Source organism: Scyliorhinus torazame, chromosome 19 (assembly GCF_047496885.1).
Source record: "Scyliorhinus torazame isolate Kashiwa2021f chromosome 19, sScyTor2.1, whole genome shotgun sequence".
Taxonomy (NCBI): domain Eukaryota; kingdom Metazoa; phylum Chordata; class Chondrichthyes; order Carcharhiniformes; family Scyliorhinidae; genus Scyliorhinus; species Scyliorhinus torazame.
The window spans coordinates 114,616,262-114,688,201 of NC_092725.1; the positions used below are offsets into that span (position 1 = coordinate 114,616,262).

A 71,940-nucleotide genomic window follows, 5' to 3' on the forward strand; every position below is an offset into this window, starting at 1 on the left:
GCACAACCTGCTCAGGGCGGCCAGGGTGTGTAGGCAGCACTGTGCCCCTGGCAAAATCCCCAATCCAACACACCCGTCCCCCCCCCCCAACCAGGAGGGCAGCCGAACTCCCACCCTGCACCATGTGCCAGCACCCATATCAGCTGCCATGGCCGGGTGCCCTGGCCACTGAGGCCGCCAGCTAACCACCCCCTGGGCACGTCACCCCTCAGCTGCGTGATGTTATGGAGGGCGCAGCTGGCCTCTAGGATCCGTGCAACCCTCTCGGTGCCATGCTGGAGGGCTCCTCCAGAGCAGCCCAGTCACCTGAACCGCATCTTCAGGAGGCCGAAGCACCGCTCGATCATGCCCCTAGTCATTGCATAGGCATCATTGTAGCTGGACTCCATGTCGGTTTGTGTCCTTCAGATAGGCGTCATCAGCCATGACCGGAGTGGATAACCCCTATTACCCAGGAGCCAACAGCCCAGCCAGGAGAGCACCTTGAAGAGGCCGGGAATTGTCGAGTGTGCCAGGATGAAGGTGTAGTCGACACTTCCCGGGTATCAGGCACAGACGCGCATTATGCGCAGCTGATGGCCACATATCACATATCGGGTGGCAGAGTAGCACAGTGGTTATCACTGCTGCTTCACAGAGCCAGGGACCCGGGTTCGATTCCTGGCTTGGGTCACTGTCTGTGTGGAATCTGCACATTCTCCCCATATATGCGTGGGTTTCCTCCGGGTGCTCTGGTTTCCTCTCACAGACCCAAGGTGTGCGGGTTAGGTGGATTGGCCATGCTAAATTACGCCTTCGTCTCCAAAAAGGTTAGGTGGGGTTAATGGGTTACAGGGATAGGGTGGAGGTGTGGGTTTAAAGTAGGGTGCTCTTTCAAGGGCCGGTGTAGACTCGGTGGACAGAATGGCCTCCTTCTGCACTGTAAATTTTATGATTCTATGGTTCTATAATCAGCTGCATGTTCATCAAGTGGAACCCCTTTCGGTTAGTGAAGACCAGCCTATAGGGCGACATGCATCCTGTCGATCACCCCCTGGACCCGGGGCATCTTGGCAATGGCGGCGAACCCCACAGCCCAGCCACCCTGGTGGGCTCGGTCCGCATTGCAATGGATGTATTGTGTAAACCGGGCATACAGGGCCTCCGTGACGATGCAGATGCACTGTTCACTGATGTCTGTGAGGTCCCGGACAGGTCCCCACTCAGCACCTGGAAGGAGTGCATGGCATAAACGTTCAGGGCGACCGTCATCTTGACGGCCACCGGAGCGGGTGTTCTCCCCCATTCCCCCATGGTGCCAGGTGCGCCATCATCTGGCAGATATGTGGCATTGTCCCGATGCTCAGCTGGAGTCTTTGATGGCATGCCCCATCTGGCCGGTCCTCGAATGACAGGTGCTGCCGGTATACACGAGGCCTTCTGCAGCACTTCCTTTGCACCTCCTCCTCCTGGGGCCTTTGGTGGCTGGCTCTGAATCCTCAGCAGTTACCTCCTGTGCCGCTGCTGCAGGCTGCGCTGCTGCAGCTTCCACCTGCTTGAGCAGTTCCACTTCGTACAGCTGCAGGGCACCCCTCACAGTGCCGTGGTGACTAGGAGGAAGGCCTCCATTGCTGGTTGAATCCCAATATCCATTGCTGCAGGAGGTGAATGGCTGACAGATAGCATGGTGCGTACCCCGTGCCCAACCAGGTCCAAAGGGCTACATGGTGGCCCCGGCTGGCACTGCAGACTCTGTCCCCACATGCCCCCTCCCTCGTGAGGGCCTCCGGCCCTGGTTCCCATCCCTGCTGCCAGGGGTTGCGTCGACTGGTGCTGACCTTGCCAGCAGCATGCTCCGCGGCCCCCGCCCGGCACCACAGTAAGGGCGACAGTGGGCATTGTCCTTGGGTGGGCTGCCTGATGCCCTGCCAGCAGGTGCCAACTGGGGGGGTGGTATGGCGGAGGGTGGGGTGCGGGGGCACCCATATGGCTGGTGTCACTCTGCAGAACCAAGGCCAAGGTGGGTGGTCAGTGGGGTGTGTAGCAAGACGGCTGCGTTGCAGGACGTGGCAATGGTGGGCCGTGCCTGGACACCGCCCCAGTCCCATGGGGTAGTCACCCTGGCCACAAGGCCCATTCCCCCTTCACTCCCCTTCCCCGGCCCTGGCAGGGCCCTCCTTCACCCCAGCCAACCTGGCCAGTGTCCAGCCCAGCAGCCCAAGGTCTCGCCTCTCCAAGACCTACCTCCTCTCTTTCCGTCATCAGCCACGACGCGGTTTCACAATTTTTAAAAGCACAAGTGAACCTCGCTGTTGGGAATTCAGCCCGTTGGAGGTGGAGAACCGTGGAGGCCCCGGAGAATACCAGGTCGGGCCTGCTAATGATATGCCAATGATGTTTACTGCACATGCATTCTGGAATGCATTGATGCCGCTGTCAAAGTGACAGAGAATTGCGATTTGGTGTGAAATCGGCGCCTGCTATGCTTTCAGCATCAGAACCAATTCTCCGTCTAATCGCAATTCCCGATTTCGTGTCAGCCGACAGAGAATCCGCCATGTATGTTTTCAAGAATGGGTTAGACATAGCTACTGGGGCTAAAGGGCTCCAAGGATATGTGGGGCTGGGGGATGAAATCCAGAATGCGGAGGAGGCTCAAAGGGCCGAATGGCCTACTCTTGTTCCTATTTATTATGTTTCTTTATAGCTGTTCAAGTGATTAGAAGTCTGGTTAAGGAAACCTCTTTTTATTTGAATGTTCTGCTTTTCTCTCTCAGATAGCTACCTCCACAATGGAACATGGAGACACACTGAGACACCTCCTGGTGGTCAGTTGCAGAAGGTTGGGGGGAGGGTTGGCAGGGACACAAATAACATGGTGAAAATGGTAGAAAAAAGATCTGAAAATAGCAACATAATAAATATAAGATAAGAAATGTATAGTTTAAAAAAACTGATCAATCTATTTAAAGAGCTAAAACTTAAATAATATATATTTATACAGCAACTTTAACATAGTAAAATATCCCAAGAGGCTTCACAGAAGCATTATCAAACAAAACATGATACCGGCCACACGAGGAGATATTAGGTCGAGTGACCAAAATCTCAGTCAAAGGGATCGGTTTTAACATGGTCTTAAAGGAGTAAATTATATAGAGAGGCGAGAGAGTGAAGGGAGGGTATTCCAGAGCTTCAGGCCTGGGGAGCAGACGTCAATGGTGGAGTGCCAAAAAGTGGGGATACTCAAGAAACCAGAATTTGAGAGGTGCAGATTTGAGGGTTGTGGGGGCTGGAGAAGGTTACGGAATTAGGGAGGTATTTGAAAACAATGATGAGAATTTTAAAATCACTGCTTGACTGGGAGCCTGTGGAGATCAGCGAGCACGGGAGTGATAGGGACTTGGTGAGAGTTGAGTCATGGGAAGTGGAGGTGGATATGACCTCAAGTGTGCAAATGGTACAATGTGGGAGACCAGGCAGGAATGTATTGGAACAGTCAGATCTAGAGGTAATGAAAGCATGAATGAGAAAACTATTTGATTTATTAGGAGGACAAAGGGGGAAAGGCAGCCTTCGAAATACTAGGCTACAGCAAGAAAAGCGGGGGGGAATAAAAAAAGAGGGTGGCACGGTGGCACTGTGGTTGGCACTGCTATGTCACAGCTCCAGGGACCCAGGTTTAATTCCGGCCTCCGGTGACTGTGTGGAGTTTGCGCTTTCTCCCCATGTCTGCGTGGTATTCCTCCGAGTGCTCTGGTTTCCTCCTACAGTCCATCTTTGTGCGGGTTATGTGGTTTGGCCATGATCAATTGCCCCTTAGTGTCCAAAAGGTTAGATGGGGTTACTGGGTGGCATGGGCTTAAGTAGGGTGTGCTTTCAAGGGCCGGTACAGGCTCAGTGGGCTAAATAGCCTCCTTCTGCACTGTAGATTCTATGATTCTAGGAGCATGATGTGAGTTACAAAGCTAAGAAAATAAAAAAAATTATGTTGGTGTGTCTGTTGTAATTATGTTGTATTTGCTCATTTTTACCTGTATACATTTTATTGCAGTGAAATTTTGCAGTTATTTGCATAACCCTCTTTGGCGTTTAGTATTCAAAAGAACAAGCAGGCATTCTGCACTAAACAATCATTCCCAGCATAATTTAGACGGTGGTGCCATTTACAAGTATCCTCACAGCTGCCTTTCACAACTTTAGAAAAACATTTTGGTTTTGCTTCTCTGATAATTATTTCATTAGCACTTCATTCATGTGATAAGTACACGTTTCACAAACTACACTAAGAAATGCATTCCGGGGTTCTTGTCATAAGAACAAACAAAAAGTTAACTGCCAGAAGTTAGCACTCTGCAATAATGAGTCAAATAAATCCCCATTATGTATCTAAAAGCATCAAACAGTTGTAACCGGGTCAAAACCTGATCAAGTTGCACCAAACAAGAGGTGAAAAACTGATTGAACTCTGCTTTTCTCCAACAAGCTGGACTCGGTTTGCCCATTGCTATTTTGTTTGTTTTCCTGTTTAAGTTCTCTTCAAGACAGCGTTTGCTCATTAGTAGGTGAAGTGGACAATGAAGGGTAGACAACACTGTATATGTTTTGTGGACTGATGGATTACTTTTGTGGCCCGCACATATCTTTTACAAATCCTAAGCAATGTAATGGCCTAACTGCTCTAACTGGTGCTACCGTGGGGATATATTAAAATATTTAATCACCTCCAGGAATCTTCATCGATCTACAATAGTAATGGTAAACTGGAGGTGCTGCAAATTGGAAACAAGGCAGTTTATTTTCAGTTCAATGTAGAAAGAATACCAATTACAAAATTCCTAAGAAAGATTGCTTGGAGTGTGAAACTAAAGCTATTTGAAGCAGATGCAAAAATATTTGACAAATTAATTTCCACATTTACTTTATATCTGGGCTCAGAGTTTCCGTCAGAGTGCTTGCTGCACCGTCTGACTGAAATCAGCTCACAAGAGGATACCATTTTAATCACAAGCTAAATCAATTTTCCGCAATCTTTAACACAGGTTTAAAAACTGTTGTACCTAAAGCTGGCTCTTCCTTCAAACCTGCCAACACCTTCACATTGAAATATGAAACCTGCTGAGGTTTGCTGATTGTGGCTGTTTGAGGCGATGTTTCAGATTGAACTCCTTTTATGGGCCTACAGAAGGCACACCAAAGAAACTATGTGATTTTAAAGTCATTTTTCAGTGTCTTAAAAAGCAGTATGTTACTTACATGGAGAGAGATTACAGAACTCAGAGGGACCTGGGTGTTCTGATACAACAGTCACCAAAGGTTAGAATGCAGGTACAGCAAGTATTAAGAAGGTAAATGGAATCCCTTTCCCTATTGCAAGGGGAAGCGACTATAAAAGTCTGGATGCTTTACTGCAGTTGTACAGGGCCTTGGTGAGACCACATCTGGTATACTGTGCACGTTTCTGTTCTCTTTAGACAGTCCAAAGACGTGCAGGTTAGGTGGATTGGCCATGCTAAATTGCCCTTAGTGACCAAAAAGGTTAGGAGGGGTTATTGGGTTACGGGGATATGGTGGAAGTGGGTCCACTTAAGTGGGCTGGTGCAGACTCGATGGGCCGAATGACCTCCTTCTGCACTGTAAGTTTTATGTTCTATGTTCTTGATTTGAAAAATAATATAATTGCATTAGGAGCCGTTCAGAGAATGTTCACTCAACTCATTCCCGGGATGGAAGGCGGATTTTATGAAGAAAGGTTGTACAGGTTGGGGATTTACCCATTAGAGTTTAGAAGAATGAGAGGTGACATTATTGAAACATAGAAGATTCTGAGGGCATTGGATAGAGTGGATACTGGAAAGACGTTTCCTCTTGTGGGGGAGACTAGAACTAAGAGCAATAGTTTAACAACAAGATAAGAATAGGAATAATTCTGTCTTTTAAGACAGAGATGAGGCAAATATTTTTCTCTCAGCGGGCCTTTAGTATATTAAATTCTCTTTCCAGAAAGCAATAGAAGCTGGGTAATTCAATTTATTCAAGGCTGAGATAGATAAATATTTGATAGACAAGGGAGTCAAAGGTTATGTGGAGGAGGGGGCATGGGCGGGGTGGGAGAGCAGAGAGGAAAGTGGAGTTGAGACACAGCCAGATTAGCCATGATTTTTTTGAATGGCAGAGCAGACTAGAAGGGCCAAATGGCATACTCCTACTTCCTGGGCTGTGTTCTCCGCTGTCAGGATGCTCCGTTTTGTCGGCAGCCTGTGTGTGGGGCTGCCACACAATGGGAAAACCCATTGACCATCCGGCGAAACGGAGCATCCTGCCGGCGTGCTGAACCAGAGATCTGGTGCGGGTGGACGGAGAATACAGCCCTCTATGTTCCAAATTCAGATCACCCATATACCGGAGCCTCAAACCGTTCTATTTATCCCTCTCTCCAGTTGCTCCGCCTGGACATGTAGACTTAATTACCTGCAAAGACTCACATTCAAAGTATCGTATTGCATCTTTGACCTTGTCTATATATATGTTTCTGGAACCCACTTCTTCATTCACCTGAGGAAGGTAAGTTTCAAATCACTAGCTTTAGGAGCACTGCTCCAAAAGCTAGTGATTTGGAACAAACCTGTTGGACTTTAACTGGTGTTGTAAGACTTCTTACTGTGCTCACTCCAGTCCAACGCCGGCATCTCCACACCTGAGGAAGGAACAGTGCTCTGAAAGCTAGTGATTCGAAACAAACCTGTTGGACTTTAACCTGGTGTTGTACGACTTCTTACTGTGCTCACCCCAGTCCAACGCCGGCATCTCCACATGACCTTCTATTTAAAACACTTACTTCCTGTGATCCCCCACTTTCAGCTGCATTAGTAAAACAGCCAACCAGTCTTAATTACATCAAGGGGTATTTTTATTGCAGGGAAAATAACAAACAATTACTACTGATTGCACAACTCAATTGATTTGGTTAATGCAAGATTTTTCATTTGTGATGATGGAAACTTGAACCTTAATTCCCCTTCAGAAAACAATTTTCAAGTGTAATTTGGGTTTAACTTGCTGATTGCACCCAAAGCAGAAATTGTAGTTCATTATGTCTAATCTGTAAAGTACTCAGAGGATTAGGAGATAGTGATTATTAATAGAATTCATTGCTAAATCTTCTCTCAGAAATAATGTACTCAGAATATAGATTAATGTTCCACTACATTGTCAACAGTGATATTTTAGTGATGAATTGATAAACCATTTGAAACTGTATTAATATTTATAAAGTAGGGTCTTTCCAACATGTCCTGCCAAAATTTACAGCAAAATATTGGCCAACAGGTCATTCACGTCATTGCATTTTGTGGAATCCCTTGATTCAAAAGACCAATGAGTTCAGGCACATTCCTCAATTTGAGATCTTAAATCTAGGCTGTCAGAGCACTGACAGTGGGCTGCATTGTCAGAGGTGCCAACTTTCAGATGAAATGCCAAACTGAAGTTTTGAGTATCTGTTCAAATGGACATAAAATATCCAATGGAATGGTTGAATTATCCAATGAAAACAAGTGAGCCCTGACTAAAATTTATCCCACAACAATACCAAATAAAACAAATGACATGGTTACTCACGACTTCACTCTTCGCAAGACCTTGCTTTACATAAACTAGCTGCTAGGTTTGTCGGCACAGTGGTCACTACTATTATTCATGTAACAGCCACTGTTAATGATAATTCATTCTAATGATCACTTTAAGATGTTTTGAAAATCGTTGGTGACTTGTATACATAAGAACTAGGAGCAGGAGTAGGCCATCTGGCCCCTCGAGCCTGCTCCACCATTCAATGAGATCATGGCTGATCTTTTGTGGACTCAGCTCCACTTTACGCCCGAACACCATAACCCTTAATCCCTTTATTCTTCAAAAAACTATCTATCTTTATCTTAAAAACATTTAATGAAGGAGCCTCTACTGCTTCACTGGGCAAGGAATTCCATAGATTCACAACGCTTTGGGTGAACAAGTTTCTCCTAAACTCAGTCCTAAATCTACTTCCCCTTATTTTGAGGCTATGCCCCCTAGTTCTGCTTTCACCCGCCAGTGGAAACAACCTGCCCGCATCTATCCTGTCTATTCCCTTCATAATCTTATATGTTTCTATAAGATCCCCCCTCGTCCTTCTAAATTCCAACGAGTACAGTCCCAGTCTACTCAACCTCTCCTCGTAATCCAACCCCTTCAGCTCTGGGATTAACCTAGTGAATCTCCTCTGCACACCCTCCAGTGCCAGTACGTCCTTTCTCAAGTAAGGAGACCAAAACTGAACACAATACTCCAGGTGTGGCCTCACTAACACCTTATACAATTGCAGCAGAACCTACCTAGTCTTAAACTCCATCCCTCTAGCAATGAAGGACAAAATTCCATTTGCCTTCTTAATCACCTGTTGCACCTGTAAACCAACTTTTTGCGACTCATGCACTAGCATACCCAGGTCTCTCTGCACAGCAGCATGTTTTAATATTTTATCATTTAAATAATAATCCCTTTTACTGTTATTCCTACCAAAATGGATAACCTCACATTTGTCAACATTGTATTCCATCTGCCAGACCCTAGCCCATTCACCTAGCCTATCCAAATCCCTCTGCAGACTTCCAGTATCCTCTGCACTTTTTGCTTTACCACTTATCTTAGTGTCGTCTGCAAAGTTGGACACATTGCCCTTGGTCCCCAACTCCAAATCATCTACGTAAATTGTGAAGAATTGTGGGCCCAACACTGATCCCTGAGGGAGACCACTAGCTACTGATTGCCAACCAGAGAAACACCCATTAATCCCCACTCTTTGCTTTCTATTAATTAACTAATCCTCTATTCATGCTACTACTTTCCCCTTAATGCCATGCATCTCTATCTTATGCAGCAACCTTTTGTGTGGCACCTTGTCAAAGGCTTTCTGGAAATCCAGATATACCACATCCATTGGCTTCCCGTTATCTATCGCACTGTTAATGTCCTCAAAAAATTCCACTAAATTAGTTAGGCATGACCTGCCCTTTATGAACCCATGCTGCGTCTGCCGAATGGGACAATTTCCATCCAGATGCCTCGCTATTTCTTCCTTGATGATAGATTCCAGCATATTCCCTACTACCGAAGTTAAGCTCACTGGCCTATAATTACCCGCTTTCTGCCTACCTCCTTTTTTAAACAGTGGTGTCACGTTTGCTAATTTCCAATCCGCCAACACCACCCCAGAGTCTAGTGATATTTTGGTAAATTATCACCAGTGCATTTGCAATTTCCCTAGCCATCTCTTTTAGCACTCTGGGATGCATTCCATCAGGTCCAGGAGACTTGTCTACCTTTAGCCCCATTAGCTTGCCCATCACTACTTCCTTGGTGATAACAATCCTCTCAAGGTCCTCACCTGTCATAGCCTCATTTCTATCAGTCACTGGCATGTTATTTGTGTCTTCCACTGTGAAGACCGACCCAAAAAACCTGTTCAGTTCCTCAGGCATTTCCTCATCTCCCATTATTAAATCTCCCCTCTCATCCTCTAAAGGACCAATATTTACCTTAGCCACTCTTTTTTGTTTTATGTATTTGTAGAAACTTTTACTATTTGTTTTTATATTCTGAGCAAGTTTACTCTCATAATCTATCTTACTCTTCTTTATAGCTTTTTTAGTAGCTTTCTGTTGCCCCCTAAAGATTTCCCAGTCTCCCACTGATCTACTTTGTATGTTTTTTCCTTCAATTTGATACTCTCCCTTATTTCCTTAGATATCCACGGTCGATTTTCCCTCTTTTTACCGTCCTTCTTTTTTGTTGGTATAAACCTTTGCTGAGCACTGTGAAAAATCACTTGGAAGGTTCTCCACTGTTCCTCAACTGTTTCACCATAAAGTCTTTGCTCCCAGTCTACCTTAGCTAGTTCTTCTCTCATCCCATTGTAATCTCCTTTGTTTAAGCACAAAACACTAGTGCTTGATTTTACCTTCTCACCCTCCATCTGTATTTTAAATTCCACCATATTGTGATCGCTCCTTCCGAGAGGATACCTAACTATGAGATCTTGAATCAATTCTGTCTCATTACACAGGACCAGATCTAGGACTGCTTGTTCCCTTGTAGGTTCCAGTACATACTGTTCTAGGAAACTATCGCGGATACATTCTATAAACTCCTCCTCAAGGCTGCCTTGACCGACCTGGTTAAACCAATCGACATGTAGATTAAAATCCCCCATGATAACTGCTGTACCATTTCTACATGCATCAGTTATTTCTTTGTTTATTGCCTGCCCCACCATAATGTTACTATTTGGTGGCCTATAGATTACTCCTATCAGTGACTTTTTCACCTTACTATTCCTGATTTCCACCCAAATGGATTCAACCTTATCCTCCATAGCACCGATGTCATCCCTTACTGTTGCCCGGATGTCATCCTTAAATAACAGAGCTACACCACCTCCCTTACCATCCACTCTGTCCTTCCGAAAAGTTTGATACCCTCGGACATTTAACTCCCAGTCGTGACCATCCTTTAACCATGTTTCAGTAATGGCCACTAAATCATAGTCATTCACGATGATTTGCGCCATCAGCTCATTTACCTTATTCCGAATACTACGAGCATTCAGGTAAAGTACATTTATGTTGGCTTTTTTACCTCTGTTCTGAATCTTAACACCTCGATCAGTAACCTCTCCTAAGTTATATTTCCTCTTAACCATTCTCCTAATTTTCCTTGTCGTTGAACCCATATCTTCATGTAACAACCTGCCGCGTTGCTTACCATTAATGTTTTCACTTCCCATTTTATTTCTTTTAGCATTCCTGGTCTATTCACTGAGCTCCCCTCAGTCACTGTACCTTGTACTGTCACCCTTTTTGATTTTTGACTATGGCTTCTCTGCCTTACACTTTCCCCCTTACTGCTTTTTATTTCTGTCCCTGTTTTACTACCTTCCAACTTCCTGCATCGGTTCCCATCCCCCTGCCACATTAGTTTAAACTATCCCCAATAACTCTCGCAAACACCACCCCAGGACATCGGTTCCAGTCCTGCCCAGGTGCAGACCGTCCGGTTTGTACTGGTCCCACCTCCCCCAGAACCGGTTCCAATGTCCCAGAATCCCTGCCTCTTGCACCATCTCTCGAGCCACGCATTCAACCTCTCTATCCTGACATTCCTACTCTGACTAGCTCGTGGCACTGGTAGCAATCCTGAGATTACTACCTTTGAGGTCCTACTTTTTAGTTTAACTCCTAGCTCCCTATATTCAGCTTGTAGGACCTCGTCCCGTTTTTTACCTATATCGTTGGTGCCTATGTGCACCACGACAGCTGGCTGTTCACCCTCTCCCCCCAGAATGTCCTGCAGCCGCTCCGAGACATCGTTGACCCTTGCACCAGGGAGGCAACATACCATCCTGGAGTCTCGATTGCGTCCGCAGAACTGCCTGTCTATTCCCCATACAATTGAATCCCCTATCACTGTAGCCCTGCCATTCTTCTTCCTGCCCAGCTGCGCAGCAGAGCCAGCCACGGTGCCATGAACCTGGCTGCTGCTGGCCTTCCCCTGGTGAGCCAGGGAAAAGCCATGCAAATATTAATTTTACAGTATACATGCAAATATTAATTTTATGGACTGAATTTATGACAAATCAGTAACTTGAACAGTGATCAATGACCAGATATATTATAATAGAAAAATAGGGGAATTGACAAGGTTTAGAAATTAGAAATGGAAGCATAATTGTAAATAGAAAATGTAGATTAGTCCAATGATAAAATCTCTGGCCACAATTCCTCACGTGAACAACTCATTAGTCCTTGGCGGACCGTAGACTTCTATCTTGGTTAGAGAGGCAGGGAGACAGCTGGTTATATAACTTAAGGCCCCCCACTCTACATCAAGCATGGGGCAAAGTAAATAGGCAGGCCTCCATGAACTACTACATCCCATGCAGGAATTGAACCTATGCTGATTAACATTAGTCTACTCCATCTAGCCAACTGGGCTAACCAACCCTTGTTCAAATGCCTTTCAATAGTTTATCATTGGACGAAAACTTATTTCTCATGATAATTTCTCAATTCAAAAAAATTATTTCATGGAATGTGGGCATGCTGACTGGGCCAGCATTTATTGCCCATCCGTAATTGCCCTTGAGAAAGTAATGGTGAGCTGCCTTCTTGAATTGCTGAAATTGCATTTAGTGATTGTGCTGACTTAATTTTGACTCAATGCCTAGTGGCAGTGATCCCAGGTGAACATCAGATCAAGTTGTTTTTTTGCAATTAAAGGTTTTGTAAATTATGCCTCACCACATTAAGAACAAAAACATGTACTTTTATAAATAAATATGATTCAGATGTTGCATTGTCGGTAGACATTTTACAATCAACTGTTTTGAATTGCTCATGTGGCTAATATTAATAGTGTCATTTCAAAAGATTCTCTGCACATTAATCCAGTCAGTGGAATGTAGACTTTTGTGGGTTTGACATGCTGATCCACCAGGTCACTTGAACTGAAATTGAATAGACATGGGGAATATCTTTTATTTTTTGATTTCCAATAATTGTTCTTTAATGAGCTGGGGGAAAACAAAAGACATTCTATCCAAAGTCTGTGTTTGGGTTGCTACTCTTGGTTTTTGTTCACATAGCTCATATATAAGATACATAGTTAGTTTGTTCTGATCTATTTGCAGTAAGATGTGCAGGGTAGGGCGGGTTCCAAAAACCAAAAGCTCTTAGTGCCACAACCACTACAAAATGAAAACTGGTGCTGGAGTGAAATAAGATATTCAGCTTAAAAGATTAGTGTAGTCGCAGAATTCATGTCCTTGTATCCACACACACACAGAGTCTCACCTGGGCAAGTGTAAGGACATGGTTAAGTTTTGTTGTTTAATATTTCTAACATAAAAAAAAAACATTTTGCTCTGATACTTGAATGGAATTAACACAAATAATGTATAATCCGAAATTTAACTGTGGACTTTCTATTTATTTTAATTCATTCATTGAATTTGGGTGTCGCTGGCTGGTCCAGCATTTATTGCCCATCCCTAATTGCCCCTGAACTGAGTGGCTTGCTCAGCTATTTCAGAGGGCATTTAAGAGTCAACCACATTGCTGTGGATCTGGAGTCACATGTAGGCCAGACAGGGTAAGGACGGCAGATTTCCTTCCCTAAACGACATGAATGAACCAGATGGGGTTCCCCCGACAATCAATTCTGGTCATCGTTAGTCTTTTACTTCCAGATTTTTATTGAATTCAAATTTCACCATCTGCCATTGTCATATTCAGATTGCCCAGAGTAGCCATCTGGGATGGCCACTTCCAGAATACAAAATGGATGCCTGCAATGAATGTAGGGAACTATGGACAATGTTAGGAAAGCAAGCAGACACAGAGCCTGTATGCATATTGGGATGGCAGCTCGCAGACGAGACTGAAACTGTTGGTTAATTAACATATTGATGGCCCATCTCCGGGAACAAAGGAAAGACACTCAAGCAACTGATACTGCTCCAGACATCCTGGCGCCAATTCCCCAAACCGAAAGCGCAAACAAAGCAAGGCCAACGGCCACCTAAGACAAGCCCAGCCATCAGGGCACCCACCCCTTTATTGGTCAAGATCAATACCAGTGATCAAGATTAATTGGGGCCAAGTTTAAGGCCCGCCCAAAAGGGCGCGAAGCACCTCCGGGTATAAGAAGAAACCCCGAGAGAGAATCGCTCTCTTGGATTTGGCTCTCAAAGCGGAGAGACCCATCCACCAGCTACACCAGAAGCAAGTAAGTCCAAGGTCAACGCTCGCTACCAGACAGATGACTTTTGCTGTTCTCCTGTACCACTTCAAACCCAACAACCTCAGATCCGAACAACAGCCATTGTTCCTCTGACTGAGTGGGCTAAGTATAGGCATTAGTGTTAGAGATAGTTTAGTTTGTAGTACTTTGTGCATGAGTAGATATTACTGTGTGTGTAAATAAATAGCATTGACTTTGAACTAACTAACTGGTGTACTGGCTCTTTGATCAGTATTCGGGTTTGAACCTTGTGGCCGTATCGAAAGATACCTGGCGACTCTAAAGTAAACATAATTAGGATTAAGGAAGGCGGCCATATTCATAACCAGAGAAACAGAGCAATACCAGAAAACCTCTGGATTACTAGTCCGGCGACACCACCATTTAGCCTGCTTCTGATTCCCAAATCCAGCTGCATAACAAAACACAATCACATGTACAATAATAATTACAACCTGCGGCTGGTACCGTGTACCAGAGAGAATTATAGCAGCATAATACAATAAATAATGTCGATCCTTGTAGCAAAATGTTGATTGCTACCCAAAAGTGTGCCTTCCCCATCCTAAACATTAAGCGATATTCCCTTTCCCAGATTATAGTTCCGTATACTTTTTTGTATCTTCATGGTACTCTTGTCTACAACTGCACATTTCTAAAATCGGAATGTTTTATTGTCAGTTGACCCAGTAAAGGGGTTTTTATTTTCATGTTGCGTTTGATACCCGGAACTGCATTCTGCTCCTTATATTAGTTACAATCACGAGTTCATCCTTTGTTGCTACCTTTAGTTTAACTAACAGCCTGCATATTAATTAAGGCAAAGCAAAATAATTAGGCAAGCAAATATAATTAACCACAAAAAATTAATTGTTTTAATTAACATTTACATTGCTAATTCATTCGAAATACTCAAAGGAGAAGCGCGATTCTCCAGTCGCCTTGCCTATCTTTCCTGAACACCACCAGGAGATTCACGGCTCATTTCTACAGATCTTTAAGACGGCACTTCAAGAATAGCCTCAACTATTTTTCTAAAGGTGTGCCTTTGCGCAGCAAACATCTTCCCAAATTTGGATGGCGTGTCTGTGAAAATTGCCGATGCAAAAAGGGGGGGGGGGGGGGGGGAGGGATTGGAAAAGCAGAAATGAGTCAAAGATTTCAGCTCGCCTAAGGGAGGAAACCGTTCAGTCAAATGTGTCTAAATATAACCAGAAACCTGAACGCGAGTAATTGCCACGTTGCTTTACTCTCATTAAGCACCGTGTGAGCACAACGGTAGCTTTGCCCGAGAATCAGATCCATCAGATACAGACTGCCGACCCTTCATAACAACCCGCTTCCCCCATGAGAAACTGGAGCAGATTTCTCTCTGAACATCAGTTGGAATGTCCCCATTGACACGAAGCATTTTAAAACCACGCAGGCTGTATAATAATATATATATTTAAAATGCTGTTTTTATTATTATGAAGATCATAACAATAATAACAGCATTTTAAAAATACGAAACATACAGTAGCTGGACGATTGTACAGCAACCCTGGTCAAACTTCAGTTTCTGGGGGGGCCATTCATTATGTGTCTCTCAATAGTCCCCGCCCTTTCTCAGAGAATTATCTATCCCAGGATGCTGCCCCAGATATTTCCCCTCAAATCTAGTACAACATTCCCACCCCCCACCCACATCCACTCGGGTTCGTTTAGAATGAATGAATTGTCCTTCTATTGCAGTACAAGCGTTTGTCCAGAATCATCATTCGCTTCTGTGTCAAACTGGATGAAGTACAGAATTTAGCTAATCATTTGCCAACAGATAACGGGCTGCAGAATTCGTTTCCATTTCGTGTCTAACGTGAAGGTTTGGTGGGTTGAAGTCAGACAAACAGCTGCCAAACTCCCGGACATAGTCTATTAGTATCCACTAACACTGGCATATCCGATGATCAGATTGTTGTAATATTCTGCAGTGTTTTTTTTTTCGTCCTATTGGTTTTCATCCTGTTATTTATCAGGATCATCGCTTTTGATTCGTTGCTTATTAAAAAAAACAGCGATTCCCACTAAAATCCGCACAAGAACCAACGCAGATGTAATATTTCGTTTTTTCTGTTAGCTGAATTCATGAACGTTATTCGTGGGCAAAGATTATGCGAAGGAAAAGAGGCGAAAGTTTGTACAAGTGCCCTCAAAATATGGTTATGCCACGGTGAAGAATTATCCGAGTGTATAAAATCCAACACCGCAGTTCTTCACTAAGGGATTGCGTTTCAATGTTTTAAACTCATCTGCAGGATGGAGTGTTTCCAAATGTGCTATTTCTCTACCTTCACCTGAAGAATGGGCCATGGAATTGTGTTCCATCTCTAGAATCTTTTAACATCCAGTATACTGGATTTAAAAAAAAATTTATTAACAAGAGGGAAAATGTTGAGATCGGCCCAGCAGTTAAAACATCTGCAGATTGAAATCCAACAGCGGGGGTTTGACAATTAATGTTCAGGTTTGAAATGAATCCAAAAGAATGATACAATTGCTTTGCGTACAGGACCAAGGTTAAACATGATAACGCGGTCGATGATATCACTCCTGGAGAATTCAAATAGATATATGATTGCAGCTGATTTTGTACTTCGGGGATGACATACGATTCAGAGAAAACAGAATGTCCTAAACAAGATCAGGAAATGCTGGAATAGAGGGGTTTATGTAAAAGGGGGGCCATTGGAAACGATTATGCTGACAACCAAACTCAGAATTGTTGCTGGTCAGCAAGGCACCGCCTGGCTATCGACAGCACTTTCACCAGAGCCAAGCTGGGGAAATGGTGAATACAGCTGACCCTTCAATTCTGCTGCAGTTTGAAATGTTACTTTCTTTTGATTTGGATCGCTGTAAATCAGATTGACAAAATGGATACAATAAGAAACGAGATAGCCAAGGTTAGTAGGGTAGGAGGCTGCTAGGATTCCAGCCACATTCAATTTGTTCCATTAATATGGGGTGAAAGCTGTAAAGCGTTGTAGTTCATTAACGAGGGGGAAGGGGGGGGGGGGTGGGGGGGGGGGGGGGGGGGGGGGGGGGGGGGGGGGGGGAGGGGGGGGTCGCACTCGGGTCTTTGGCTCCATCATAGAATTTGGGGCAGTTTTACAGCTGAAAGTTTTGCAGAGTGACATGTCCTGGACAACACCTTCCGCACGGTCATTATTCAGCTCACTACACAATCACATGTAAAGCTTCGGGCCAATCGCATCGCATTCCTGCTTCACCCGAGGCGCACTCCACACTTTGCCAAAAGTTACAACATTTGGAAGAGTCACTTATCACCTTGGGGTGGCGGTTTGTGTTTCTGACTTGCTTGGCAGTGAGGGAGACAGAGACAAAGTGTTGGTCACCACATTTGTTGTTCCCTCCCCCCCATCTCTTTCCTCCTCCCCCCACCTCCCAAATCCCCACCCCCACCTCTCTCATTCCCATCATGTTCCCCAGACCGATCCGGGCCCCGGCGGCGTCCTGGCAAGTGCTGGCCCCAGCATCTCCTGCCCTCCACTCACCTCAACCCCCCGCATTCCACAACTCGGGCAAAAGTTTCCTCATTGATAATTTGCTTCGGGTAAACGCGCCCCTCAGCCGACCGATCCCTGCAAACCCAACTCCAGCGAAAGTGCCCCAGACTGCGGAACAAATCGAGCCAGCGGGAGGTCCACATCCGACAAGACCCCAGTCACCTCCACCAGCCTCACAGTATCCTACCCTGAAATAGGTAAGATTTCACACCATTTCTCTTTATTCAGCAGGCCACACCAATATTACTCGGAAGAACTAAATACTTTCCACTCACCTGGGCAGCGCCAGAACATTTTTAACCTGTAAAAGTTTCATGCAGAAACCTTCCCCCAAATATTGTCGCTACCGTCTAAATTGCACTAAACTCGTTGGACGATTTAACTATTTATTCAAAAAAACGTCCATACGGAATTCTGCATGGTAAAGGGTACAAAGTTAGGAGGATAAAATAATTATGCAATTTTATCTATAATCTAAATTTGTTTTAAACCATTGTATAATTTTATTGCAAATGGTCTGTGTAGATTTCTGCTGTGCAGATGGCCTCCTGTAGATTTCAACTCAAAACAAAGCGATACAAAATTCCCAAGGCTTTGTGGACCTTGAACTTCCGTGGCTGCAATTTATATTATTACTTTGGCACTGAAAGCAAAACAGATTCAGATAAACATTTAACACAAAGTAGCGCTCCAAACCATGATTGGACGATACTAACTCCAAGTGGTGACAACCTCACTGAAGGAGGCTGAATCTCACCGCTGTGTTTCAGACCGGATACAATATAACTTCAGCGCAAAAGCAAAGTCAGATTTGACGAATTTGACTGGGATCTCCTTGGGCCTGTTCGTTTAATGTTCAGAAAAAGCAAACGTTACTACAGCTAAAAAGCCAAAGGACTGCGAGATATGGACATGGACATTTTGTGGCGAGCATAGTGTTTCTGTCCTAGCCTAAAACATGAACTTGTCAGTTCTATCCACAGGTGGTGTGTGTTTCTGCATTTTTGTAAAAAATACATGAGTTTCCTGGCGCTGAGCTCTGCGCTTACAGTCACAGGATAGGGCGAGGGAGTGGACCGAGGTAGGGTTCTCTTTCAGATGGTCGGTGCAGACTCGATGGGCCGAATGGTCTCCTTCTGCACTGTAGGAATTCTGTGCAGAGATTCAATGATGCAGAAATGTACAGTGGGCAGTATAAGGTAAGCTTGGTGGTTGCACATTTCACACGTGGCACACATACCAAACTCAAACTGGTGGCCAGAGGTATTTTGCATCCACCACACAAAGATACAAAAAAAGGAACAAAAAAATAATCACCATTGTATGATTTCTGACAGACATAATAGGATTGAACTATTACACACAACGCCTTGTGACCAGTGAGTTTCGCTAACAGCGACAGGACAACCTGCCCCACAATTTGTATGAATGAGAAATGGGTTCAGGTTCACATCAATGCAAACTGTGAAGCTGGTCAGAACCGAGTTTACCAAGAGACCTCACGACATAAACATTGTTGTTTCCCGGCTTTCCCAGTGATTACTGCAACGTTTAAAATGATTCTTAGATGGAGCCCAGGCAATTTACTCAAATTTCTGTCATTAAATCAGCTTTTAGGTGGAGAGTGACTGTTACACACTGGAACATTCGATGCTCCAAGGCTAGTTGCTGAGGGACAGTAGCTGACTGCCAAAATTACAGTACACCCAGCAGCTCAGACCTTTTGGTCACAGTGCACCCAGCAGCTCAGGCCTTTTGGTCACAGTGCACCCAGCAGCTCAGGCCTTTTGGTCACAGTGCACCCAGCAGCTCAGGTCTTTTGGTTACAGTACACCCAGCAGCTCAGACCTTTTGGTTACAGTACACCCAGCAGCTCAGGTCTTTTGGTCACAGGAGACCCAGCAGCGCAGGTCTTTTGGTCACAGGAGACCCATCAGCTCAGGCCTTTTGGTTACAGTACACCCAGCAGCTCAGGCCTTTTGGTTACTGTACACCCAGCAGCGCAGGTCTTTTGGTCACAGTGCACCCAGCAGCGCAGGTCTTTTGGTTACTGTACACCCAGCAGCTCAGACCTTTTGGTTACAGTACACCCAGTAGCGCAAGTCTTTTGGTCACAGGAGACCCATCAGCTCAGGTCTTTTGGTCACAGTGCACCCAGCAGCTCAGGCCTTTTGGTTACAGTACACCCAGCAGCGCAGGTCTTTTGGTTACTGTACACCCAGCAGCTCAGACCTTTTGGTTACAGTACACCCAGCAGCTCAGGCCTTTTGGTTACAGTACACCCAGCAGCGCAGGTCTTTTGGTTACAGTACACCCGGCAGCTCAGGCCTTTTGGTTACAGTACACCCAGCAGCGCAGGTCTTTTGGTTACTGTACACCCAGCAGCTCAGGCCTTTTGGTTACAGTACACCCAGCAGCTCAGACCTTTTGGTTACAGTACACCCGGCAGCTCAGACCTTTTGGTTACAGTACACCCAGCAGCTCAGGCCTTTTGGTTACAGTACACCCGGCAGCTCAGGCCTTTTGGTTACAGTACACCCAGCAGCGCAGGTCTTTTGGTTACTGTACACCCAGCAGCTCAGACCTTTTGGTTACAGTACACCCAGCAGCTCAGGCCTTTTGGTTACAGTACACCCAGCAGCTCAGGCCTTTTGGTTACAGTACACCCAGCAGCTCAGGCCTTTTGGTTACAGTACACCCAGCAGCTCAGACCTTTTGGTTACAGTACACCCAGCAGCTCAGACCTTTTGGTTACAGTACACCCAGCAGCGCAGGTCTTTTGGTCACAGGAGACCCATCAGCTCAGGTCTTTTGGTCACAGTACACCCAGCAGCTCAGGCCTTTTGGTTACTGTACACCAGTAGCTCAGACCTTTTGGTCACAGTTCACCCAGCAGCTCAGGCCTTTTAGTTACTGTACACCCAGTAGCTCAGACCTTATGGTCACAGTACACCCAGCAGCTCAGAACGTTTGGTCACAGGAGACCCATCAGCTCAGACCTTTTGGTCCCATTGCACCCAGCAGCTCAGACCATTTGGTCACATTGCACCCAGCAGCTCAGACCTTTTGGTCACAGTACAAAGAGGGACTGGATTCCGAGTAAAACTTCTCAGGCTGTATGTTTGACATGTGATGAATGATGTAAATATTAACTTTATTTATAAATGCACAGAGTAGCAACAATATTGGGAGAAACTGATTTAGTTTACACGTAAAATTTGAACTGTCATGGTTAGCACTGTTGCTTCACAACATCAGGGACCCAGGTTCGATTCCCGTCTTAGGTCACTGTTAGTGTGGCGTCTGCATGTTCTCCCCGTGTCTGTGTGGGTTTCCTCCGGGTGCTCTGGTTTCCTCCTACAAGTCATGAAAAATGTGCTTGTTAGATGAATTGGACATTCTGAATTCTCCCTCTGGTGTACCCAAACAGGCGCCGGAATGTGGCGACAAGAGGCTTTTCACAGTAGCGTCATTGCAATGTTAATGTAAGCCTACTTGTGACACTAATAAAGACTAGATTAGAATTTTATTAATACCGTATAATTTTTAGGAAATTAATTAGATGGAGGAGAGACTCCACACATGTGCATGCCCTTGCACAGAACTCCAATTTCCCTAACTGGCAGTATAACCTGGATCAATTGACACCATGACCTTGTAAACACCTATCAATCACAAAGTAGTTTTTAAAGACACAGAAATATCCAGTGACACAGTTAAATCCTTTCAGAAAGAGGGAGGTAGTGAAGGAACGGTGATATATTTCCAAGTCAAGGTGGTGAGTAACTTGGAGGGGAACATCCAGGTGGTAGTGTTCCAGATATATGCTGCTTTGACAAAGGATCACCAAGACTCGAAATGTTAGCTGTTTTCTCTCCCTACAGATGCTGCCAGACCTGCTGAGATTTTCCTGCATTTTCTCTTTGGTATATGCTGCTCTTGTCCTTCTAGATGGTAGTGGTCATGAGTTATAAAGGTGCTGCCTAAGGAGCCTTTGGGAGCTCCTGCAGTACATCTTGTAGATGGTCTACATGGCTGCTACTGTGCGTTGGTGGTGAAAGGATTGAATGTTTATGGAAGGGGTACCAATCATGGGCTAATTTGTCCTACATGGTATCAAGTTTCTTCAAGTTGTTTGAGCTACACTCATCCAGGAAAATCAAAAGTGTTCCATCACACTCCTGACTTGTGTCTTTAGATGGTGGACAGGCTTTGGGGTTACTCGCCACAGGAGTCCCGGCCTCTGACCTGCTCTTGTAGCCACAGTATTTATATGGCTTGTCCAATTCAGTTTCTGGGCGGTGGTAACACCCAGGATGATGATGGTGGGGGATTAAGCGATGGAAATGCCGTTTAATGTCAAGTGGCGATGGTTCGTTCTCTCTTGTTGGAGATGGTCATTGCATGGCAGTTGTGTGGCATGAATGTAACTTGCCACTTGTCAGCCCATGCCCGGCTACTGTGCATGGTCTTGCTGCATTTGGACATGTACTGCTTCAGTACCTGAGGAGTCGCGAATGGTGCTGAACATTGTGCAGGCATGAGCAAACATGCTCATTTCTGACCTTATGATGGAAGGAAGGTCGTTGATGAAGCAACTGAAGATGATCGGGCCTGGGACACTATCCTGAGGAATTCCTGCAGTGATGTCCTGGAACTGAGATGATTGACCTCCAACAATTACAATCATCTTCCTTTGTGCCAGGTATGACTCAAACCAGTGGTGGGGTTTCCCTCTGATTCCCATTAACTCCAGTTTAGCTAAGTCTCCTTGATGCCATACCCGGTCAAATGCTGCCTTGATGTCAAGGGCAGTCACTCTCGTCTCACCTCTGGAGTTCAGATCTTTTGTCCATGTTTAAACCAAGAATGTAATGAGGTTGAGCTGAGTGTCCCTGGTGGAATCCAAACTGAGCATCCGTGAGCAGGTCATTACTGAGTAAATGCCGCTTGATCGCGCTGTTGATGACCCCTTCCATCGTTTTAATGACGATCGAGAGAAGACTGATGGGATGTTAATTGGCCGGGTTGTAAGCAACATACCTGGGCAATTTTCCATACTGATGAGTAGATGTCACTGTTGCAGCTGTACTGGAACTGCTTGGCTCGGGGTGCAGCAAGTTCTGGAACACAAGTCTTCAGTACTATTGCCGGATTATTGTTGGGGTCCATAGACTTTTCACTGTCCAGTGCCTTCAGCCATTTCTTGATGTGAGATTTTGAGCAAATCAAATTGGATGAAGACTGGCATCTGTGATGCTGGGAACCTCCAGATGTGGGCCTAGGTCACTAGGACCAGATGAGATGCACCCACAGATACTGAGGGAAGTAAAGATGAAAATTGTGGAGGCACTGGCCGTAATTTTCCAATCTTCCTCAGAGACAAATATATACAAATGTCACACCCTTGTTCAATAAAGGGTTTAAGGATATTCCCAGAAGCTACTAATCACTCAGTTTAACCTTGGTGGGAAACATTTTGAAACAATGATTCAGGACAAAATTAACAGTTACTTGGGCAAGCATAGGTTAATTAAGGAAAATCAGCATGGATTTGTTATGGGAAACTATGTTCACGTAACTTGCTTGAGTTTTTTGATGAAGTAACTTAAGCTGTTGATGTGCTACAAAAGGACTTCCGAAAAGCGTTTGATAAAGACAAAGTCAGACCTCATAGAATAAAAGAGATGGTAGGTGTCGTGTTATGTACTCTGGAATAACACAGGCTGCAACTGGATGCAGCTTTAACCAAAAGATACTCCAGACCTTGAAGTTAGTTCAATCTGATTTATTGAACCAGTAGCACAGTTAGCACAGTTCTCTATGAGTTTGACTCTCTGCTAACCTATGTGTGGTTACTCTGTCCGACTGAACCAGACTAGCTCTTAGCCACATGCTGGAGGTGTGATACTGTAAGTACACCCTGACTCACTCTGTAGATCATCAGTGGAAAGAGGCGGAGTGTGAGTGCCTCGTGCCTTTTATAGTGAGCAACCACCCCTGAGTATCCTGCCTGCTCATTGATCATGTCCTCTTCTCTACGTTCATTAGCTGCATGTCTGTGTCTGTCTGTATATCATTATCTGCATATCTGCATATCATGACATCTCCCTTTTAAAAAATGTTTTGTTGGCATATGGGAACGTACTTACATGTGGTGGCATATATTAACATATTTACAAGCGGTGGCATATGTGAACATGTTTACATGTGAAGACAGCTGTCTAATGTGAGAAAACAGAACATAGCAAACAAAACAAATGTTCATAAGTCCAGTCTCTGGGGCTTGCGTCTGATCCTTGTCGACCGCCGGAGAGGTGGTGGTGGGGCCGACCGCGCCTTGACAGGCGGGATGGAAGCCTGACTGGTGACCTCGTAGTTCGAGGTATAAGGAGGTGGCAAAACAACGGACGGAAACGGAGAAGAAAGCGGTTGCGGGCAGGCAACTTTGCGCAGTGCCCGTCTGTTTCGTCACACAACAGAACCATACGTACAACATACGAGCGGGGCACAGCCTGTCGAACAATGGCAGCTGGAGCAGACCAGCCACCATCCGGTATCTTGATCCTGACAGTGTCTGCCAAGGCCCTGCTTTTGCTGGTTTCGGAGCTGCTGCACCTTCTGCAGCACCGGGAGGTGATCCAGGTTGGGCAAGTGAATGGCTGGAAGCGTCGTCCGCAGGTCCCTGTTCATCAGGGGTTGAGCCGGCGACATGCCAGTGGACTGTGGGGTCACCCTGTACACGAGGTAGATGTCAGAAGCAGAATCCGCGGCCTTGCAGATGAGCTGTTTCACAATGTGCACCCCTTTCCCATTGGACTGCGGATAGTGTGGGCTGGAAGTGACATGTTTGAAATGGTATGACTTGGCAAACATAGACCACTCTTGGCTGTTGAAACACGGGCCATTGTCACTCATGACAGTGAGTGGGATACCATGCCTGGAGAACGTCTCCTTACAGGCCTTGATGACGGTCCGAGATGTGAGGTCTGAGAGCTTCACGACTTCAGGGTAATTGGAGAAATAGTCAATAATCAACACGTAGTCACGACCATTCGCACGAAAGAGGTCGATACCAACCTTGGACCACGGGGAGGTCTCGATTTCATGCCGCTGGAGCGTCTCCTTGCTCTGTGCTGGCTGGAAGCGTTGACAGGTCGCTCAGTCGAGGACCATGTTCGAGATGTCCTGGCTAATACCGGGCCAGTAGACAGCCTGCCTGGCTCTGCGCTGGACTTCTCGACGCCCAGGTGTCCCTCATCGATTTGGCGGAGCACCAAGCTCTGGAGACTGAGTGGAATGACAATCCGGTCCAGCTTGAGGAGGCTACCATCAATCACTGTCAGGTCGTCCTTTACATTGTAAAATTGAGGCACTCCCCTTTCTGCCAGCCATTGGCGAGGTGGTGCATGACACGCTGCAAGAGGGGGTCTTTGGCTGTCTCCTCGCGGATACGAACCAACTTCTCATCAGACGCCTAGAGGGTGCGAGCACGCAGCTGTGATTCAATCTGCCAGATGATTTTCAGCGGTTCACTAGGCAATGTGATGGAGCGGGACAATGCATCAGCGATGATGAGCTCCTTGCCAAGCGTGTACACAAAGTCAAAGTCGTTACTTCTGAGTTTGAGGAGGATGCGCTGTAACTGAGGCGTTGTGTCGTTCAGGTCCTTGTGGATAATGTGGACCAGAGGCCGATGATCCGTCGCGACTGTGAATGTCGGCAGGCCGTAGACATAGTCGTGAAACTTGAGAATGCCAGTGAGAAGACCCAGGCATTCCTTCTCTTTTTGCGCATACCTTGTTTCGGTGAGCGTCATGGCCCTCGATGCGTAGGCTACCGGTGCCCAGGATGAAGTGTCATCGCGTTGAAGCAGCACCACACCAATGCCATTCTGGCTCGCATCTGTCGAGATCCTCGTCTCCCTGTCTGGGTCAAAAAATGCCAAGACGGGTGCAATGGGGAGCTTGGCTTTCAGCTCCAACCACTCTGCCTGATGTGCTGCCATCCACTCAAAGGCGGTGGACCTTTTCATCAGGTTTCGTAGGGCCGTGGTGTACGAGGCCAGGTTTGGGATGAACTTGCCCAGAAAATTGACCATGCCCAGGAAGCGCAACACCGCCTTCTTGTCTTCAGGGACCTTCATGGCTTCGATGGCCTTGATCTTGTCTGTGTCCGGCGCACGCCCTGCTGAGAGATCTAGTCACCTAGGAACCTGCGTGTCGACATGCCAAAGCAACATTTGGATCTGTTCAGCTTCAGGCCATTGGCATGGACATGGCGGAGTACCTGCTGGAGACGTGAAATATGCTCTTCAGGGGTTGTGGACCATATGATGATGTCGTCCACGTACACACAAACCCTTTCAATGACCTCCATCATCTGCTCCATGATACGATGGAAGATCTCCGATGCCGAGACAATGCCAAACGGCATGCAATTATAGCAGTATCTGCCAAACGGTGTGTTGAAGGTGCAGAGCCTTCTGCTGGACTCATCCAGCTGGATTTGCCAAAATCCATGGGACGCATCTAACTTGGTGAAAAAAAGGTGTGTGTGCCATCTCACTGGTGAGTTCATCCCGCTTCGGGACGCGGTAGTGTTCACGCATTATATTCCTATTGAGATCCTTGGGATCAATGCAGATGCGCAGGTCTCCCGAAGGCTTTCTGACACATACCATCGAGCTGACCCAGTCAGTCGGTTCAGTTACCTTGGAAATGATGCCCTGTTGCTGAAGATCCTTGAGCTGTGCATTCAGGCGCTCCCTCAGCGGAGCCGGGACCCGGTGTGGTGTGTGGACCACTGGCTTGGCATCAGGTCGTAGCAGAATCTTGTATCGATATGGCAGCGTGCCCATCCCATCGAACACATCCGGATACTGAGTGAGGATGTCGCCAATGCCAGCCTGAAGATCCTCATTGGAGGATGTCGTTGTGTAAACCCACTGCACAAGATTCAGCTGCTTGGAGGCATGCGCGCCAAGTAGGGATGCCCTGTCTGGCTTGACAATTTCAAAATGTAACCGTGCTTGGGTGCTCCGGTTGGAGACGAGTAGATGGCAGGATCCCAGTGCCGTGATGGCATTTCAGGAGCCTGCAGGCTGCTGGAAGGACCTTGGAGGGCTTCTTGATGCATTTGAAATCTGCCTGTGAGAGGAGGTTGGCAGAAGTACCTGTGTCCAGCTTAAACTGGATGGAGCAGTGGTTACCTGCATCACCGCACGCCATTCGTCCGCAGAATCCACAGCGAGGATGGATTGAATTTGTGATGAGTTGGATGTGGCATATTCACATTTGGTAATGATGCCCACACAGTAGGCGGAGTCCAGGCATTCTTCCTCTGGATCCATTGTGCTGCCAGGATCAGAATCCTGTAATCGTTCTTGCACACTCTGAATGCGCCATCGTCGGAATTGGGAGCGCTGGCCCCTGACTGGTGGTGTAGACCTGCACAAGGCTGCATAGTGTCCAGGCTTCCCGCAGTTTAAACATCGCCTGCCTCTTGCAGGGCAGTGTTTCTTTCAGTGGGTTTTGCCGCAGTTAGAGCACGTCATGATGTCGGTGTCCTGACGCTCCGCGCGTCATCGCACATGCGCAGTGCGGGTGTTGGCCGCTTCGTTATCCCGTTCACATCGCGCATGCGTGGGGCCCCGGGAAAAGCGCGCAAAATGGCCGCTTTCATCAATGCTGAGGCGCTGCATCCGGGAGATGGCCTGCACGCTCTGCCTCGTGGGAGCAAGTTTCTCATTTTCAGCCGCTTTGTACTGGGCATAGCGATTTTTGGCGTACTCATGCACTGTGCATGTTTCAATCGCGACTGGCAGGGTCATATGCTTGATTTTCAGTAGCTGCTCTCTCAGAGGATCAGAGTGAACTCCAAAAATGATTTGGTCTCTGATCATGGAGTCAGCAATATCACCAAAGTTGCAGGACAGTGCTAGCAGGTGGAGGTTAGTTAAGAAGGAGTTGAAAGATTCATCTTTACCTTGTAGACGCTGTTTGAATATGTAGCGCTCGAAGATTTCATTGGTGCCCACTTCACAGTGACTGTCAATCTTGTCCAGGATGGTCTGAAACTTTGTCTTATCCTAGCCTTCGGTGAATTGAAAAGACTTGAAGAGTTTGATGGCTTGATCACCCGCTGTTGAGAGGAGAAGCGCGATCTTCCTTGCATCAGACGCACCCACGAGGTCTGAAACTTCGATGTACAGCAGAAACTTTTGCTTGAATGTCCGCCAGTTGGCACTGAGATTGCCGGAGGTCCTGAGCTGGTGAGGAGCCTGAATCTTCTCCATTGTGCCGGGATACATTCGCTGGTCGTCACGGAACGGACTGAGGTAAACCACCTAGATTAAGCAGTCTCCTGGTAGCATGTCGTGTTATGTACTCTGGGATAACACAGGCTGCAACTAGATGCAGCTTTAACCAAAAGATACTCCAGACCTTGAAGTTAGTTCAATCTGATTTATTGAACCAGTAGCACAGTTAGCACAGTTCTCTATGAGTTTGACTCTCTGCTAATCTAAGTGTGGTTACTCTGTCTGACTGAACCAGACTAGCTCTTAGCCACATGCTGGAGGTGTGATACTGTAAATACACCCTGACTCACTCTGTAGATGTTCATCAGTGGAAAGAGGCGGAGTGTGAGTGCCTCGTGCCTTTTATAGTGAGCAACCACCCCTGAGTGTCCTGCCTGTTCATTGGTCATATCCTGTTCTCTGTGTTCATTAGCTGCCTGTCTGTATATCATTATCTGCATGTCTGCATATCATGACAGTAGGAACTTGAACACAAAATTGGTTGAGTGACAGAAACCAGAGAGTGATGGGAAATAGTTGCCTTTTGGATTGGGGGATAGTTAATCGTGGGTTTCTGCAGGTATTAGGCGCATTGCTCTTGTAGACAGTGGGAAAGGACGGGCTGAATGGCAGCCTTCTGAGCTGGAACCATTATTTAATTTTATAGATCCCCGACCGCCAAGTAAAAAAGCATCAATAACACGGTTGAATGTCTGAAATTCGTTCCCCTTTGATTTACAGAACATACTCAGACACCCGCATCATTAACATGCAGATTTTTTTCAGTGTTAACCATTGTAAGAAATACTTTTTATGGTTATTCATTTGAAGCTGGGGGGGGGGGGGGGGGGGGGGGGGGTGGTGGGGGGGATACGCTGAACAACACTGTTGATCTCATTTTTGTTTTTTTTCTGGGTTTAATATTTGCAGCTTTATCCAAATGTTTCCTGCCGACTTTCTCCCAGGTCTTCTTGACTTGCTGTGGTGGGTCCTGCCAGCAGCCGCTCTCCCCCACTGCTTTTCCGAGTAAGTTTTTGTGCTGCATCAGTAATGCTTGATGTGTTTTGTATACCGTAGCAATGCGATTTCATGTGGCCTGAAAAATGGTTACAAGTCAAACGCCACGTTTCTGCTTCACAATGTGTCAGCGTTTCCAATGTATGAAAAATCAGTCTTCTCACTGACAGTTCGCAGGCTTGCACAATGCACCAACCTGACTGTATTTCAAATGTATGAACAAGAATCTATTCAGAGTTAACACTTAATCTGTTCCAGTGTTTTTCGCACAAGTAATTGTGTCTTCGTTCACCTTGGGGGGAAAACATGACTTTCGTTTCTAATTTGTTTAAAATAAAAATATTTATAAATAAATTTGGGGAAATGTCCAATGTTAAACACATTTAAAGGTATTGGTGGTATGTCTTTTTGTGCCTTTTCGAAGGCATTGTGGCATTAAATCAAACTGGCTGTTCAGATTTGCAGTGACTAAAATGGCTTTTTTTTGGCGGGGGGGGGTGGGGAGTTGCCAGTTTGAATGCTTCTTGACAAGTGAGGCAGCAAATTCTGGCTGTTTAATGAGCTGAGACTCTCTGAGTTGTTTTCAGAGGCTGCCACTTTCCCACAGAGCGTTTTACATGGCCAAGACTCCTACACAATGGCCAACAGGACCATGACCAATCGCCACTTTCACTTTCTTCATCCACACGCGACCTCGCCAGTATTTTTCACAGAGCAGATGAACTTTCCAAATCAGCCTCCATTAAGAAAGCACTGGACCGGGGGGTCAGGCGCCCTTTTCCTAACTGCTAGAAATAAAGCTCTGTTTGCAAGTCTTCACCCTGTCTCTCACGTTCCAATTGGGGGATCCCGCCAACCACAGTCATTGAGATCAGTTCATTGAAACAGAAATGAAATGGACTTTTATAGACTTTCTTTAACTGATATGGTCTGTCTGCCTGACTCAAAGTCAGAGGATGAACCGAGTTTAGAAATATGGACATTATTGCTAATTTTACTGAACATAGGGTGATTAAATCCCCAGCCAGCCAAAAGCCTGATGTAGACCGTCCTTTTCTCATCCACAAGTTGCAGTTATATCGGGCTCATCACACACGGGGGAAATGCTTCCAAGCATGTAACTGGGAGCAGTAGAAAACAGACATTTAGCAGGGAGAAAAGAAAAGGTCGAATTGGATGGATAAACGGAGTACTTGAAATGCTTAGCAGGCTTTTGAAAGCCGAATGGGAGGACGGCATGGATAAGGATTAAAGGAGGGGATTGCAGAGGGTGTGAACGTAGTACCCCAAGAGTGTGTACCAATGCAGGAGCAAAGAAGAAAGGGAATTCAGAGTCGACATATGTCAGAGGAGTGCACATGTGGTGATGGGATTGAAAGCGGTCTCGGAAGTAGGATGGGGTCAGCCTTTGAGGCATTTGAGGACAGAGAAAAGCGTCTTTGTGCAGAGCTTGGTAAGGACTAAGGTGACGGCAGCTCAGGCTTTGTGGAGGGAAGCCTATGGTGGCAGAATTATGAAGGAGTTGCAATGTGTAGAGAATCATAGGATCACAGTGCAGAAGGAGGCCATTCATTTTATTTGGTCTGCACTGGCTGTCTGAAAGAGCACCCCACTCAGGCCCACTCTTCCGCCCCATCCCTGTAACCCCACCTAACCATTGGATACTAAGGGGCAATTGATCATGGTCAGTCAATCTAATCTGCACATCTTTGGACTGTGAGGAAACCGGAGCACTGGGAGGAAACCCACACAGACACAGGGAGAATGTGCAAACTCCACACAGTCACCCAAGGTCAGAATTGAACCCTGGTTACTGGCGCTGTGAGGCAGCAGTGCTAAGCACTGTGCCACCGAGCTGTCCATGGATGGAACTATTGGGGAGTGAGGGGTGGGGGGAGGAATGTGGGGGTGGGTGGGTGGAGGGTCTGGTTAGGAAAGTTGTCAAACCCTGAAATGGTACTTTAGAGAGTTTGTTGCTGAAGATAGAGAAAGTTAGTCTAAGTAAGGAAAGTCTATAAAGAAGAGGAAATTCAACTCATGGTTCAGCAATGTATTAAGGTTACCTTGTATTACTTACTTAACTCCTATTAAAATATTTACATTAAAAAAATTACAAGTTACGGGTCCTGCCCCAATTTGATGAGTTTTTGGGGGCCATTTCTTAACACCATAATGGCAATTTTAGATGTGGATTTGGAGCCCTGCCCAATAGTAGCAATATTTGGGGTATCAGACCAGCCGGAACTAAGGACTGGGGTGATTACGAACGTTTTGGCTTCTGCTTCATTGCTGGCCCGACGACGGAGACAGGCAGCACCGCCCAGTGCTACAGCATGGCTGGGTGATTTAATGGAGTTCTTGCATCTCAAGAAAGTCAAGTTCATGGTGAGCGGAGCGACTGATGGTCTATATCGGTGATGGCGGCGTTTATATTACACTTTAAGGATCTGGTCACTGTTAGCTGTTATTGGGGGGGGTTTCTATTGGCGAGGGGGGGCTGTGAGGATTGGGTTTTGTTTGGTCAGTTAGGGTTGTTGAGGGCATTGATACTTGGTTTGTTGTTTTGATTGTTACTTTGTATATTTTGTATAAATTGTTGAAAATCAAATAAAAAAATATATATTTAAAATTAGCAAGCTAGATGTATGGCTGTGTGATATATGACAGCGCATAGGGTTGTCTGCCTATATAAATTCCTTTATTTGTTCTCTGAACAATGATTGATACTAGCTTAGTAAGCTCCAGTAAGTGAGAAAAATTGTGTTTACTTTGCCTCCTCAACCGAGTACAATTTCCATTCTAACTGTTTGGGCCAATTTATTAAAGGAGTCTCTGTAGGAATGATATAGATCCTACTAGCTGTCAGTCAGGGTGGTGAAATTAGGATAGCTGAATGAAACTATGACTATCTAAGGGTGTCTGCTGAATGGACACATACGGATGTGGGTACACCCACCATGCTGGGCTTTTACCTTCTGTAATGATACAATTCCATATAAATGATTCCTGGTTATGACACTGATAGCAATTTAATATTGCATCCCCTTTGACTTCCAGTAACATCAAACCTATTTTATGAATTACAGCTATTTACACCTGTATTTGCCATGAATTTAGATAATTACCCCCACTCAACCATTTTTTAGGTTCCAACTCTTTATAATATTTTTCCATAATGTTTTATGTTAAAACTTTTATTGCTTGATGTCAACAGACCACATCATGCTTTAACTAATACTTGACGTCTGAGCAGATACTTAAAGGAGAGTTCCATTGATTGTTAAGATTGGGCTCCACTGGTTCATGATAATCATAACTCTAAATATACATGTTTCAAAATTCAGTGACTTTATACAATGTAAGAGAATATTTTTTTAAAAATCCATCTGGCAGAAAATAAACAAAAGCATGGATTTGGAGTACTCCGTTCAATATTGCCTATTTTTAGGTGTTATCAATTATTTATCATTGCATGGAAAATGTTTTTGTTCTTTAGTTGTTAGAATTCATTAACTGAATAACGGGGAAGTTATGTTTTGAAAATTTCAGCCTAGCTTTGGAAAGAAAAATCAGTAAGCATTCTGATGAAATATAATTTGAAATAATAGTACTGGATTCAATCAAATATTATCAAGGTTTATGGTTTTCATGCAAAAACATTCACCAGCACAATGTTTCATGTAACCTCGTATCTGCGCACAGCTGATGTGTTTCGAAATTGTTTTTGTTTTAAATGGGTGCAGCTGCAAAATGTGAACCTAAAATAGTGGTTAAAAGTGGTCTGGAATCCTTTTAAAAAATAATTTACAGCACCCAATTCTTTTTTCTCTAATTAAGGGCCAATTTAGTGTGGCCAATCCACCTACCGCTGCACATCTTTTGGGTTGGGGGGGGGTGAGACCCATGCAGACACAGGGAGAATGTGCAAACTCCACTCGGACAGTGATCCGGGGCCGGAATCGAACCCGGGTCCTCAGCGCCGTGAGGCAGCAGTGCTAACCACTGCTCCATCTTGCCGCAGTAGGTGGCCTGGAATCCTGAGTAATAAAAGTGTAGTTGATTTATTCAACCACCATAAACAAACTTCAAAATAGGGATGTTCACAAATGAGATATTCTGCAACTTTTCATAAATTATAGATCGTTCAACTTGCTTTGTTAAGAATGAATATGTGGCGCTGTTTATCAATTAGTCTATGCCAAATTGAAAACAAAATCATGTTTTCATCACCAAATATCCATGAAACAAGATGTAAAATTATAATCCAGGTCACAATTCAATTTGAATGCAAAACACAAAGTACATTTCTGTTTGTAAGTGGCAACATCTACAAGTATCGCAACTAGACACTGCTAATCCAGTAGTTGAACAGAGAGAAGAACAACATGTGCATTTTTATGACACCATATACCTGTCAGAAACATGCCAACATACTTCACATATGACAAATTACTTAAGTAGTCACTATTTAGGCGCATTTGTGAGCCATTTGTGATCCACAGTTTTACAACAAATAACTAGTCAATTTATTTTGGTAGCATTGAGTCAGTATGTTGGCCAGAATGCCAGTGAATTCTGTGCATTTCACTGAACAATGAGAGAGGATCTTTAACTCAATCTGATTCACTGGAATGGACAGAATAGGCATTGGTTGACTTCCGGTAGCGGCCACGAATGGCAGCTCCCGCCGGGATCGGTGTTTTGGGCCGCTAAAAGGAGCAGCAGCGGCAATTAACAGGAGGGACCGGCATGGGAACAGACGTGGGAGAGCCCTCCCCGCTGGTGCATGGAGAGGACCAGGAGCGGAGCCGGCAGACGCGCGAGCCCAGGGAAGAAGGTCGAGAAGGTCCAGGAGGACAAAATGGCAGCCGGAGAAGATTGGGAGGTGTGGGCCCAGTGGGCCAGAGAACAGCAGGAGCTCCTTAAAAACTGACTCATGGAGTTGAAAACGGAGATGCTGGCCTCCATGGAAAGAATTGTGGTGACCCAGAAGGCGCAGGAGAAGGAGATCAAGGAGGTGAGGAGGAAGGTGGCGGAGAACGAGGACGAGACCCTTGGCCTGGCGGTGAAAGTGGAGGTGCACGAGGCGCTCCGTAAGAGATGGTAGGAGAGGCTGGACGACCTGGAGTGCAGATCTCGGAGCCACAATCTGCGGATCCTGGGCCTTCCTGAAGGAGCGGATGGGGCGGACGCGAGCACGTACGTGGCCACAATGCTGGGGACAATGATGGGCGCGGGGGCCTTCCCGCGGCCCTTGGAGCTGGATGGGGCGCACAGGGTTCTCGCCAGAAAGCCGAGGGTAAACGAGCCACCGAGGGCGATGGTGATACGGTTTCAGCGCTTGGCAGACCGGGAGCGAGTCCTGCGGTGGGCAAAGAAAGAGTGGAGCAGGAAGTGGGAGAATGGCGCGATCCGAATTTACCAGGACCTGGGAGCTGAGCTGGCGAGGAGGCGTGCAGGTTTTAACCGGGCGAAGGTGGTCCTCCACGGTAAAGGGGTGAAGTTTGGGCTCCTGCACCCGGCCAGACTGTGGGTAACATACCAGGACAGGCACCACTATTTTGATACGCCAGACGAGGCGTGGTCATTCATCAGGCAGGAGAAGCTGGACCTGAACTAAGGGACTGTTGTATGGGGGTGAAATGTGCGGGTGGGGAGGGACCGAGGGGAGGACGGCGGGTAAAGCATAAGTTTATGGGCATGTCTGCCCTAGTTTGGTTGGGGGTTTTGTTGTTTGTTTTGGTTGTTTTCCAGATGTTTTGTTTTCCAGGAGTTCGGTGCTAGGGGGCGGGAAACGCCCGGGACGGGCTGTCCGGAGCACGGGGATGTCACAGATGGCCCTTGCCCCTCTACCCTGCGGGGGAGAGGGGGGTAGGGTGGCCCGAAGGAGGCAACAAGTTAAGGGTTGGTATATAGAGGCGGGAGCGGCCGGGGTCAGCATGGGTGAGCTGACTCACCGAAGCACAATGGGGGGGAAACCAGAGCTAAGCGGATGCTTGGCAGGGGGGGGTTTGGGGGGGGGGGGGGGAAAGGGGTGCTGCTTTGCTAATTGAAGGGGAGCCAGGTGAGGGGCATGGACGGAGAGTCGGGCGGGGGGGGCGCCGGGGAGAGAGCTGGAGGAGGGAGGTGGGGGCACGCGGTTGGCCGAAAAAGGGAGATGGCTAGTCGGCGGGATAGGGGGGTGGTTAACCCCCCGACCAGGCTGATCACGTGGAACGTGAGGGGCCTGAATGGGCCGGTCAAGCGGTCCCGCGTGTTCTCGCATTTGAAGGGGTTGAAGGCGGACGTGTTGCAAGAGACGCACTTAAAGCTCGCGGACCAGACGAGGCTAAGGAAAGGATGGGTGGGACAGGTGTTTCACTCGGGTTAGACTCAAAGACCAGAGGAGTGGCTATTTTGGTCAGTAAACGAGATGCTTTTGAGGCGGGGAGCATCGTGGCGGACAAGGGGGACAGGTATATAATGGTGAGTGGCAAGCTGCAGGGGACCCGGGTGGTGTTAGTGAATGTATATGCCCCGAACTGGGACGATGCGGACTTCATGAGGCACATGTTGGGTAGGATCCCGGACCTGGAGATAAGTCACCTGATAATGGGAGGAGACTTTAATATGGTCTTGGATCCGAGCTTAGATCGTTCCAAGTCCAGAATGGGAAAGAGACCGGCGGCGGCCAGGGCCTTGTGGGAGTCCATGGGCCAGATGGGGGGAGTGGACCCCTGGAGGTTTACACGGCCAAGGACGAAGAAGTTTTCCGTTTTCTCCCATGTCCATAAAGTCTATTCGCGAATAGACTTCTTTGTGTTGAGTAGCGCGTTAATCCCGAGGTTGGAGGGTGGAGAGAATACTTGGCCATTGCGTCTCGGACCATGCCCCGCATTGGGTGGACCTGCGACTGGGGGCGGAACGGGGTCAGCGCCCTCTCTGGCGACTGGATGTGGGGCAGCTCGCGGGCGAAGAGGTGTGCGGGCGGATAAGGAGGAGTATTGAGAATTACGTGGGAGCGAATGAAGACGGTCATTAAGGGAGAGTTAATCTCCATTAGGTCCCATAGAGAGAAGAAGGAGAGGGCGGAGAGGGAGAGGCTGGTGGGAGAGATACTCGGGGTAGATAGGAGGTACGCGGAGGCCCCAGAGGGGGGGCTGCTGAACGAGCGCCGGAAATTACAGGCGGAGTTTGACTTGCTGTCCACGGGGAAGGCGGAGGCGCAGCTGAGGAGAGCGAAGGGGTCAGTTTATGAGTATGGGGAGAAGGCGTGTAGGATGCTGGCGCACCAGCTGCGCAGGAGGGAGGCGGCCAGAGAGATTGGGGGAGTGCGGGATAGGGAAGGCAACATGGTGCTGAGCCCAGAGAGGGTGAATGAAGTCTTCAGGGAGTTCTACGGAAGGTAATACGAGTTGGAACCCTCCGGGGAGGGGGAAGGGATGAGGCGGTTTATGGACCGGTTGAGGTTCCCAAGGGTGGAAGCAGAGCGGGTGGAGGGACTGGGGGCCCCGATTGAGTTGGAGGAGGTAGTCAGGGGGCTGGCAGGCATGCAGACAGGCAAGGCCCTGGGCCCGGACGGCTTCCCCGTAGAATTTTATAAGAAGTTCTCGGAGCTGCTGAGCCCGCTCCTGATGAGAACCTTCAATGAGGCAAAGGAGAAAGGGACCCTCCCTCCGACAATGTCGCAGGCATTGATCTCGCTTATCCTGAAGAAGGAGAAGGATCCGCTTCAGTGTGGGTCCTACAGGCCGATATCGCTCCTGAACGTGGATGCCATGCTGTTGGCAAAAATTCTGACCAGCAGAATAGAGGACTGTGTCCCGGGAGTGATTGGGGAGGACCAGACGGGTTTTATTAAGGCCAGGCAGCTGAACGCGAACGTGAGGAGGCTCCTGAATATTATCATGATGCCCTCGGAGAGGGGGGAGGTAGAGGCGGTGGCTGCGATGGACGCGAAGAAGGCCTTTGACAGGGTGGAGTGGGAGTATCTGTGGGAGGCGCTAGGCAGGTTTGGATTTGGGGAGGGCTCTGCCGAACTTCTGCAGTTATTACTGGGCGGCCAATGTGGCCATGATCAGGAAATGGATGATGGAGGAGGGGGCAGCGTGAGGGCGGTGGGAGGCGGCGTCGTGTAGAGGCACCAGTCTAGGGGCACTTGTTACAGCTGCGCTGCTGTTCTCGCCGGCGCGATACACCACTAGTCCAGTGGTGACGGCGGCACTGAGGATCTGGGGGCAGTGGAGGAGACACAGGGGAGAGGAGGGGGCCCCGGTGTGGACCCCGATACGGAATAACCACAGATTTGCTCCGGGCAGGTTGGATGGGGGGTACCAAGGCTGGTATAGGGCAGGTATTAGGAGGATGGGGGACCTGTTTATAGACACGGTTTTCCCCAGCATGCAGGCGCTGGAGGTTCGGTTCGGCCTGCACCCGGGGAATGCGTTCAGGTACCTTCAGGTTCGGGACTTCCTTAAAAAACAGGTGGGGACATTCCCGCGGCTTCCCCCTCGTAAGATCCAGGATAGAGTGGTGTCTGGCGTCTGGGTAGGGGAGGGGAAGGTGTCGGATATATATCAGGAGCTGCAGGAGGTAGAGGAAGCCTCAGTGGGGGAGTTGAAGGATAAGTGGGAGGAGGAGCTGGGTGAGGAGCTGGATGAGGGCCTGTGGGCCGATGCCCTGGGCAGGGTGAACTCATCCTCATCATGTGCCAGGCTCGGATTAATCCAGTTTAAGGTGGTGCATCGGGCGCATATAACGGCGGCAAGAATGAGTAGGTTTTTTTGGGTGGAGGAAAGGTGCCCGAGGTGCGCGGCAAGTCCGGTGAATGTTTTGGGCATGCCCGGCGCTTAGAGGATTCTGGCAGGGATTTGCAAGGGTGATGTCTAGGGTTTTGGACGCTCGGGTGAAGGCGAGCCCAGCGGTAGCGATATTTGGGGTGGCGGAGGATCCGGGAGTGCAGGAAGCGAAAGAGGCCGAGGTACTGGCCTTTACCTCCCTGGTAGCCCGGCGACTGATTCTGTTAATGTGGAGGGACTCGAAACCCCCGAGTGTGGAGACCTGGGTCAGCGATATGGCGGGGTTCCTCAACCTGGAGCAAATAATGTTCGCCTTGAGAGGGTCCTTGATGGGGTTCTCCCGGCGGTGGCAACCTTTCCTTGACTTTCTAGGGGAGCAGTAACTGTCAGCAGCAGTATCCTGGGGGGGAGGAGGGGGGAGGGGGGTCAGGTGGGGGGGGGTTACTGTTGATATAATGTGAGTTGGGCATGGAGACAAAACCCACCTTGTTCTGTTTTAAAAATATATATATTGTTGATATAGGCTCCCATTGTATAAAACAAAGCCATAAAATTGACTCGAAGGAACAAATTACCGTAGAATATTACTGATGGAAGTCATATAAATAAAAGCGAGATGCAACTGGATATGTTCCTTGGAGAATGACTTGATTGAGGCTTAGAAATAGGATTAATCAATACGTGCAAGCTTTGCAGGTCAATTGCCTTTTTCCCTATTCCTGAAACATGTCGTAATTCTAAATACTTTTATTTTATTCCTTAGTTAGCGGTTCTTTTAGGAACTGTGAATTTCCTCTTTGGCCCCATGTTAGTCACAGCAAAGTGCGAAGAGGAATCCTGCGGAGAGTGGTCTTTAGTGAGGAACAAAGGAAAGCACTGGAGAAAACCTTTCAGAAACAGAAATACATCAGTAAGACAGACAGGAAGAAACTGGCCACACACCTTGGGCTTAAAGATTCACAGGTACTATCAATCAGATTCTTAACTGTTTAATTCGCAAATAATAACAGGAACAGCTTACATTTATATGGGGCGGAGTTCTCTGATAATGGGGCTATGTTCCCACGCCCGTGAGAAAACGGGCGTTAATCACTCTGGACTTTCCTGGAGAAAGTACAGAGTGATTCGCCGTTTTGCAGGAGGCTAGCCGGGCTCTGGAGTGCTCCTTGCAGCTCCGGCTGCCAATACGGGGCCCTGCACTCCCGGCGGCAGGCCCGCGCAACATGGCGGACCCACACCGCGGGCTGGCCCAGACAATATACGCCCCCCGAGATCGCGCACGTTCGCCCATCGGTAACCCTCGATTGCCACCCTGGCCGTCCTGGAGGCTCCCCCCCCCCCGGTGATGGATCCCCCCCTCACCCCCCACCAGGGCGGCCGCGGACTGAGTTCGCAGCCGCCACTCAGAGCTCCCGCCGGGTGGAACCATGAGTGAACCACGCCGGCGGGAACTCGGCCAGTTGTCGGCGGAGAATCGCCGCGGGGGCCTCTTTCAATGGCTCCCGACCGGCGCCGTGTCGACCGTGAGTGCGCGATTGGCGGCGATGGTTTCGGACCCGATCGCAGGTCTGATGCCCATTCTCCGCCCCCATGCCGAGCGAGATTGCGGCTCGGAGAATCCCGGCCATGGTATCTTTAAAGTCATGAAATGGCCTATGACGATTCCCAGGAGCATTATAAAAGAAAGAATGACACTGAGTCCCATAACGTCCTGGTAAGGATTGCATGGCAATTGCCTGGTAAGTTCAAATTTCCAATGGGCAATGGCAATGTACTGGGAACCATCTGAAAATGTGATTTTAATCACAACCATTGGGTGCTCCTGACTGTCTTACAGTAATAGTTACCCAGAATAAATTAGAATTAAAACCACTTCTAGCTTCTAGGCAACTTCAGAACTGACCCATACTGACATCCCATAGAATTCCTGCGCCTGGCCCCCCTCCCATACCCAGACCTCCCGCAGGCCATGGAGCTTCCTCCCACTACCTGCTAGCAACCCTTGTGGGGGGCGGGTAAGGACGGCAGATTTCCTTCCCTAAACAATATTAGTGAACCAGATGGGTTTTTACGACAATCGGCAATGGTTTCATATTCATCATTAGGCTTTTAATTCCAGATTTTTATTGAATTTAAATTTCACCATCTGCAGTAGTGGGATTCGAACCCGGGTGCCCGGAGCATTACGCTAGGTTTCTGGTTTCTAGTCCAGTGACAATATCACTATGCCTCCGCCTTCCCGCAGCTACATGTCCCCAACTGCCCACCCCAACGCTGACTGCCCTTCCTCTCCCCCGACTACATGCCCACTGCCTAACTGTCCTCTCCACTCCCCTGATTGTACCCCCAGCCACACAACTGCGCTCCCTCAACTACCCCAACCTTCGCTCCCCATCCCCTGATTACACCCCCACCCCTGACTTCACTCCTTCCAACCTAACTACATTCCCACCCTCCTGACTGCACTCTGCGCAAACCCACCTATCCCCCACTGACTAGCCCTCAGACTAACCTAGAGGCTGGTTTAGCATAGCGCTAAATAGCTGGCTTTTAAAGCAGACCAAGATAGGCCAGCAACGCGGGTTCAATTCCCGTACCAGCCTCCTCGAACAGGCGCCGGAATAGATTTCATAGATTTCATAGAATTTACAGTGCAGAAGGAGGCCATTTGGCCCATTGAGTCTGCACCAGCTCTTGGAAAGAGCACCCTATCCAAGGTCAACCCCTCCACCCTATCCCCATAACCCAGTAACCCCACCCAACACTAAGGGCAATTTTGGACACTAAGGGCAATTTACCATGGCCAATCCACCTAACTTGCACATCTTTGGACTGTGGGAGGAAACCGGAGCACCCGGAGGAAACCCACGCACACACGGGGAGAAGGTGCAGACTCCGCACAGACAGAGACCCAAGCCGGAGTCGAACCTGGGACCCTGGAGCTGTGAAGCAATTGTGCTATCCACAATGCTACCGTGCTGCCCGAATGTGGCGACTAGGGGCTTTTCAGTAACTTCATTTGAAGCCTACTTGTGACAATAAGCGATTTTCATTTCATTTTCATTTCATTTCACTGACCACCTGACCCCCCATTTCTCATCCCCCCTCCCACCAATGGCCACCTAAATTTATCCCTGACCCATCCTATCCCCCCAACCCCACAATCCTGCCAATGATGTGCTCTCCTATCGGGCAAGTATTCTGCTAGAGTTGAAGCTCTTTATTGTGGTGTGATGGTCCAACTGCTGAAAATCACACCCGGTCAAGGCACTATATTCCAGAACTTACCAAGGCCAGAGTTTGAACTGATTGCTCTCTGTGGTGGAAAATAAATGAAGAATATTTTCAAGAATCCAATAAAACATTATATTTTCAGATAACCTAAACACAAGTTATATATCATAATATATTACAGGGACCTATTCATGTCTAAAATATTTTTGCTCACTTTTATAACAGGGAGTTGTGAATATTGCCAAGGTCTGCTTCCTTGTAGCAAATTTTACCCAAATGAAAGGGAAGAATGAATACTCGGCTGTGGTGGTATTAGATAGCTCAGTAGGTTAGATCTCTACAGTGTGATATGAAGCCAGCAGCACAGGTTCAACCTCTGTACTGATGTGATAGTTCACAAAGGTCTGCCTCTGATCTTGCCCTACTTTCATGGAGTGGTCCACCTCTACCTATTGCCTCTCTAATGGAAACAAATGGCTGTGATCCCTTTGTGGACTATAGCCTCATTATATACCATTCAGGAGTGGAAAGTATTAATTATGCCTTCTCAGGAAACCTCACATTATTCTGTAATACTGCTACATGTTACAATCAGTTGCATATTTTACGTTTATTGAAAATTTGGATAAGTTCACTTCTTAAGAGAGACATTTCTTTTTGAGCCCTGCTCCTTTAAGTACCATGCCTAAAGAGGGCAGGCAAGGACCTCCATTGGATTGGTCCATGATTATACTTGGTAAAGTGCTGCAATGGTTTGCTGTTGTCTTTCGCAGTATGACCAGGGAACTTTCCCGCTCTTTATCACCTGCCATCAGGCATATTGAAAGGATTTGCAGGCTGATGGTCAACCTGTTTGGCCCCATTATGAACACACCTTTCATGCCTATTAAGTCTTAACATGGGACTTGAACTTCTCGATCAGAAGTAGGGCCGCAACCCACTGCACCACAAGACCTGCTATGTTTTTGTCTGCAACTCCTAAATGGAACACAGTCCATCCAAGTTCTTCCTAACAATGTAATTTTAATATTGTAGCCAATTAAACCATCTCTCTAAATGCATTCTTGGTTTAAACAATGCAACACAGGCAATCCATTTTTATTACAAAACTAACACAAATGCTCTTATTGATATTTTCAACTCTAAAGGTTAAAATCTGGTTCCAGAATCGCAGAATGAAATGGAGAAACACTAAGGAGAGAGAACTGCTTACACAAGGTTGTTCACTTGAACAAACATTACAAGAGAAACCAGCTTCAACTTCTGACCTGAACATTACTCCAAATAGCCCTGACAGAAAAGCAACACATGTAGTACAAGCATCTGTGTGCAAGTATGCTGCAATTTCATCACGGTCTCAGCACAGTCACACGGCTGAGAACAGCATGCCAGGTCTGAAAATAGAGCTGTTAGAGGCAATTCAACATTCTAACCCTGTACAGCACAAACAGGACACCTGAGTCTCTGTTTTCCAATGTCACAAATAGTCAACTTTCTCCATGTTAACACCATATTCCGTGTGTGATCCGTTTACCTGCCTTTACCGGTGTGTAGAAGCACTCACGCCTGGTTGAAGACATATTCAGCAATTATAACACCAACACCTGAAATATAGCGGGCTGGATTCTCCGTTTCAGCAGCTAAGTGCTGGCTCGAACGGGGAATTTCCAGGCGTTTTACAACGCCAGAATTGGCGCTGAACCCTCACTGAATCCGGGACTGGTGAGGGGCTAGTAGTGGCGCTGGGTGAAACCTCCGGCTCCCGCGCCAAATACGGCTGGAGAATTGCCGGGTCCCTGGCCGTGCATGTGATCGGCGACGACCTGCAGTGGTCACGCCGTACAACATGGCGCCGGCCGTGTGTGGACTCGACCCACCATCTTCGACCCCATAGGCCACCCCCTGACAACCCTCCACCCGTCCCCCCAGCCTTTGCATAAGCAAACCCGGCCAGTGGCACGGATCCCGGCTGCGTGTGGCGGCGCTGGACACAGTCCGCAGACGCCACGCCGGGTTCCCGACTGCTGAGACCACATGTGTCCCGCGAGGTCGGGAAACCGGCCCACCGGGGGCGGAGCATCGCAGGAGGGCCTTCTGATGACTCGTCAACGGTGTTGAAACGGCGTGCGCCGTGTGATGCGATGACGCCATTTCGGAGGGGCCGGAGCATGGCTGACCGGCGTCAAAGCGGCGGCGGCCAGGATTTGGGCATCGGAGCCCATTCTCCGCCCGATCGCTGATTACGATATCGCCGTCGGGCAACGGAGAACCCCGCCCAAGATGTCTGCACTAATGCTGACAATTTGTTTTATTCAGACACTTTTAAACATTGATGCATTTGTACATTTTTCAAGGTTTTTCTGCTTTGTTGATAAAATCTCTTCGAAAATGTGTTGACTGTAAAATATGGATCAAAGGTTTTAAAAGGTTAATATTCTTCAAATTGAATTTGGCAAATGTAACATGTTGCCCATGGACTATGCTCTTGTAAAAAAATACTAACACAAAATAAAGAAATCCTCAATATAGATATAAAATTGTACTGTTTTCTGAATTGTGACATTGACATTAAAATTATGTGTTTGATACATGCACCAACACAAATGTCAATATAATATTCTCTATGAGGACATAATGCCAGAAAGTTATGCCAGCCTTGTGCGACCACCACTTTCTTTTTTAAAAAATATAAATTTATTCAAATTTTTCAACAAATTTTCACCAAAACAGCCCCCCCCCCCACAACAAAAAGAAAGAAACAAGAACACAACAATCAGAAATTATACATTGGATTTCCCCCATATACAATAACCCCCCATATAACATTTAAAAACACAAATAGGGAAACCCCCCCCCCACCTTCACCCAAATGCCACCCCAAAAGAACCCCCCCCCCCCCGCCCATGGGCTGCTGCTGACCTCCTCCTAACGCTCCGCCAGATAGTCTAGGAACGGTTGCCACCGCCTGAGGAACCCTTGCACAGACCCTCGCAAGGCAAACTTTATCCTCTCCAGCTTGATGAACCATGCCATGTCATTGATCCAAGCTTCCACACTAGGGGGCTGCGCATCTTTCCATAACAGCAAAATGCTCCGACGGGCTACCAGGGACGCAAAGGCCAGAATACCGGCCTCTTTCGCCTCCTGCACTCCCGGCTCGTCCGATACCCCAAATAATGCCAATCCCCAACTCGGCTTGACACGGGCATTCACCACCTTGGATATAGTCCTTGCAAAACCCCTCCAAAACCCATCCAGCGCCGAGCATGACCAGAACATATGGACGTGATTTGCCGGGCTCCCCGAGCACCTCCCACACCTGTCCTCCACCCCAAAGAACCTACTCAACCTCGCCCCTGTCTTATGCGCTCTGCAAGTAACTTTGAACGGTATTAGTCTGAGGCTGGCGCAAGAGGAGGAAGAATTAACCTTACTCAGGCCATCAGCCCCCAGACCCTCATCTATCTCCTCCCCAAGCTCCTCCTCCCACTTGCCCTTTAACTCCTCCACCGAGGCCTCCTCCTCTTCCTTCAGCTCCTGGTAAATCGCCAAAACCTTGCCATCTCCAACCCGTGCACCCAAAATCACCCTGTCCTGATCCCACGTGCTGGAAGCAGCGGGTATTCCCTCACCTGCTGCCTCACAAACGCCCTCACTTGCATGTACCTGAAAGCGTTTCCCGGGGGTAGCCCAAACCTCTCCTCCAGCGCCCCCTAGGCTTGCAAACGTCCCATCGATGAACAGGTCCCCCATTCTTCTAATCCCTGCCTGATGCCAGCTCCGAAACACCCCATCCATCCTTCCCGGGATGAACCGATGATTCTTCCGAATTGGGGACCAAACCGAGGCTCCCACCTCATCCCTGTGTCGCCTCCACTGCCCCCAGATATTCAACGTCGCCGCCACCACCGGACACGTGATGTACCTTGTCGGCGGGAACGGCAGCGGTGCCGTCACCAGCGTCCTCAGGCTCGAGCCTCTTCCACGTCACCCCCTCTCCCTCCATTACCCACTTATGGATCATCGCTACATTGGCTGCCCAATAATAGCCACACAAATTCGGCAGTGCCAGCCCCCCGTCCCTGCTACGCTCCAGAAACACTCTCTTCACGGGTCTTATTCGCCCACACAAATCCCATAATGCTCCTGCTTACCCGTTTGAAAAAGGCCTTGGGGATCATAATGGGAAGGCACTGGAACACAAAGAGAAACCTCGGGAGGACTGTCATTTTGACCGACTGCACCCTACCCGCTAGTGAGAGTGGCAGCATATCCCATCTTTTAAAATCCTCCTCCATCTGCTCCACCAACCACGTCAAATTGAGCTTGTGCAGGGCCTCCCAACTCCTAGCGACTTGGATCCCTAGGTACCGAAAGCTCCTTTCCGCCTCTTCAATGGTAGCTCGTCTATCCCCCTTCCCTGGTCCCCTGAATGCACCACAAAGAGCTCACTCTTCCCTATATTGAGTTTATACCCCGAAAAGTCCCCAAACTCCCGAAGGATCCGCATGACCTCCGCCATCCCCTCCACTGAATCCGCCACATACAACAGCAGGTCGTCGGCATACAACGACAGCCGGTGTTCCTCTCCCCCCCGGATCAGCCCCCTCCATTTCCTGGACTCCCCCAGTGCCATGGCCAGCGGCTCAATTGCCAGTGCAAACAACAAGGGGAATAAGGGGCACCCCTGCCTCGTCTCCCGGTACAGCCGAAAGTACTCCGACCTCCGCCGGTTCGGAGCCACACCCGCCACTGGGGCTCTATATAGCAGCCTGACCCAATTGATGAACCCCTTCCCGAACCCAAACCACCGCAACACTTCCCAAAGATACTCCCACTCCACCCGATCAAAGGCCTTCTCTGCGTCCATAGCCGCCACTACCTCAGCTTCCCCCTCCACCGAGGGCATCATAATCACATTGAGGAGCCTCCGCACATTTGTATTTAGCTGCCTACCCTTCACAAATCTCGTCTCGTCCTCATGAATCACCCCCGGGACACAGTCCTCAATTCTCGTAGCCAGCACCTTCGCCAGCAACTTAGCGTCAACGTTGAGGAGTGAGATTGGTCTATACGACCCACATTGCAATGGATCCTTGTCCCGCTTCAAGATCAAAGAAATCAGTGCTCTGGACATTGTCGGGGGAAAGGTCCCCCCCCCCTCCCTTGTTAGCCGTTTTAGTTGCTGTGATATGAAGAGTCTAAAGTTCTTGTTCCTTTTCACCAATCATCATTTATTTCACTTCCACAGCCTCTGCACAAAACTCCTAACAACACACCACCTGACAGAGGCCAGCTGAAGGCCCTTTACATATCTGTGTCAATTAATGGATACTTTTAAAAATATATATTTTTTATTGAAAATTTTTGGTCAACCATCACAGTACATTGTGTATCCTTTACACAATAATATAACAGTATAAATAACAATGACCTGTTTTATAAACAAAGAATAAATAACATATAACAAAAACTAAAACTAAATGGCAACTGCCTTGTCTCAGGTAAACACTCCAAAAATATGATTTAACAGTCCAATTTACAATTATTTATAGCAACGACCTATACATATTATACATATATATTAACAACCCTGAGAGTCCTTCTGGTTCCTCCCCCCCCCCCCCCCCCCCCCCCCCCCCGGGCTGCTGCTGCTACCTTCTTCTTTTCCATTCCCTCTATCTTTCTGTGAGGTATTCGACGAACGGTTGCTACCGCCTGGTGAACCCTTGAGCCGATCCCCTTAGGACGAACTTAATCCGTTCCAGCTTTATAAGCCCTGCCATGTCATTTATCCAGGTCTCCACCCCCGGGGGCTTGGCTTCCTTCCACATCAACAGTATCCTGCGCCGGGCTACTAGGGACGCAAAGGCCAAAACATCGGCCTCTCTCGCCTCCTGTACTCCCGGCTCTTGTGCAACCCCAAATATAGCCAACCCCCAGCTTGGTTCGACCTGGACCCCCACTACTTTCGAAAGCACCTTTGTCACCCCCATCCAGAACCCCTGTAGTGCCGGACATGACCAGAACATGTGGGTGTGATTCGCTGGGCTTCTCGAGCATCTCGCACACCTATCCTCTACCCCAAAAAATTTACTGAGCCGTGCTCCAGTCATATGCGCCCTGTGTAACACCTTAAGTTGAATCAGGCTTAGCCTGGCACACGAGGACGATGAGTTTACCCTACTTAGGGCATCCGCCCACAGCCCCTCCTCAATCTCCTCCCCCAGCTCTTCTTCCCATTTCCCTTTCAGCTCATCTACCATAATCTCCCCCTCGTCCCTCATTTCCCTATATATATCTGACACCTTACCGTCCCCCACCCATGTCTTTGAGATCACTCTGTCCTGCACCTCATGCGTCGGGAGCTGCGGGAATTCCCTCACCTGTTGCCTCACAAAAGCCCTCAGTTGCATATACCGGAATGCATTCCCTTGGGGCAACCCATATTTCTCGGTCAGCGCTCCCAGACTTGCGAACTTCCCATCCACAAACAGATCTTTCAGTTGCGTTACTCCTGCTCTTTGCCATATTCCAAATCCCCCATCCATTCTCCCCGGGGCAAACCTATGGTTATTTCTTATCGGGGACCCCACCAAGGCTCCCGTCTTTCCCCTATGCCGTCTCCACTGTCCCCAAATTTTCAAAGTCGCCACCACCACCGGGCTTGTGGTGTATTTCTTCGGTGAGAACGGCAATGGGACCGTCACCATAGCTTGTAGGCTAGTCCCCCTACAGGACGCCCTCTCCAATCTCTTCCACGCCGCCCCCTCCTCTTCTCCCATCCACTTACTCACCATTGAGATATTGGCGGCCCAGTAGTACTCACTTAGGCTCGGTAATGCCAGCCCCCCCCTATCCCTACTACGCTATAAGAATCCCTTCCTCACTCTCGGGGCCTTCCCGGCCCACACAAAACTCATGATACTCTTTTCGATCCTTTTGAAAAAAGCCTTCGTGATCACCACCGGGAGGCACTGAAACACAAAGAGGAATCTCGGGAGGACTACCATTTTAACCGCCTGCACCCTCCCTGCCAGTGACAGGGATACCATGTCCCATCTCTTGAAGTCCTCCTCCATTTGTTCCACCAATCGCGTTAAATTTAACCGATGCAATGTACCCCAATTCTTGGCTATCTGGATCCCCAAGTAACAAAACTCCCTTGTTACCTTCCTCAGCGGAAAGTCCTCTATTTCTCTGCTCTGCTCCCCTGGATGCACCACAAACAACTCACTTTTCCCCATGTTCAGTTTATATCCTGAGAATTCTCCAAACTCCCGAAGTGTCCGCATTATCTCTGGCATCCCCTCCGCCGGGTCCGCTACATATAACAACAAATCATCCGCATATAGAGATACCCGGTGTTCTTCTCCTCCTCTAAGTACTCCCCTCCACTTCTTGGAACCCCTCAATGCTATTTCCAGGGGCTCAATCGCCAGTGCAAACAATAATGGGGACAGAGGGCATCCCTGCCTTGTCCCTCTATGGAGCCGAAAGTATGCAGATCCCCGTCCATTCGTGACCACACTCGCCACTGGGGCCCTATACAACAGCTGCACCCATCCAACATACTCATCTCCAAAACCAAATCTCCTCAGCACCTCCCACAGATAATCCCATTCCACTCTATCAAATGCTTTCTCGGCATCCATCACCACCACTATCTCCGCTTCCCCCTCTGGTGGGGGCATCATCATTACCCCTAGCAGCCTCCGTATATTCGTATTCAGCTGTCTCCCCTTCACAAACCCAGTTTGGTCCTCATGGACCACCCTCGGGACACAATCCTCTATCCTCATTGCCATTACCTTGGCCAGAATCTTAGCGTCTACATTTAGGAGGGAAATAGGTCTATAGGACCCGCATTGCAGCGGGTCCTTTTCCTTCTTTAGGAGAAGCGATATCGTTGCCTCTGACATAGTCGGGGGCAGCTGTCCCCTTTCCTTTGCCTCATTAAAGGTCCTCATCAATAGCGGGGAGAGCAAGTCCACATATTTCCTGTAAAATTCAACTGGGAATCCATCCGGTCCCGGAGCCTTCCCCGCCTGCATGCTCCTAATTCCTTTCACTACTTCCTCTATTTCAATCTGTGCTCCCAGTCCCACCCTTTCCTGCTCCTCCACCTTGGGAAATTCCAGCCGGTCCGGAAAGCCCATCATTCTCTCCCTCCCATCCGGGGGTTGAGCTTCGTATAATTTTTTATAAAATGCCTTGAACACTCCATTCACTCTCTCCGCTCCCCGCTCCATCTCTCCTTCCTCATCCCTCACTCCCCCTATTTCCCTCGCTGCTCCCCTTTTCCTCAATTGGTGGGCCAGCAACCTGCTCGCCTTCTCCCCATATTCGTACTGTACACCCTGTGCATTCCTCCACTGTGCCTCTGCAGTACCCGTTGTCAGCAAGTCAAATTCTACGTGTAGCCTTTGCCTTTCCCTGTACAGTCCCTCCTCCGGTGCCTCCGCATATTGCCTGTCCACCCTCAGAAGTTCTTGCAGCAACCGCTCCCGTTCCCTACTCTCCTGCTTTCCTTTATGTGCCCTTATTGATATCAGCTCCCCTCTAACCACTGCCTTCAGCGCCTCCCAGACCACTCCCACCTGGACCTCCCCATTATCATTGAGTTCCAAGTACTTTTCAATGCACCCCCTCACCCTTAGACACACACCCTCATCTGCCATTAGTCCCATGTCCATTCTCCAGGGTGGGCGCCCTTCTGTTTCCTCCCCTATCTCCAAGTCCACCCAATGTGGAGCGTGATCCGAAATGGCTATAGCCGTATACTCCGTTCCCCTCACCTTCTGGATCAACGCCCTTCCCAAAACAAAAAAGTCTATTCGCGAATAGACTTTGTGGACATAGGAGAAAAAACGGAAACTCCTTACTCCTAGGTCTGCTAAATCTCCACGGGTCTACTCCTCCCATCTGCTCCATAAAATCTTGAAGCACCTTGGCTGCTGCCGGCCTCCTTCCAGTCCTGGACCTCGACCTGTCCAGCCCCGGTTCCAACACCGTATTGAAATCTCCCCCCATTACCAACTTTCCCACCTCTAGGTCCGGGATGCGCCCGAGCATACGCCTCATAAAATTGGCATCATCCCAGTTCGGGGCATATACGTTTACCAAAACCACCGTCTCCCCCTGTAGTTTGCCACTCACCATCACGTATCTGCCCCCGCTATCCGCCACTATAGTCTTTGCCTCAAACATTACCCACTTCCCCACTAATATAGCCACCCCCCTGTTTTTCGCATCTAGCCCCGAATGGAACACCTGCCCCACCCAACCTTTGCGTAGTCTCACCTGGTCTATCAGTTTCAAGTGCGTTTCCTGTAACATAACCACGTCTGCCTTAAGTTTCTTAAGGTGTGCGAGTACCCGTGCCCTCTTTATTGGCCCGTTCAGCCCTCTCACGTTCCACGTGATCAGCCGGGTTGGGGGGCTTTTTACCCCCCCCTTGTCGATTAGCCATCCCCTTTTTCCAGCTCCTCACCCGGTTCCTCCGCAGCTGTGTCCCCCCCAAGGCGGTGCACCCCCGCCCATCCCACCCCATGCCAGCTCCCCCCTCTCCCCAGCAGCAGCAGCCCAATAATTCCCCCCTCCCACCCCCCCCGCTAGATCCCCCACTAGCGTAGTTACACCCCCCATGTTGCTCCCAGAAGTCAGCAAACTCTGGCCGACCTCGGCTTCCCCCCGTGACCTCGGCTCGCACCGTGCGACGCCCCCTCCTTCCTGCTTCCCTATTCCCGCCATGATTATCATAGCGCGGGAACTGAGCCCGCGCTTCCCCCTTGGCCCCGCCCCCAATGGCCAACGCCCCATCTCTTCCACCTCCTTTCCTCCCCCCACCACCTCCTGTGGAAGAAAGAAAAGTTACCACATCGCAGGATTAATAACATAAAACTCCTCTTTCCCCCCTTTTTACCCCCCTCTTCGCCCCCCGTACTCGCCCCACCACTTTGTTTCAAACGTTCTTTTTTTAATAACCCGCTCATTCCAATTTTTCTTCCACGATAACAGTCCACGCCTCATCCGCCGTCTCAAAGTAGTGGTGCCTCCCTTGATATGTGACCCACAGTCTTGCCGGTTGCAGCATTCCGAATTTTATCTTCTTTTTGTGAAGCACCGCCTTGGCCCGATTAAAGCTCGCCCTCCTTCTCGCCACCTCCGCACTCCAGTCTTGGTATACGCGGATCACCGCGTTCTCCCACTTACTGCTCCGGGTTTTCTTTGCCCATCTAAGGACCATCTCTCTATCCTTAAAACGGAGGAATCTCACCACTATGGCTCTAGGAATTTCTCCTGCTCTCGGTCCTCGCGCCATCACTCGGTATGCTCCCTCCACCTCCAGCGGACCCGCCGGGGCCTCCGCTTCCATTAACGAGTGCAGCATCGTACTCACATATGCCCCGACGTCCGCTCCCTCCGCACCTTCAGGAAGACCAAGAATCCTTAGGTTGTTCCACCTCGCGTTGTTCTCCAGCGCCTCCAGCCTTTCCACACATCGTTTATGGTGTGCCTCGTGCATCTCCGTCTTCACCACCAGGCCCTGTATGTCGTCCTCATTCTCGGCAGCCTTTGCCTTCACGACCCGAAGCTCCCGCTCCTGGGTCTTTTGCTCCTCCTTTAGCCCTTCGATCGCCTGTAATATCGGGGCCAACAGCTCCTTCTTCATTTCCTTTTTGAGTTCTTCCACGCAGCGTTTCAAAAACCCGTGTTGTTCAGGGCCCCATATTAAACTGCCACCTTCCGACGCCATCTTGGTTTTTGCTTGCCTTCCTTGCCGCTGCTCTAAAGGATCCACCGCAATCCGGCCACCTTCCTCTCCTTTTTTCATCCGTATCCAGGGGGGATTCCCTTTCTGGTTCACCGCACAGTACTTTTAGCCGTTAAAATTGCTGTTGGGGCTCTTATTAAGAGCCCAAAAGTCCATTCCACCGGGAGCTGCCGAAACGTGCGACTCAGCTGGTCATCGCCGCACCCGGAAGTCGCGACCACCACTTTCAATCATCTACGATATAATTATCAAAAAACAAATGAATTATTTATTGCAAAGTTATTTGCACATAGGCAGATAAGACTGATCACCTCATGCTACCACGTTAAAAAAGATTTTTTACCTTAGGAATTCCCTGACTGAGAAAGGTCAGTTTGAAGTTATAAACATGAAAGGCTAAATTTCCATGCCGGGCCAATGGCAGCAATGGAGGGGAATGGGGTCTGGAATGCTGGCTGGCATGCTGGCTTCTCCACCCCGTTCCCGGTGTTGGCCATTTTTGACGAGGGTGATTTGGGGCTGGTGGGGCTATCCGCCTACACAAAGTGTTCAGTCAGTTAAGCACTTTGTTAAGTACACTTAGAGGAGGCCAGCAGGAATTTTCCAGTTGGCCTTGGGTTTCCTGAAATGAGTAAGAGCATAGTTTAAATGCCAGGAGACTGGCATCCAGCAGCAGGTTGGGATCAGGAGAGGTCAGTGCTCCAAGCTGGCATTGAGGCCTTCCTTGCCTGCTTGGGTGTGAATGCTGTCACCCCACACGGGTACCCTTGGCTGTGTCTGTTTTTTGTTGAACGATTCAAAAATGTCTGTGAGAGGGCACTTCCATGTTGAAGTACCTTCTCAGTTCCTTACCATGCAGTGCAGGCTCCAGCTCCTCTGAAGCAGGAAGGCCTCTGGTTTACCCCCAATTTCAAGAGACCCCTGCTGCCTTCAACAGGATCGGGAACCGGTCGCCATTGCAATTAATGGGGTGCCTCTGTGAAAATCCGAAAGAAGGATTGTTTTCTCCCCTCCGCCCCCATCGTGGGGACAGATTCGGGACCAGAAACAGCCCCGACTCATGTTTCCTGCCCCCGACATCCAAATTAAGCCGGATGATGGGACAAAGAAAAGGGGTAATCTTTGGCCAATTAGGAATCTAAGGTCTCAATTTTGACAACGGTTTTATATAGCAGACACATTCTCATCCTGAGCTAATGTTTTTGTGCTGTCTATCCTCTCAGCATTCTGAATATCATCTACAAAACCACCTACAATATAACTGGTAAGTAAAGTATCCCACTTAAAAACTGCTTATAAAAGGTTCTGTGCTAGAAACAGTACTGCGAAGCGTATGTGTATTATTGTGGATTAATTCATTATTATGCTAATGTTGAATATTATTAATATTATAACTTGGCTTGAAACGAGTTTCTCTGTGTGATGAACAGTGATTAAAGGTGAAACTATTTATAACCTATAACAATAAAAAAAATGTATTTTACATCACCATTAATGATGTAATAATAATAATAATCGCTTATTGTCACAAGTAGACTTCAAATGAAGTTACTGTGAAAAGCCCCTAGTCGCCACATTCCGGCACCTGCTCGGGGAGGCCGGTAAAGGAATTGAACCCACGCTGCTGGCCTTGTTCTGCATTACATGCCAGCTGTTGAGCCCACTAACACCCTAAAGTGATTCACAGGACTATAATCGGATGAAAATTAATGCCACGCCAAAGATGTATCTTTTAAACAGCATTTTAAGTAAGGATGGAGAGGTTTAGGGCGGAAATGCCACTTCTTATGGCTGGGACGGTTGATAGAACAGCAGTCAACGGTGGGGGGATTGGAGGTCTGGGATGTACAAGGAGACAGATTTCCCTGTTTCCATTGTGACTGAAATGCTAATCACACGCTTTCTTACTATTTACTCTAAAATGTCAAGGAAAGCTTTATAATTTTTTAAAGATCGTTTGACACTGAATTCTGCAAGATTGTTAGGTAGATATATTTCTGATAAAAAACAGGTTGAAGGGATATGGGCAACAGGTGGGGAGGTGGATTTGAGACCAGGAAGAGATCAGCCATGATCTGATTGAATGGCGGAGCGGGCTCGAAGGGCTGGATTGCCGACTTCTGCTCCTAATTCCTTTGTTGTTGAAAATCGAAATTTGAAAGCAGATTTTAGGAGGGAATTGTTATCCAGTATTCACACTAAACTAAGTCACTTTTATTTATGTTGAAAACACTATTTTCCAAGCTCAAAGGAATATGCTAAATCCTATTGGTTCAAAAAATTATTTTACGGGATGTGGGTCTCGCTGGCTAGGCCAACATTTATTCCCCACCCCCAATTGCCCTCGAAAAGGTGGTAGTGAGCTGCCTTCTTGAATGGCTGCAGTCCACATGGTATATAAGGTACACCCACAGTTAAGGAGGGAGTTCCAGGATTTTGACCCGGCGACAGTGACGGAACGGCGATATATTTCCAGGCGGATGATGAGTGGCTTGGAGGGGAACTTGGAGGTGCTGGTGTTCCCATTTTGTTCGTCTCACTTCCTCTTCAAGTATCCGGTGTGCAAATTAGTAAAAATAATGTTAGAATTTAAATCTTTTTCTTATGCTAATGTTTTCCCCTTTGCCTTTTAATTACATTTCTCTCGAATGTCCATGCCATTTTCGCAGAAGATCAGCAGAGTCGCTGGAAAATTGGCAAGGGTAGGTAGAAACAGCTGCACACCTTTTGTCTAGGGATTTCACCAATCTTCTGCCAAAGTTAGAGGGGGAGATACAGAGAATTCAATGCAAATCCTCTCCTATTATTTCCTCCCTATTATTACAGTGTAATCTTGCATTTGAGCATTATATAATGTTCAAAACTGGACAGTAAATGCTATTTGGCCTTAAAGGGCATCACAGCCAAAACCAATCCTGTCCTCCAATGCGCACACACAAAAATGTACGCACGCACACACATACACGCGCACGCAAACAAACACATACAAACACACGCATACATACATACAGACAAACACTCACAAGTGCACATGAGAAATACTCACACAGAAAGACATACATGCACACAGATGCACAAAGGCAGAGATACACACACAGACATACAGACACACAGAAACATACACACACAAACATGAAATAAGACCTACGAGGAATTCTGGTTGGTTTTTCCCTTTTTAAACCCATCCTAACCTAAACAAGTCTGAAGACCTTACCTCACCTATCATGCCATACCACACTATAATACAGTACAATGTTTCTTTGGTATCTGTGTGTACTGAGATTGCAAATGCGCTTATGAAATCTTAAGTAGGGCGTTTACTCGAAAGCCTTCACAAATAAAGCGTACCACATTGTCACACAAGGCAACCATCACAAGGTAAAATTTGCTTTGCCTTTCGAAGCAGCTTGCTATTTTCATGCATTCAGGTCAGTCTTATACGCTGAGTTTGTGTTGGGCTATTTCAATATTATTTGCTATTTATCTCAATTATAACTAGCATCAGTTTGGCTCAGTTAGTCACACTAGGTCAGAAGACCAGGGTTGAATTTCCAATCTCAGATTGAAGAATAAAACCTAAACTGGGGGACTATGGTTAACATCAGGAGCACTCGATACTGATGTAACTGTGATGCAGTGCCACATGACTAAGAATGAGATAGAACAGGAATAGAAAATTCTCCTGATATTAGGACCAATATCTTTCTCTTGACGAATATCTCTCAGAAACAAAATGATTAATCTTAAGCAGATCAGAGAGTGAAGCAGAGTGGGAACATAGTGAAGCACAGCCAGAGCAGATCACAACACAATGAAGCAGATTGAGAGCAAAGTGAAGTAGAGTGGGAGCCAAGTGGGAGCAAAGTGAAGCAGAGTGGGAGCATACAGTGAGCAGAGTGGGAGCAGCGAGTGAGCAGAGTTACACCGAGTGAAGCAGAGTGGGAGGAGAGTGACACAGAGTGAAGTAGAGTGGGAGCAAAGAGGGAACAGATTGAGAGTAGAATGATGCCGAGTGACCCAGAGTGGGAGCAGAGTGGAAGCAGAATGACGCAGATTGACACAGATTGAAGAAGAGTGAAGCAGGGTGGGAACAGTGGGAGCAGATTGGGAGTAGAATGCTACAGAGTGACGCAGAGTGGAAGCCGAGTGGGAGCAGAGTGACACATATTGGAAGCCGAGTGGGAGAAGAATGATGCAGAGGGACACAGATTGAAGCAGAGGAGGAGCAGAGTGATACAGAGTGGAAGCAGAATGACAGAGTGGGAACAGAATAGGAGTAGAGTGAGAAGAGAGTGATGCACACTGACGCACACGGAAGCAGAGTGATGCAGAATGACGTGGAGTGCCACAGAATGGTGTAGAGTGAAGCAAATGGGAGCAGAGTGAGAACAGAATGGAGCAGAGTGATGCAGAATGGGAGAGGGGTGATATAGAGTGAGTCAGAGTGGGAGCAGAGTGGGAGCAGAGTGGGAGCAGAGTAACACAGAGTGGGAGCAGAGAATGGGCAGAGTGACACAGAGTGGGAGCAGTGTGGGAGCAGAGTGACACGGAGTGGGGGCAGAGTGGGAGCAGAGTGACACAGATGGGAGCAGAGTGATACAGAGTGGGAGCAGAGAATGGGCAGAGTGACACAGAGTGGGAGCAGAGTGGGAGCAGAGTGACACGGAGTGTGAGCAGAGTGACACAGAGTGGGAGCAGAGTGGGAGCAGAGTGACACAGAGTGGGAGCAGAGTGGGAGCAGAGTGACACAGAGTGGGAGCAGAGTGACACAGAGTGGGAGCAGAGTGACACAGAGTGGGAGCAGAGTAACACAGAGTGGGAGCAGTGTGGGAGCAGAGTGACACAGAGTGGGAGCAGAGTGGGAGCAGAGTGATACAGAGTGGGAGCAGAGTGATACAGAGTGGGAGCAGAGAATGGGCAGTGCACAGAGTGGGAGCAGAGTGACACACAGTGGGAATAGAGAGACCCAGAGTGGGAGCAGAGTGGGAGCAGAGTGACACCGAGTGGGAGCAGAGTGACACAGAGTGGGAGCAGAGTGGGAGCAGAGTGGGAGCAGAGTGACACAGAGTGGGAGCAGAGTGACACACAGTGGGAAAAAAGAGACCCAGAGTGGGAGCAGAGTGGGAGCAGAGTGACACAGAGTGGGTGCAGAGTGACACGGAGTGGGAGCAGAGTGACACAGAGTGGGAGCAGAGTGGGAGCAGAGTGACACAGAGTGGGATCAGAGTGGGAGCAGAGTGACAGAGAGTGGGAGCAGAGTGACACGGAGTGGGAGCAGAGTGACACAGAGTGGGAGCAGAGTGACACAGAGTGGGAGCAGAGTGGGAGCAGAGTGACAGAGAGTGGGAGCAGGGTGACGCAGAGTGGGAGCAGAGTGACACAGAGTGGGAGCAGAGTGACACAGAGTGGGAGCAGAGTGACACAGAGTGGGAGCAGAGTGATGCAGAGTGGGAGCAGAGTGACACAGAGTGGGAGCAGAGTGACACAGAGTGGGAGCAGAGTGACACAGAGTGGGAGCAGAGTGGGAGCAGAGTGACACAGAGTGGGAGCAGAGTGACACACAGTGGGAAAAAAGAGACCGAGAGTGGGAGCAGAGTGGGAGCAGAGTGACACAGAGTGGGTGCAGAGTGACACGGAGTGGGAGCAGAGTGACACAGAGTGGGAGCAGAGTGACACAGAGTGCGAGCAGAGTGACACAGAGTGGGAGCAGAGTGACACGGAGTGGGAGCAGAGTGACACAGAGTGGGAGCAGAGTGGGAGCAGAGTGACACAGTGTGGGAGCAGAGTGGGAGCAGAGTGACAGAGAGTGGGAGCAGAGTGACGCAGAGTGGGAGCAGAGTGACACAGAGTGGGAGCAGAGTGACACAGAGTGGGAGCAGAGTGGGAGCAGAGTGACACATAGTGGGAGCAGAGTGACGCAGAGTGGGAGCAGAGTGACACAGAGTGGGAGCAGTGTGGGAGCAGAGTGACACGGAGTGGGGGCAGAGTGGGAGCAGAGTGACACAGATGGGAGCAGAGTGATACAGAGTGGGAGCAGAGAATGGGCAGAGTGACACAGAGTGGGAGCAGAGTGGGAGCAGAGTGGGAGCAGAGTGACACGGAGTGGGAGCAGAGTGACACAGAGTGGGAGCAGAGTGGGAGCAGAGTGACACAGAGTGGGAGCAGAGTGGGAGCAGAGTGACACAGAGTGGGAGGAGAGTGACACAGAGTGGGAGCAGAGTGACACAGAGTGGGAGCAGAGTGGGAGCAGAGTAACACAGAGTGGGAGCAGTGTGGGAGCAGAGTGACACAGAGTGGGAGCAGAGTGATACAGAGTGGGAGCAGAGTGATACAGAGTGGGAGCAGAGTGACACAGAGTGTGAGCGAAGTGGGAGCAGAGTGATATAGAGTGGGAGCAGAGAATGGGCAGTGACACAGAGTGGGAGCAGAGTGACACACAGTGGGAATAGAGAGACCCAGAGTGGGAGCAGAGTGGGAGCAGAGTGACACCGAGTGGGAGCAGAGTGACACAGAGTGGGAGCAGAGTGGGAGCAGAGTGACACAGAGTGGGAGCAGAGTGACACACAGTGGGAAAAAAGAGACCCAGAGTGGGAGCAGAGTGGGAGCAGAGTGACACAGAGTGGGTGCAGAGTGACACGGAGTGGGAGCAGAGTGACACAGAGTGGGAGCAGAGTGGGAGCAGAGTGACACAGAGTGGGATCAGAGTGGGAGCAGAGTGACAGAGAGTGGGAGCAGAGTGGGAGCAGAGTGACAGAGAGTGGGAGCAGAGTGACGCAGAGTGGGAGCAGAGTGACACAGAGTGGGTGCAGAGTGACACGGAGTGGGAGCAGAGTGACACAGAGTGGGAGCAGAGTGGGAGCAGAGTGACACGGAGTGGGAGCAGAGTGACACAGAGTGGGAGCAGAGTGGGAGCAGAGTGACACAGAGTGGGAGCAGAGTGGGAGCAGAGTGACAGAGAGTGGGAGCAGAGTGACGCAGAGTGGGAGCAGTGTGACACAGAGTGGGAGCAGAGTGACACAGAGTGGGAGCAGAGTGGGAGCAGAGTGACACAGAGTGGGAGCAGAGTGACGCAGAGTGGGAGCAGAGTGACACAGAGTGGGAGCAGAGTGACACAAAGTGGGAGCAGAGTGACACAGAGTGGGAGCAGAGTGACACAGAGTGGGAGCAGAGTGACACACAGTGGGAAAAAAGAGACTCAGAGTGGGAGCAGAGTGGGAGCAGAGTGACACAGAGTGGGTGCAGAGTGACACGGAGTGGGAGCAGAGTGACACAGAGTGGGAGCAGAGTGGGAGCAGAGTGGGAGCAGAGTGACACAGAGTGCGAGCAGAGTGACACAGAGTGGGAGCAGAGTGACACGGAGTGGGAGCAGAGAGACACAGAGTGGGAGCAGAGTGGGAGCAGAGTGACACAGAGTGGGAGCAGAGTGGGAGCAGAGTGACAGAGAGTGGGAGCAGAGTGACGCAGAGTGGGAGCAGAGTGACACAGAGTGGGAGCAGAGTGACACAGAGTGGGAGCAGAGTGGGAGCAGAGTGACACAGAGTGGGAGCAGAGTGACGCAGAGTGGGACTAGAGTGACACAGAGTGGGAGCAGAGTGACACAGAGTGGGAGCAGAGTGGGAGCAGAGTGACACAGAGTGGGAGCAGAATGGGAGCAGAGTGACACAGAGTGGGAGCAGAGTGGGAGCAGAGTGACACGGAGTGGGAAAAGAGTGGGAGCAGAGTGATACAGAGTGGGAGCAGAGTGACACAGAGTGTGAGCAGAGTGACACAGAGTGGGAGCAAAGTGACACAGAGTGGGAGCAGAGTGGGTGCAGAGTGACACAGAGTGGGAGCAGAGTGACACAGAGTGGGCGCAGAGTGACACAGAGTGGGACCAGAGTGGCGCAGAGTGGGAGCAGAGTGACACAGAGTGGGAGCAGAGTGGGAGCAGAGTGACACAGAGTGGGAGCAGTGTGGGAACAGAGTAACACAGAGTGGGAGCAGAGTGGGAGCAGAGTGGGAGCAGAGTGATACAGAGTGGGAGCAGAGTGACACAGAGTGTGAGCAGAGTGGGAGCAGAGTGATATAGAGTGGGAGCAGAGAATGGGCAGTGACACAGAGTGGGAGCAGAGTGGGAGCAGAGTGACACAGAGTGGGTGCAGAGTGACACAGAGTGGGAGCAGAGTGACACCGAGTGGGAGCAGAGTGGGAGCAGAGTGACACAGAGTGGGAGCAGAGTGACACAGAGTGGGAGCAGAGTGACACAGAGTGGGGGCAGAGTGGGAGCAGAGTGACACAGAGTGGGAGCAGAGTGACACACAGTGGGAATAGAGAGATCAGAGTGGGAGCAGAGTGGGAGCAGAGTGACACAGAGTGGGTGCAGAGTGACACAGAGTGGGAGCAGAGTGACACAGAGTGGGAGCAGAGTGACACCGAGTGGGAGCAGAGTGAAACAGAGTGGGAGCAGAGTGACACAGAGTGGGAGTAGAGTGACACACAGTGGGAATAGAGAGACCCAGAGTGGGAGCAGAGTGGGAGCAGAGTGACACAGAGTGGGAGCAGAGTGGGAGCAGAGTGACACAGAGTGGGAGCAGAGTGGGAGCAGAGTGACACAGAGTGGGAGCAGAGTGACACAGAGTGGGAGCAGAGTGACACAGAGTGGGAGCAGAGTGGGAGCAGAGTAACACAGAGTGGGAGCAGTGTGGGAGCAGAGTGACACAGAGTGGGAGCAGAGTGGGAGCAGAGTGATACAGAGTGGGAGCAGATTGATACAGAGTGGGAGCAGAGTGACACAGAGTGTGAGCGAAGTGGGAGCAGAGTGATATAGAGTGGGAGCAGAGAATGGGCAGTGACACAGAGTGGGAGCAGAGTGACACACAGTGGGAATAGAGAGACCCAGAGTGGGAGCAGAGTGGGAGCAGAGTGACACCGAGTGGGAGCAGAGTGACACAGAGTGGGAGCAGAGTGGGAGCAGAGTGACACAGAGTGGGAGCAGAGTGACACACAGTGGGAAAAAAGAGACCCAGAGTGGGAGCAGAGTGGGAGCAGAGTGACACAGAGTGGGAGCAGAGTGGGAGCAGAGTGACACAGAGTGGGATCAGAGTGGGAGCAGAGTGACAGAGAGTGGGAGCAGAGTGACACGGAGTGGGAGCAGAGTGACACAGAGTGGGAGCAGAGTGGGAGCAGAGTGACACAGAGTGGGAGCAGAGTGGGAGCAGAGTGACAGAGAGTGGGAGCAGAGTGACGCAGAGTGGGAGCAGAGTGACACAGAGTGGGAGCAGAGTGACACAGAGTGGGAGCAGAGTGGGAGCAGAGTGACACAGACTGGGAGCAGAGTGACGCAGAGTGGGAGCAGAGTGACACAGAGTGGGAGCAGAGTGACACAGAGTGGGAGCAGAGTGACACAGAGTGGGAGCAGAGTGACACACAGTGGGAAAAAAGAGACCCAGAGTGGGAGCAGAGTGGGAGCAGAGTGACACAGAGTGGGTGCAGAGTGACACGGAGTGGGAGCAGAGTGACACAGAGTGGGAGCAGAGTGGGAGCAGAGTGGGAGCAGAGTGACACAGAGTGCGAGCAGAGTGACACAGAGTGGGAGCAGAGTGACATGGAGTGGGAGCTGAGTGACACAGAGTGGGAGCAGAGTGGGAGCAGAGTGGGAGCAGAGTGACAGAGAGTGGGAGCAGAGTGACGCAGAGTGGGAGCAGAGTGACACAGAGTGGGAGCAGAGTGACACAGAGTGGGAGCAGAGTGGGAGCAGAGTGACACAGAGTGGGAGCAGAGTGACGCAGAGTGGGACTAGAGTGACACAGAGTGGGAGCAGAGTGACACAGAGTGGGAGCAGAGTGGGAGCAGAGTGACACAGAGTGGGAGCAGAATGGGAGCAGAGTGACACAGAGTGGGAGCAGAGTGGGAGCAGAGTGACACGGAGTGGGAACAGAGTGGGAGCAGAGTGATACAGAGTGGGAGCAGAGTGACACAGAGTGTGAGCAGAGTGACACAGAGTGGGAGCTGAGTGACACACAGTGGGAATAGAGAGACCCAGAGTGGGAGCAGAGTGGGAGCAGAGTGACACCGAGTGGGAGCAGAGTGACACAGAGTGGGAGCAGAGTGGGAGCAGAGTGACACAGAGTGGGAGCAGAGTGACACACAGTGGGAAAAAAGAGACCCAGAGTGGGAGCAGAGTGGGAGCAGAGTGACACAGAGTGGGTGCAGAGTGACACGGAGTGGGAGCAGAGTGACACAGAGTGGGAGCAGAGTGGGAGCAGAGTGACACAGAGTGGGATCAGAGTGGGAGCAGAGTGACAGAGAGTGGGAGCAGAGTGGGAGCAGAGTGACAGAGAGTGGGAGCAGAGTGACGCAGAGTGGGAGCAGAGTGACACAGAGTGGGTGCAGAGTGACACGGAGTGGGAGCAGAGTGACACAGAGTGGGAGCAGAGTGGGAGCAGAGTGGGAGCAGAGTGACACGGAGTGGGAGCAGAGTGACACAGAGTGGGAGCAGAGTGGGAGCAGAGTGACACAGAGTGGGAGCAGAGTGGGAGCAGAGTGACAGAGAGTGGGAGCAGAGTGACGCAGAGTGGGAGCAGAGTGGGAGCAGAGTGACACAGAGTGGGATCAGAGTGGGAGCAGAGTGACAGAGAGTGGGAGCAGAGTGGGAGCAGAGTGACAGAGAGTGGGAGCAGAGTGACGCAGAGTGGGAGCAGAGTGACACAGAGTGGGTGCAGAGTGACACGGAGTGGGAGCAGAGTGACACAGAGTGGGAGCAGAGTGGGAGCAGAGTGACACGGAGTGGGAGCAGAGTGACACAGAGTGGGAGCAGAGTGGGAGCAGAGTGACACAGAGTGGGAGCAGAGTGGGAGCAGAGTGACAGAGAGTGGGAGCAGAGTGACGCAGAGTGGGAGCAGTGTGACACAGAGTGGGAGCAGAGTGACACAGAGTGGGAGCAGAGTGGGAGCAGAGTGACACAGAGTGGGAGCAGAGTGACGCAGAGTGGGAGCAGAGTGACACAGAGTGGGAGCAGAGTGACACAAAGTGGGAGCAGAGTGACACAGAGTGGGAGCAGAGTGACACAGAGTGGGAGCAGAGTGACACACAGTGGGAAAAAAGAGACTCAGAGTGGGAGCAGAGTGGGAGCAGAGTGACACAGAGTGGGTGCAGAGTGACACGGAGTGGGAGCAGAGTGACACAGAGTGGGAGCAGAGTGGGAGCAGAGTGGGAGCAGAGTGACACAGAGTGCGAGCAGAGTGACACAGAGTGGGAGCAGAGTGACACGGAGTGGGAGCAGAGAGACACAGAGTGGGAGCAGAGTGGGAGCAGAGTGACACAGAGTGGGAGCAGAGTGGGAGCAGAGTGACAGAGAGTGGGAGCAGAGTGACGCAGAGTGGGAGCAGAGTGACACAGAGTGGGAGCAGAGTGACACAGAGTGGGAGCAGAGTGGGAGCAGAGTGACACAGAGTGGGAGCAGAGTGACGCAGAGTGGGACTAGAGTGACACAGAGTGGGAGCAGAGTGACACAGAGTGGGAGCAGAGTGGGAGCAGAGTGACACAGAGTGGGAGCAGAATGGGAGCAGAGTGACACAGAGTGGGAGCAGAGTGGGAGCAGAGTGACACGGAGTGGGAAAAGAGTGGGAGCAGAGTGATACAGAGTGGGAGCAGAGTGACACAGAGTGTGAGCAGAGTGACACAGAGTGGGAGCAAAGTGACACAGAGTGGGAGCAGAGTGGGTGCAGAGTGACACAGAGTGGGAGCAGAGTGACACAGAGTGGGCGCAGAGTGACACAGAGTGGGACCAGAGTGGCACAGAGTGGGAGCAGAGTGACACAGAGTGGGAGCAGAGTGGGAGCAGAGTGACACAGAGTGGGAGCAGTGTGGGAACAGAGTAACACAGAGTGGGAGCAGAGTGGGAGCAGAGTGGGAGCAGAGTGATACAGAGTGGGAGCAGAGTGACACAGAGTGTGAGCAGAGTGGGAGCAGAGTGATATAGAGTGGGAGCAGAGAATGGGCAGTGACACAGAGTGGGAGCAGAGTGGGAGCAGAGTGACACAGAGTGGGTGCAGAGTGACACAGAGTGGGAGCAGAGTGACACCGAGTGGGAGCAGAGTGGGAGCAGAGTGACACAGAGTGGGAGCAGAGTGACACAGAGTGGGAGCAGAGTGACACAGAGTGGGGGCAGAGTGGGAGCAGAGTGACACAGAGTGGGAGCAGAGTGACACACAGTGGGAATAGAGAGATCAGAGTGGGAGCAGAGTGGGAGCAGAGTGACACAGAGTGGGTGCAGAGTGACACAGAGTGGGAGCAGAGTGACACAGAGTGGGAGCAGAGTGACACCGAGTGGGAGCAGAGTGAAACAGAGTGGGAGCAGAGTGACACAGAGTGGGAGTAGAGTGACACACAGTGGGAATAGAGAGACCCAGAGTGGGAGCAGAGTGGGAGCAGAGTGACACAGAGTGGGAGCAGAGTGGGAGCAGAGTGACACAGAGTGGGAGCAGAGTGGGAGCAGAGTGACACAGAGTGGGAGCAGAGTGACACAGAGTGGGAGCAGAGTGACACAGAGTGGGAGCAGAGTGGGAGCAGAGTAACACAGAGTGGGAGCAGTGTGGGAGCAGAGTGACACAGAGTGGGAGCAGAGTGGGAGCAGAGTGATACAGAGTGGGAGCAGATTGATACAGAGTGGGAGCAGAGTGACACAGAGTGTGAGCGAAGTGGGAGCAGAGTGATATAGAGTGGGAGCAGAGAATGGGCAGTGACACAGAGTGGGAGCAGAGTGACACACAGTGGGAATAGAGAGACCCAGAGTGGGAGCAGAGTGGGAGCAGAGTGACACCGAGTGGGAGCAGAGTGACACAGAGTGGGAGCAGAGTGGGAGCAGAGTGACACAGAGTGGGAGCAGAGTGACACACAGTGGGAAAAAAGAGACCCAGAGTGGGAGCAGAGTGGGAGCAGAGTGACACAGAGTGGGAGCAGAGTGGGAGCAGAGTGACACAGAGTGGGATCAGAGTGGGAGCAGAGTGACAGAGAGTGGGAGCAGAGTGACACGGAGTGGGAGCAGAGTGACACAGAGTGGGAGCAGAGTGGGAGCAGAGTGACACAGAGTGGGAGCAGAGTGGGAGCAGAGTGACAGAGAGTGGGAGCAGAGTGACGCAGAGTGGGAGCAGAGTGACACAGAGTGGGAGCAGAGTGACACAGAGTGGGAGCAGAGTGGGAGCAGAGTGACACAGACTGGGAGCAGAGTGACGCAGAGTGGGAGCAGAGTGACACAGAGTGGGAGCAGAGTGACACAGAGTGGGAGCAGAGTGACACAGAGTGGGAGCAGAGTGACACACAGTGGGAAAAAAGAGACCCAGAGTGGGAGCAGAGTGGGAGCAGAGTGACACAGAGTGGGTGCAGAGTGACACGGAGTGGGAGCAGAGTGACACAGAGTGGGAGCAGAGTGGGAGCAGAGTGGGAGCAGAGTGACACAGAGTGCGAGCAGAGTGACACAGAGTGGGAGCAGAGTGACATGGAGTGGGAGCTGAGTGACACAGAGTGGGAGCAGAGTGGGAGCAGAGTGGGAGCAGAGTGACAGAGAGTGGGAGCAGAGTGACGCAGAGTGGGAGCAGAGTGACACAGAGTGGGAGCAGAGTGACACAGAGTGGGAGCAGAGTGGGAGCAGAGTGACACAGAGTGGGAGCAGAGTGACGCAGAGTGGGACTAGAGTGACACAGAGTGGGAGCAGAGTGACACAGAGTGGGAGCAGAGTGGGAGCAGAGTGACACAGAGTGGGAGCAGAATGGGAGCAGAGTGACACAGAGTGGGAGCAGAGTGGGAGCAGAGTGACACGGAGTGGGAACAGAGTGGGAGCAGAGTGATACAGAGTGGGAGCAGAGTGACACAGAGTGTGAGCAGAGTGACACAGAGTGGGAGCTGAGTGACACACAGTGGGAATAGAGAGACCCAGAGTGGGAGCAGAGTGGGAGCAGAGTGACACCGAGTGGGAGCAGAGTGACACAGAGTGGGAGCAGAGTGGGAGCAGAGTGACACAGAGTGGGAGCAGAGTGACACACAGTGGGAAAAAAGAGACCCAGAGTGGGAGCAGAGTGGGAGCAGAGTGACACAGAGTGGGTGCAGAGTGACACGGAGTGGGAGCAGAGTGACACAGAGTGGGAGCAGAGTGGGAGCAGAGTGACACAGAGTGGGATCAGAGTGGGAGCAGAGTGACAGAGAGTGGGAGCAGAGTGGGAGCAGAGTGACAGAGAGTGGGAGCAGAGTGACGCAGAGTGGGAGCAGAGTGACACAGAGTGGGTGCAGAGTGACACGGAGTGGGAGCAGAGTGACACAGAGTGGGAGCAGAGTGGGAGCAGAGTGGGAGCAGAGTGACACGGAGTGGGAGCAGAGTGACACAGAGTGGGAGCAGAGTGGGAGCAGAGTGACACAGAGTGGGAGCAGAGTGGGAGCAGAGTGACAGAGAGTGGGAGCAGAGTGACGCAGAGTGGGAGCAGAGTGACACAGAGTGGGAGCAGAGTGACACAGAGTGGGAGCAGAGTGGGAGCAGAGTGACACAGAGTGGGAGCAGAGTGACGCAGAGTGGGAGCAGAGTGACACAGAGTGGGAGCAGAGTGACACAAAGTGGGAGCAGAGTGACACAGAGTGGGAGCAGAGTGACACAGAGTGGGAGCAGAGTGACACACAGTGGGAAAAAAGAGACTCAGAGTGGGAGCAGAGTGGGAGCAGAGTGACACAGAGTGGGTGCAGAGTGACACGGAGTGGGAGCAGAGTGACACAGAGTGGGAGCAGAGTGGGAGCAGAGTGGAGCAGAGTGACACAGAGTGCGAGCAGAGTGACACAGAGTGGGAGCAGAGTGACACTGAGTGGGAGCAGAGTGACACAGAGTGGGAGCAGAGTGGGAGCAGAGTGACACAGAGTGGGAGCAGAGTGGGAGCAGAGTGACAGAGAGTGGGAGCAGAGTGACGCAGAGTGGGAGCAGAGTGACACAGAGTGGGAGCAGAGTGACACAGAGTGGGAGCAGAGTGGGAGCAGAGTGACACAGAGTGGGAGCAGAGTGACGCAGAGTGGGACTAGAGTGACACTGAGTGGGAGCAGAGTGACACAGAGTGGGAGCAGAGTGGGAGCAGAGTGACACAGAGTGGGAGCAGAATGGGAGCAGAGTGACACAGAGTGGGAGCAGAGTGGGAGCAGAGTGACACGGAGTGGGAACAGAGTGGGAGCAGAGTGATACAGAGTGGGAGCAGAGTGACACAGAGTGTGAGCAGAGTGACACAGAGTGGGAGCAAAGTGACACAGAGTGGGAGCAGAGTGGGTGCAGAGTGACACAGAGTGGGAGCAGAGTGACACAGAGTGGGCGCAGAGTGACACAGAGTGGGACCAGAGTGGCACAGAGTGGGAGCAGAGTGACACAGAGTGGGAGCAGAGTGGGAGCAGAGTGACACAGAGTGGGAGCAGTGTGGGAACAGAGTGACACAGAGTGGGAGCAGAGTGGGAGCAGAGTGATACAGAGTGGGAGCAGAGTGACACAGAGTGTGAGCAGAGTGGGAGCAGAGTGATATAGAGTGGGAGCAGAGAATGGGCAGTGACACAGAGTGGGAGCAGAGTGGGAGCAGAGTGACACAGAGTGGGTGCAGAGTGACACAGAGTGGGAGCAGAGTGACACCGAGTGGGAGCAGAGTGGGAGCAGAGTGACACAGAGTGGGAGCAGAGTGACACAGAGTGGGAGCAGAGTGACACATAGTGGGGGCAGAGTGGGAGCAGAGTGACACAGAGTGGGAGCAGAGTGACACACAGTGGGAATAGAGAGATCAGAGTGGGAGCAGAGTGGGAGCAGAGTGACACAGAGTGGGTGCAGAGTGACACAGAGTGGGAGCAGAGTGACACAGAGTGGGAGCAGAGTGACACCGAGTGGGAGCAGAGTGAAACAGAGTGGGAGCAGAGTGACACAGAGTGGGAGTAGAGTGACACACAGTGGGAATAGAGAGACCCAGAGTGGGAGCAGAGTGGAAGCAGAGTGACACAGAGTGGGAGCAGAGTGACACAGAGTGGGAGCAGAGTGACACAGAGTGGGAGCAGAGTGGGAGCAGAGTAACACAGAGTGGGAGCAGTGTGGGAGCAGAGTGACACAGAGTGGGAGCAGAGTGGGAGCAGAGTGATACAGAGTGGGAGCAGATTGATACACAGTGGGAGCAGAGTGACACAGAGTGTGAGCGAAGTGGGAGCAGAGTGATATAGAGTGGGAGCAGAGAATGGGCAGTGGCACAGAGTGGGAGCAGAGTGACACACAGTGGGAATAGAGAGACCCAGAGTGGGAGCAGAGTGGGAGCAGAGTGACACCGAGTGGGAGCAGAGTGACACAGAGTGGGAGCAGAGTGGGAGCAGAGTGACACAGAGTGGGAGCAGAGTGACACACAGTGGGAAAAAAGAGACCCAGAGTGGGAGCAGAGTGGGAGCAGAGTGACACAGAGTGGGAGCAGAGTGGGAGCAGAGTGACACAGAGTGGGATCAGAGTGGGAGCAGAGTGACAGAGAGTGGGAGCAGAGTGACACGGAGTGGGAGCAGAGTGACACAGAGTGGGAGCAGAGTGGGAGCAGAGTGACACAGAGTGGGAGCAGAGTGGGAGCAGAGTGACAGAGAGTGGGAGCAGAGTGACGCAGAGTGGGAGCAGAGTGACACAGAGTGGGAGCAGAGTGACACAGAGTGGGAGCAGAGTGGGAGCAGAGTGACACAGACTGGGAGCAGAGTGACGCAGAGTGGGAGCAGAGTGACACAGAGTGGGAGCAGAGTGACACAGAGTGGGAGCAGAGTGACACAGAGTGGGAGCAGAGTGACACACAGTGGGAAAAAAGAGACCCAGAGTGGGAGCAGAGTGGGAGCAGAGTGACACAGAGTGGGTGCAGAGTGACACGGAGTGGGAGCAGAGTGACACAGAGTGGGACCAGAGTGGGAGCAGAGTGGGAGCAGAGTGACACAGAGTGCGAGCAGAGTGACACAGAGTGGGAGCAGAGTGACACGGAGTGGGAGCTGAGTGACACAGAGTGGGAGCAGAGTGGGAGCAGAGTGATACAGAGTGGGAGCAGAGTGGGAGCAGAGTGACAGAGAGTGGGAGCAGAGTGACGCAGAGTGGGAGCAGAGTGACGCAGAGTGGGAGCAGAGTGACACAGAGTGGGAGCAGAGTGACACAGAGTGGGAGCAGAGTGGGAGCAGAGTGACACAGAGTGGGAGCAGAGTGACGCAGAGTGGGACTAGAGTGACACAGAGTGGGAGCAGAGTGACACAGAGTGGGAGCAGAGTGGGAGCAGAGTGACACAGAGTGGGAGCAGAATGGGAGCAGAGTGACACAGAGTGGGAGCAGAGTGGGAGCAGAGTGACACGGAGTGGGAACAGAGTGGGAGCAGAGTGATACAGAGTGGGAGCAGAGTGACACAGAGTGTGAGCAGAGTGACACAGAGTGGGAGCAGAGTGACACAGAGTGGGAGCAGAGTGGGTGCAGAGTGACACAGAGTGGGAGCAGAGTGACACAGAGTGGGAGCAGTGTGGGAACAGAGTGACACAGAGTGGGAGCAGAGTGGGAGCAGAGTGATACAGAGTGGGAGCAGAGTGACACAGAGTGTGAGCAGAGTGGGAGCAGAGTGATATAGAGTGGGAGCAGAGAATGGGCAGTGACTCAGAGTGGGAGCAGAGTGGGAGCAGAGTGACACAGAGTGGGTGCAGAGTGACACAGAGTGGGAGCAGAGTGACACCGAGTGGGAGCAGAGTGGGAGCAGAGTGACACAGAGTGGGAGCAGAGTGACACAGAGTGGGAGCAGAGTGACACAGAGTGGGGGCAGAGCGGGAGCAGAGTGACACAGAGTGGGAGCAGAGTGACACACAGTGGGAATAGAGAGATCAGAGTGGGAGCAGAGTGGGAGCAGAGTGACACAGAGTGGGTGCAGAGTGACACAGAGTGGGAGCAGAGTGACACAGAGTGGGAGCAGAGTGACACCGAGTGGGAGCAGAGTGAAACAGAGTGGGAGCAGAGTGACACAGAGTGGGAGTAGAGTGACACACAGTGGGAATAGAGAGACCCAGAGTGGGAGCAGAGTGGGAGCAGAGTGACACAGAGTGGGTGCAGAGTGACACAGAGTGGGAGCAGAGTGACACCGAGTGGGAGCAGAGTGGCACAGAGTGGGAGCAGAGTGACACAGAGTGGGAGCAGAGTGACACAGTGGGAGCAGAGTGGGAGCAGAGTGACATGGAATGGGTGCAGAGTAGGAGCAGAGTGACACAGAGTGGGAGCAGAGTGGGAGCAGAGTGATATAGAGTGGGAGCAGAGAATGGGCAGTGACACACAGTGGGAGCAGAGTGGGAGCAGAGTGACACCGAGTGGGAGCAGAGTGATGCAGAGTGGGAGCAGAGTGGGAGCTGTGTGACACAGAGTGGGTGCAGAGTGACACAGAGTGGGAGCAGAGTGAGACAGAGTGGGAGCAGAGTGACACAGACAGAGTGGGAGCAGAGTGACACAGAGTGGGAGCAGAGTGTGAGCAGAGTGACACAGAGTGTGAGCAGAGTGACAAAGAGTGGGAGCAGAGAGACAGAGTGGGAGCAGAGAGACAGAGTGGGAGCAGTGTGGGAACAGAGAGACCCAGAGTGGGAGCAGAGTGGGAGCAGAGTGACACAGAGTGGGAGCAGAGTGGGAGCAGGGTGACACAGAGTGGGAGCAGAGTGACACAGAGTGGGAGCAGAGTGGGACCAGAGTGACACAGAGTGGGAGCAGAGTGACACAGAGTGGGAGCAGAGTGACACAGAGTGGGAGCAGAGTGACACAGAGTGGGAGCACAGTAGGAGCAGAGTGACACAGAGTGGGAGAAGAGAGACACAGAGTTGGAGCAGAGTGACACAGAGTGGGAGCAGAGTGACACAGAGTGGGAGCAGAGTGACACGGAGTGGGAGCAGAGTGACACAGAGTGGGAGCAGAGTGGGAGCAGAGTGACACAGAGTGGGAGCAGAGTGGGAGCAGAGTGACACAGAGTGGGTGCAGAGTGACACAGAGTGGGAGCAGAGTGACACAGAGTGGGAGCAGAGTGACACAGAGTGGGAGCAGAGTGACACAGACAGAGTGGGAGCAGAGTGACACAGAGTGGGAGCAGAGTGACACAGAGTGGGAGCAGAGTGACACAGAGTGGGAGCAGAGTGGGAGCAGATTGACACACAGAGGGAATAGAGAGACCCAGAGAGGGAGCAGAGTGGGAGCAGAGTGACACAGAGTGGGAGCAGAGAGACACACAGCGGGAAAAAAGAGACCCAGAGTGGGAGCAGAGTGGGAGCAGAGTGACACAGAGTGGGTGCAGCTTGACACAGAGTGGGAGCAGAGTGACACAGAGTGGGAGCAGAGTGGGAGCAGAGTGACACAGAGTGGGAGCAGAGAGACACACAGCGGGAAAAAAGAGACCCAGAGTGGGAGCAGAGTGGGAGCAGAGTGACACAGAGTGGGTGCAGCTTGACACAGAGTGGGAGCAGAGTGACACAGAGTGGGAGCAGAGTGGGAGCAGAGTGACACAGAGTGGGAGCAGAGTGACACACAGTGGGAATAGAGAGACCCAGAGTGGGAGCAGAGTGGGAGCAGAGTGACACAGAGTGGGTGCGGAGTGACACAGAGTGGGAGCAGAGTGACACAGAGTGGGAGCAGAGTGAGACAGACAGAGTGGGAGCAGAGTGACACAGGGTGGGAGCAGAGTGACACAGAGTGGGAGCAGAGAGACAGAGTGGGAGCAGAGTGAAACAGAGTGGGAGCAGAGTGGGAGCAGAGTGACACAGAGTGGTAGCAGAGTGACACGGAGTGGGAGCAGAGTGACACAAATTGGGAGCAGAGTGGGAGCAGAGTGACACAGAGTGGGAGCAGAGTGGGAGCAGAGTGACACAGAGTGGGAGCAGAGTGACACAGAGTGGGAGCAGAGTGGGAGCAGAGTGACACAGAGTGGGAGCAGAGTGACGCAGAGTGGGAGCAGAGTGACACAGAGTGGGAGCAGAGTGACACAGAGTGGGAGCAGAGTGGGAGCAGAGTGACGGGCAGCACGGTAGCATTGTGGATAGCACAATTGCTTCACAGCTCCATGGTCCCAGGTTCGATTCCGGCTTGGGTCATTGTCTGTGCGGAGTCTGCACGTCCTCCCCGTGTCTGCGTGGGTTTCCTCCGGGTGCTCCGGTTTCCTCCCACAGTCCAAAGATGTGCGGGTTAGGTGAATTGGCCAATGATAAATTGCCCTTAATGTCCAAATTGCCCTTGGTGTTGGGTGGAGGTGTTGAGTTTGGGTATGGTGCTCTTTCCAAGAGCCGGTGCAGACTCAAAGGGCCGAATGGCCTCCTTCTGCACTGTAAATTCAATGATAATCTATGACTAATCTAGGACAAAGGTTCGGCACAACATCGTGGGCCGAAGGGCCTGTTCTGTGCTGTATGTTCTATGTTCTATGTTCTATGAGTGGGAGCAGTGTGACACAGAGTGGGAGCAGAGTG

The 71,940-nt window shown here is 49.9% G+C and overlaps 1 protein-coding gene across 1 annotated transcript; it reads left to right on the forward strand.

The window, feature by feature from the left end:
• The first annotated feature begins 16,727 nt into the window (after nt 1-16,727).
• On the forward strand, nt 16,728-43,232 carry LOC140395967 (homeobox protein DBX2-like). The gene is made up of 5 exons (XM_072483994.1): nt 16,728-16,757; nt 17,446-17,578; nt 28,612-28,707; nt 38,239-38,438; nt 41,858-43,232. Exons 1-5 carry the CDS (start codon nt 16,728-16,730, stop codon nt 42,167-42,169), a joined length of 771 nt encoding a protein of 256 aa, XP_072340095.1. The 3' UTR covers nt 42,170-43,232.
• Nucleotides 43,233-71,940: the final 28,708 nt, after the last annotated feature.

Excerpts from the sequence above, each read along its gene's own strand:
- LOC140395967 (XM_072483994.1), top strand. The coding sequence starts at position 16,728 with ATGGATACAATAAGAAACGAGATAGCCAAG. Across the intron at positions 28,708-38,238 it reads CTCCCCCACTGCTTTTCCGA|TTAGCGGTTCTTTTAGGAAC; the intron begins GTAAGTTTTTGT and ends TTTATTCCTTAG. Across the intron at positions 38,439-41,857 it reads TTGGGCTTAAAGATTCACAG|GTTAAAATCTGGTTCCAGAA; the intron begins GTACTATCAATC and ends TCAACTCTAAAG.